Below are 72,089 nucleotides of genomic sequence, written 5' to 3' on the forward strand. Positions count from 1 at the left end.
ATAAGCCATGGCTTATATAACCCAGAAAGATCATTGCACCTGATCAGTAGATGACATCTAATACTTTCGAGGTCATTGGGTCAAAGATCAGGGTCACAGTGACGCTAAATGTAAAATTAGCGACAAGTCAATAAGTTGTATAAATGGCACTTTTACAGGCTGGTGAAGTAGGGGTATCATTGTACTACAGCACATGTCTAGTTAATTAGGGAAAGTAACATAAATGGTGTAATCTGATTGGTTATTTATCTCGTGGCCACGACTTAGCTATCTCGTGGCCGCGACATAGTATCTCGTGGCCTCGACTTAGTAACTCGTGGCCACGACATAGTATCTCGTGGCCACGAGTAAGCTATCTCGTGGCCACGACTTAGTAACTCGTGGCCACGACATAGTATCTCGTGGCAACGAGTTAGCTATTTCGTGGCCACGACTTAGTAACTTTTGGCCACGACATAGTATCTCGTGGCCACGAGATAAATAAAAACACACACATGTCACCTTTGTGCCACCGTACACAAGTCCTCTAGATTTTATTATCTAGTTTGTAAAATAAAAGACCCATTCTAATATTCTTTAGGTTGTTTTCTTTTTTGCTTTAGATTGAAAAAACACAACAAATTAATGTTAAACACAGACACTGATTTGAAAAATAGTTGGTTACATAAAAGACTAAGTGATAAAATGATTTGAATGTCTTTAAAATCTTAATATTACGAATAACAGTAAAATGCCATACCTGTGACATTTTGATTTGCCACAACATTTACAAGGTCCTGTGCCGAGTAGCCAGTTTATGTGGTCATTAAGACAAATGTTTTCCAACATTATCCACACAAACAATATCCGAGCTGGAAACGTCCATATCTGCAATTTATGAAAAATGACAAATGTAATTGTGCTTAAACTGAAATCGACCTCCTACTTATATTTGAGACTTTTATTTTAATTTCTGCGATTAATTCATCTGTATCGAAACTTCATTTAATATATTCACGTGAGTATGTATTCTGCTATCCATAGGGGCTTAATTCTATCCAGGACCTTTTGGCGGTATTTTAAATATTATTCAAAATTTTATGAACGTTTAAGGTTTAATGCATCAATCATGATTTTTTTCAATCAATATCTAGGCTATTACCTGCATAGATATTGCTTGTACATGAGATATTGCGCGGGAGTTATCAACAATAAAAGAACGCGTGGGAGTTACCCAAATTATTTTGTTCTCGTGTAATGGAATAGAAAATGACATGCTTAATATTTACATTTTCAAATAAAGAAATTCTATGAACATTTTCTCTTTGAATTTTTGAGTGTTTGTAAAAGCTATGAGCACAATGGTTGAAAATAAGGTATAGGCGGCAACAATTCTTTATTCCGCGTAGGCTGCAACAGGTCTCGTACGTAAGTAAAAGGGGTATAATAAAGAATTACCTGAAAAACACATGTGAAGCGAGGTTTTTAGGCCGCCATATTGTCTGTACGCGTAACCGTAAAAGTCACGTGATTCCCTACCCTGAATAGACTGGTTTGATAAATTTATGTAAGCTGTGGAAATAACAAATTGGGCACCCGTGACTTTTGGAACGAGCCAAGCAGCATTAATTTGAAAATTGGAAATAAGTGGTTATTTGTATGGTCCGACAATCCAGCCAAATGTTTGTCCTCATATAATTTTTATTTAAAACTGCTGGATTGCTGCTCTTGGATCAGTATAATTTAATTTAAACATATGATTAAATAAAAAAAAAGAAAAAAAAAGAGTTGCTGGGACTGAAAATTCAATATCGAAGAAGCATATTGAGTGTCGTATCTGCTTACTATTTTATACACTTATGTGCAAAAGAACTTGTATAGACGCAAAAGCCCTAATTATTAAAAGAAAATACTTTTCGAGAATGGGGGAGGGGGGGGGGTAATCGTAAGACATCATCATTTTGTCAGTCGTCTAAAGCTCGAGTCGTAGGCGTTCAACCAATATGCCTGGTTGCTGCCTGTCGTATGTTTGCCATATATTGTAGCAAAAAAGATGCTTTAGAATATGTACAGCGATAATTTAAGTATGGAATATATGAAAAGATATAGGATCAGCTCTCCATTTTCAAAATGTATTTTTTGTTTTCCTGCAGAATAGGAAGAAGATGTTGTAGTTCTATATAACTATTACACCGCATTGTCTCTTTAATAGAGTGAGAAACTTGGGTAGACAAAATAATGTTAGATTGAAAGTTTACTTCACCTGAAGTTGGGGGAAAGTCATCAGTTTGAACAACTTCTTGGCGTTGATTCGGATTCGAGCCAGTTGTCCTCTGTGCTATCGTCTTTTCTCACTCATTTACAGCACTGGCCAGTCTCTCAGTTTCGTCCGCACGACGTTTGGGCATTTTGATCAAGAAAAACAACAAAATGTCTCATAATAAACAACATAAAAACCTTGCCATGTTTATATATGTTTATAGACCTACTATTGATAATTTGGAATAGTTATAACTGCATTCGGATAATTAGGATAAATTAGGATAGATATTTAAAACAGTACTGCATTTCGGATACATAGGCCCACGTGGTTATTTTTTTTCGCTTGTTTAAAATTCAATCAAAAGCAAGATTTACAAAAATATACATATAAAGAGCAATTCAATGGTTAACGTTACTAATATTTTAACTTTTTATAATTTGGAATAATTGTAACTGCATTGTCCCTTTTGGAAAATAGGGCCATGTGGTTATTTTCTATTTTCGTTTATTTAAAATTCAATCAAAAGCGAGATTTATAAAGATTTAAATATAAAGAGCACTTCGATAGTTAAGGTTTAAAATTATAATTAAAATTTTACAATTTACATCCAAAATTAAAAACCTAGATTAAGATTTTAACAAAAAATCTTAAAATATGATCAGCAGCTACCTTTCTCATAGGGATCCAGAACGAAAAGGATGCAGCAGGCTCGCGCCGCTCCTTATATAGTGTTCTAAATATAGCTCTCAGACTGAGCATGCGTATTGATACGCAGTACAACTGATCGATATATTAAGACATGACTTTTTTGTGTCATTCATGTAAAATAAAAGAGTTTAATCTTGAATGATTTAACTTTGATATTATTCAAAACCTACAATTACATTTTGTAAAATCAATAGATCTGCTTTGTCTGAACCATAATTGGTTGCATGTGCAATTAAAGATTTGTTAGATAAATCTCTTATTGTATGTTGTTTTAGTCATCCACGAGGTATTAATCCTTCAGAATAGTGGTGATAGAGATAATATTAGAATGTTCTTCATGTGAATAAACATTTATGGAATGCAGTTGGTGAGATTTTAAGATTAATGGTTTGTTTATCGTATTTGCAAAAAGGATTTTTTATGATTTAATTTAATATTACTAGAGCTTATTATTTTATTGAAGTTTTTGAACATCCCACTGGATTTCTGGGGTTTTCTTGGGTTGTTGATGAAGGTCAGGTTATTCTTTTAATTAGTTTCTTGTTTATCGATTGCGTGTAACATTTATACCAAAATAATATGATCTTAAATTGCAAAATGGAGAAGTGAGTAAAAATAAGACATAGTATGAACTTTCTAGACGATGTTTTTGGCTATGCGTGTGATTATGAGAAAGCATTGTTGCTTAATAATGAGGCTAAACAGGATCTGTTATTGTCACGATTTATTTCAAATGCAAAATAAATGTGTTTGGCTTCCAATACAGATTTTGCATTTTATGGGGATATTGTGAATACTAGAGATTGAATTTTATTTGTTTCCGAGGAAAGAAGTGATAAGGTTAAGTTAACTGTTTCTGAGTTATGACATAATATCGATGTACACAGGCGTCAGCAAGTTAGGAAAGTAGCAAGCTGAGTAGGTCATGTCATCCCAATTACTATTGTTAAATTTCTTGTGACACAGATAATGCTAAGTCATGGGATTCTTACACATGTCTTTCTCAGGAAAATATTGCACACATAAAGTTTTGGATTGAACAGTTACATAATTAAAATTCCCGGAACATTTTCAAGTCTCAGATTTGTTCAAGAGTAGTTTACAGTGATGCTTCGTCAATAGGATTTGCTGGTTATGAAGTAAATACTATAAACGGTGTTTCCCATGGTCAATGGTCCCCAGAAGAGAGTAAAAAATCCTCTACTTGGAGGAAAGTTTTTGCAGTATACTCTGTACTTTTGATCACATAACATGTGCTTATAAATCAGCGCGTAAAATGGTTTTTAGATTATAAGGGTGTTGTTTCAATAGTCACTAAAAAATCCATGAACTAAGAATTACAAAAGATTTCATTTCAATTATGTCTATGTAACTCTCTTTTTTAAATAAATTGGATACCTCGTTCCATAAATAAGTAAGCAGATTATCTGTCAAAAATCTTAATAATGATGATTGGAGTATATACATAGAGAGTTTCGCTTTGATTGAAAAACAATTTGGAAGAATGAGTATAGACTGGTTCGCTTCAGATCATAAGTCGCCGAGATTTTATTCCAAGTTTTGGAATCCTTGTTCTCTAGGTGTAGATGCCTTTACAGTTAGTTGAACTGAAGAATTTGGATTGTTTGCTCCTTCTTTTAATCTTGTTCACGGGGTTTTGAATAACATATGATCTTAGATCGTGCGGAGGATATATAAACTGTTATGGAAATTAGCACCGTATGGCCGTTATTCTACGAAAATGGTTGTTTTATCAACATAATTAAAGAATGTTAAAATGCTGCCTACACAGTCTAGATATTACACAAAATTGATGTTGTTGGAAAATATCTATTTAGAATTCGGCATGATTAATTTCAGTGGAAGTAAATCTCATTGAATTAGCAATTTAGTAAGATTGAGTAATTTCGCTTGTTTGTAACGTTTTGTTTGTGTTGCTATATTCTTTTACTTAACTGTGCATATTTCAATTTTACTCACTCGAGCTGTTTTGGCTTAAATGCTATAAATTACTTACTAGAGTAGTAAATATGATGCTCGATTGAGCGAAATTGTCTTTGACCCTGTCAAATATAATATTTGCTCACTTGAGCGATTTTCTTTAATATTTTGCTCACTGGAGCTGTAAGAACAAAAGCTCACTGTAGTTTATTTAATAGTATTTTGTTCACGTGCATTGAAGTTGATGTTAAAATCGATTTTGCTTCTTTGAGCTGTATTTTACTGAAATATTCAATTAAATTTTCACATAATTTTTTAATCGAGTTCTAAGTTATTTTACATATTTTACATTGTTAATACAAATATTATATTTAATTATATTGAAGACGTTTGCATCCACGTTTTTATCGTATGAATTAGATCTATTATAATGTTTGGATTTTCATTACATTCTTAATATTGTTAAACCAGAAATTGATTGTATACTGTATGATTTAACACGAAGTTTGCTTTATGAAGTATGCGGTATTTTTTCCAGGAAATAAATTTACATTATTACTCGCAAAAGACAGTTTTATTTTGTTATTTGACCTTTAACCTCTTAGTGTGACCTTGACTTTTGTCACAGACACCTGACTTTTTGGCGCCAAACTTCGCCTTACTATTGAGAATATTTGTGTAAAAATTACGCTCCAGACTTACCCAAAAGTGTGACTTTGACATTTTAACGGCAGATATGGGTTTTGTGTCCGATACACCACCCCGTAATGGTGAGCATTTGTACCAAATTATTTTGTTATCCATCAACCTAGACAGACATGGAGCCTGAATCACGGACGTACATTCACCAAACTATACGACAAAAGTGACAACAAAGTCGACTTCATCGTAAGCGGGCTCGTCAAAAACAACATGAAAATTCCAGACTCAGTTTCATTGAGTGTGTACATGCAAGATACAGAAAATCTGCAAGCTCCCTCATGCCCCAATGGTACATAGCCAAACCCTATCTTTTCAAAGTGCTGACTAGGCAATTAACTCTGACTAAATTTAAAGCATTCTACTCTTATTAGATAAGTATTTGTATAAATAATTTATGCCCTGGTAAAGGGTACGACGAATTAAACATGCCATTTAAGGTAAACCTCGTACAGAGGAACCTACCAACAGAAAGATGAATGGACAAACAGTTCAATACGAATACAACGAGGGAAATAAATATATGGATATTAGGCACATGTATTGGTATAAAATACAAATAACATTATCGCCACATTGGGATTTATTTTATAGATAAAATCTTAAAATAATCACTATACAATGATACTAAAGCAAATGTTTGTGATACATAACAATTAGGATGATGATGATAATGAAATACAGCAAACATCGGATATCATATATAATGTCAAGGAAGGAAATTATCATTTCTTTTACTCATGCAACAAAAGTTTAATAATAAATTGCCAAACTGAGTCAACGACTCTACAGGAAAGAACAAGTTCTCAGCATTAACTGTACAAATGTTAACTGTTTTGTATTGTACGCATGTTTAATATTGTGAACAATACAAACCTTTTGGTACAATACTACTCAAGTATTCATTCTTGTTTTCAGTCTCATCTAAAACGTCTTAGTGATTTTGGAAACCATGTTTTATTTCAATGTTTTGGTCCAGGTAGACAACTTGGTCATTATCAAATAATTTATATTATATATATTTCAAATGACCAAAAGAAAGGTATACTCATTTAATTATATCAAAGTCTGTTAAATGGTTAATTACAAGATGTCGTTTAAATGAGTTTAAGCTTGCATGGCTTGTCGAATCTTTCATTTAGCAAATCAATATATGACTAGCTATTTGTTTTAGAAAAATCTCCAATTTTACTTCCTATTAAGCTTTTTTAAAAATTCATAGCGGTTAAGAAAGCTTATGTTGTTTGGAGGTTGTTCTTATTATTACTAAGATAATGCAGCCCTCTTGTCAAGAATTAAAACCAAATGAGTTTAATTAAAAGTTTATTCATCAGTAGAGGAGGAGATGACGTTAATAAACAAAACATTGTTATGCAGACAAAACAACTTAATTATATTGTCCACTTAATGTTTGTTCTTATTTTATTAGTTCAATAATAATCTGCCAAGGCTTTTGGGTCAAAGTCATGATAATGTGTAAAATTTACTAGCTTATATATAATGAATAAAGAGGCACACAAAATGATCATTCTTGATAGTTTCGTTAAAGGTGTCAATTGGGTTATGGAAAATATTGTTGAGGATGAAAGTTAAAAATCGGACGATCATACGGCATGTATGTCATCTGGGAATGGTTTTCTGTCTTTTCTTTAACTGTTTACGTTCTATTGATAATTTCAATGCATATAATAATTAAACGTTTCAGGAAAAAACCTTCATATAAGTAACTATACATTTCATATGGTCATTATAGCAGCAAGTTTCTTAATAATTCACACACACTTTCATGGTAAAAACTGTATAGTTAATAATACTGACAAAAACAAATCTAAAATACATCATGTACACAAATATAAAACAGATATAAACCATGTACACAAATACAAAGGTTTAAAGTTATTATTTTAGAAAAGAACTTATCTAATAGTAAGTTATGTACACAAATACGAATCCTATATAAAATATAGCACACAAATACAAATCTTCTAGTAAATCATGTACACAAAACAACTATAATTATACAATGTAGTAAATTATGTACGCAAATACAAATCCTACATAAAATCTAGCATACAAATACAAATATTATACAATGTAGTAAATTATGTACACAAATACAAATCTTTTGGTAAGTTATGTACACAAATGAATACAAATAATACATAAAATCTAGCATAAAAATACAAATATTCTAGTAAATCATGTACACAAAAAAAATTATACAATGTAATAAATTATGTACATAAATACAAATCTTATAGAACGTTATGTACACAAATACAAACCCTACATAAAACTTATCACACAAATACAAAATATTCTTGTAAATCATGTACACAAAACAAATATTATACAATGTAGTTAATTATGTACACGAATAGAAATCTTGAAGAAATTATGTACACAAATAAAAAGCTAACACTAAATTATGTACACAAATACAAGTCTTACATTTAACTATGCCCACAAATACAAAACTTGTAATAAATCATGTACTAAACTTCAGATTTTATACAATAATAAACGTTACACATATTAATAACATTATGTTTGTAAGCAATTATTTTTTAAAAATTCATTTTACATTTCCATTTTTTTTTAGTTTTTGTTTAGATTTATGCAGAAGACTAAATCCATGCTAATTACTTTCAGGCCACCTTAAAGTGCCTCCTGAGATTTTTTTAGATGTACTTGTAGTCCAGAAGATGATGTTGTTTAAAGAGCAACAGCAAATAAAATAAATAATTCTACTCTGGTGAGATAAAAATGTGACTTCATAGTGAAATGATTTAGCGCTAGTCTATATACATGTTTTCATATATTGTAGCAATTTATTTGAAGACAAAGGCAAAATGCAATCACATAAGCATAACTTTTTGATAGGCCTAGTGGACAGTTAAGACTACAGGCCTTGGGTCCTGCAACATTAAAATGAAAAATCTATTTACAGCAACTCATACAAAACATATAAGAAAACAATATTTTAGTAGAAACACAATTTGATAAGCTATCATTAAGTACACGTCATAAATCTATAAACTTCAACACATGAATGAAAATAAATCTGATATTTTTACTTTGTCTACTTAATCGTTAAACAAAGCTGTGTCAAAAAAAAAACAACACCAACAAAGCAACATATATATTTATATATATAATCATTACACTGCAATATTTTACTTTTACAATTGAAAAGAACTGACAATGATTTTCCAACACAAAGATAATGTAAAAAATATCATTTATTGCATAGCACAGTGGTATTTTCCATCTGGCCATCCATATTCATTATACTTTTTAAAGTGAAATTCTGCCATTTTTTCATTGTATGGTGAGAAAAATGGACCATATATTTTGAAAATTCACTGTTATTATGGTAATTGACTAACACTTTAACTTGATATTGAAAAATGTTAAGGATAAAATATAAGTCTGTCTAAACCATAAAAACACTGCCCCTTTTTTTAATTGAACGTTTCAGGTAAATTTTCAGGTAAATTTCGATGGATATATATATATATACATTTCCTTAAGTCAAGGACGTTTTATTATGCCAAGTAAATTATAAAATTGCAAAATGAAAACCTATTTTGACTTTCACCTGTTTACTTATTTCACTACACTTAACAAAAGTTCTAACCGATCACTTTTTAAATTTTGATTATTTTATAACGGGTCAATAGATCCTTATAAAATTTTGCAGAGTTGATTTTTGTGTCATTTTCTACTGATTTGTGGAAAGAAAAATATTTTAATCCGGTTCCATGCACTCACGCGGGAGACAGGGTACGGTTTACACATTTCGGCACGAAATGTTCATGCAGAGCATGGTGAGTACTAAATTTTACATTGCATAAATCCTTATTAATTTTATAAGACTTTAGTGAAAAAAACATAAAACATGGAAAGAATCTCGATGCAGGATCGTGCCGTAGCAGTTGGAATGTTGAATGCTGGAGCCTCTATCAGCCAGGTGAGTGGCTGTTCATAAAAACATTTTTTTTTAAATATCGATAAAGTATTTTTTTAAATAGAAAATGTTACAATTTTATTGTTCTCAATGTGTTCATTCTCTTCGAAATAAAATAAAAGTCGGATCTATTGGTATTATTCTTTTTCATATATAAGCCAAAACTCGGGGTGATCGGTTAGAACTTTTGCTCAGTGTATATACACTTCGATGGGCATAATGTCACATTTATCTAGCTAATTTAAAACTATCTATGTACAAATATTGATTATTATACATAAGTGTATATTTACATATTATAATATACAGGAATATAAACAATGCACATATTATACAGCTAGAATATAATTTTAATACAAATATATAATAAATTTGTATTCAAATAATGTGTATTCATTCACAAATATGGACATGTAATTATATTTTCCTGAGGGTTGATATAAATCAATATTGCACGAGTAGTCTATTTTAATGCCTAGAATTGCCTGAGTTGTATTATTCATGTTTCAAACAAAACAACGACTGCATTTGTATGATCAAACAATATCTTAGTGCAATGAACTCATTTAGTTAATATTTTAAGTTTACCTAGTATTAACTAATCATCTTATGATTGTTTCGAGTCTCGGGTTTGGAAGATTTAAGTTAATATCAAACATTATATATTTTGTATCCTCAAACAATGAATTGACTTTATTACACTATTTGCCTTCAGTTTTTGTACACATGCAAAACTAATCCATATTGCCATCAATTCTGTGTGATATGTTATGGATTTTTTCAGACCCATTTTGCAGTCTATGATTTTGGTTATACCTTAAATACAGCAAGTCACACATGAATGTCAGTTCTTAGCTTAATAAGACTTTTGTAAATCTGCTCATTTGTTGGTAGATGTAATACACATAATGCTGAAAATACAAAACAACACACTTTTTAAATAACAATCATACAAGAACCAAGTCAAAAGCATGTATAAGAGTTTTCATTATTATTTTATCAGGTCACTCACATATATTAAGAAAACTGTAAGAAATTATTATGCCCAGAATATGAAATATTAAAACCGAATCAGTATTATAAAGTTATATCAATCGTTAATTTTTTAATACTGTCGTCTGATAATACTGAAAACTAAAGTCTGATAAAACATGAAGTTTGAGTGGTACCTTATCATATGGTATAAAATGTATTATTTTATATGACTATTAAAGAGGCTGTGAGTTATATTTTTCATAGTGTCTTCTGTTAATTACTAAATAATTCATTAAATGAAGATAATAATTAAAATGAACTTAGGATTTTTTTTCGAGAGACATATCTTGTAAATAGATGAACATAATTGATTATCAGTGCAATCTTTGACCAATATCCATTATTACTGTGTTTGAGGAAAAACCCCTCAAAGTCATAAGTCTTACGTATGTCATTTTAATAAGACAAAACTGATTTTAATTTAAATTTCGATATAAATTATTTTCTTTTTAAATTAAAATATACGGACGGGTTACTTTATAGTGCTCAAAAGGTAACAGTTGATCATGGAATGAGTTGACAAAGGTTGAGTTGACCTGACATCCCCTATAGTAAGGCTTATTTTGTTACCTTGCCCAGACACAACAGGTACATGTGTTAGCTACAAATTACTGATTAGAAAAAAACAAACACTTATTTGTTTTAACTACGTCTAACATTTATCCACATTTGTTGTCCTCAAAGAAGAAATTCCTGTTTCCTTTTATATTCACATTTTGAAATTGTTAGAGTTATGTACAGCGGAGTATTGATTAAATGTCAGACTCAAAATAGAAACTGATGTCTATTTCACCTATCACTTGTCTCATAATCTATTTATAAATAGTTCTCCAAGTTCAATTAATGTTACTCAGTACATTTTACTTCAAGTTTGTTTTTTTGTTGATTTGAACTCAAACACGTACACTCCTGACCTGAAGGTGCCATCACCAATGACCACAAAATTGACTGATTGTTTTATAACTGTTTTAAACTTTTCAAATTCTGTTTCTGGTATGATATCACAACCTTTCATACATACTGTCACTGTATGTGGTAGTTTGTTTATCACAGTAATGAGATCATCTAACACTGAACAAGACATTGTTATATAAAACAAGTAAACATGTTCAATATTGATCATTTGAGTTGAGAGTGTTAATGATCTTTTATCTAGATTCATGCTGTCCAACCTAACTTCTTTTATATGATGTAACAATGGTAATGTTTGTACCATTGTTTTTATATCACTGAATGATTCTAGATTACTACACCAAAATGTTTGTAGTTTCCTGGCTGCTGGTAGTTGACTAAGATAAGATGACACAACACCAGGTTTATATAATTTACCTACCTCACATTTCTCTAACAATGAGACATCCATTTTTAATTGTGACACAGGTATAAGGCCAAATCCTAAACATCTTAGTTGTGAATGTTGAGACAGGTCAAGGTTGAATCCCCTACATGAAGTTTCATGCTCACTACAGTATAACCTGTACAAACTTATTTCTTTCATTGATTTTTTACAAGTGAGGAAGTTTAACAATGTCTCCATTACCTTGTGGGTCATGGTGAAATGTTCTATACTTAAACACTCCAGGTGTTGTAATTTTACCAGTCGGTCATTTATCTCTGCAGATAGCCCGCAACGTATTACTACAATCTGATGCTTTTCCCATTTACATGATATCACAGTTAAACATTTTAAAGGGTTCAATAACAAGCTCATTATTTCCATTCCTACAATTTTACCACAATAGTATAATTTCTCTACATGTGGGAGGTCAGAGAGTGTAAATAATTTGCTAATTTTTTGTAGACTGCAAATATCTTTATTTATTATCATTATTGATTTTATGTTTTCTTTATTTTGTTGACACAGCTGTTGTAATTGTTTGAAGTAGTTTTCTTGTTTACAGTTTTCATTACAGATGAAATCTTGTAAACACAATTTCAGGTCTTTGCTTTCCTTTCTTTCCTTGGCACAAGAAATGTACATGTCTTGTATTTCTTCTAATGGCTTAATGTACATGTAATCATATATTGTCAAAGTTCTGTATTTGATTGTTATTTTATCGTTGTTTATCACAGGCATTAAATCACCTGATATTGCAGACATTAATTTAGGGTTCATGTTACTGATGAAAACAAAAACTTTTGACAAGTCTAGAATATTTTGTAAACAGTGGCACTCTTCAAATAGTATTCTCTTGACTTCACTTGTATTATGAAAACTTATGAACATTGCTGAAAAGTACTCTTGCACTGTTTTATGTGAAAATGAGATTTTAGAACTTTCGTGTATCAATTTTTTTACTTTACTTTCTGATAATATTCCTGATTGATAGCTTGATTTCAAATCTTCTTGGTTAAGATATGTTTCAGCAACATTTTCATCAAAAACTAATGTGTGCTCCTTTTTCTTACTGAACAATGTATAAAAAGCTAGTTTCCCTATGGTCAACAGAAACATGTAGTAACTACAGAAATGTTTATGATTTCTGAAACATTCAGGGACAATACTCGGAGGTGTTTTACACGATGAATGGAAATTTCCATGTAAGATTTCTGTTCGAGATAGAAGGAGCTGAATAATGCCTGTATATAATTCGACTGCTGAATTTCCTATTGGAATTTTTTCAACCCATAAATATATTAGATAGAGTATTAGGAGAGGCGTTGAATCCATATCCTCAAGGTCATGGCCACTGATCGCCTTTTCAAATCCGCACACTTCATTTTCCAGTTCACGATCTTCTAAGTTCTTTTTCAACGTTTTTATAGCGTTTTTCTTAAACTGCCTGGCATTGTCTTTATTTAGTTTAACTAGCTCTACTGTTTCGCCTTTTTGTTCCAAGTTTGACATTCCAAGCTTCCATGGCCGAGTCGTTGTTAAGATTACACACTTGTCACGTGCATATCGATGTGGAATACTTTTAGGAAACCTTGAACAATCGTTGTCAGGATGAGTCCATTCATCTAGTCCATCTAATATAACAAGACATTTTTCATTCCAAAGAATGTCCTTTAAAAGACCTTTTGGCATTGAAGATGAGCAAGGGAGATTATGTATCAGCTGTTTTTCAATCATGTCGTCAACATCACATACTTTAGCTGAATCTCTCAATAGCACTAGAAATAAAAACTCAAAGCCAGATAACGCCTTCAACTCTTCTTTTTTAAAATGCTTATAATTTTCGTCCTTTTGATGAACTTGGCACCACGTCAATGCGAGATATTTTGAAAATGCTGTTTTCCCAAATCCAGCGACCGCTGATAGATTTATTTCCTTTTGAGCACTCCTACCCGATGTAAACAGATCACGTAACGAATTGACTCTAGCTGTTTTTTTTCCTCCACCAGCCTGATAAGTGTGTATGTCAATTTCTGGCATAAGGTAGAACCCTGCTAGATGGACAGCATCTGTGAGTGGTGAAAGAGGAACTGTACTGTGATAGGTTTTGTACCATGTAATTAGTTCATTCTTCAGTTCTGAAATAGAAAAAAAACAACACAAATTAGTCAGTTAGAAAGTCATAATGTCCACGTACAACTGCAAACGGAAGCAAAATAATTAAGAAATTAATACAAATTCTTCTTGGAGGTTCTTCCTCATATACTTGTACTTACAACAGTAAAATAGATAAAACACTCGGTAGAAAATACAAATTGATGAAATCTGCATGTGTTCATCTGCAAACTTTAAACTTTTTAAATTTACATTAGCAAACGAACACATATTTCATTTAAAAACTCATACAAAATATTTTTAGAATACCTTTTTCTTGTAGCATCTCTCTTGGTTTGTTTTATCAATTCTATTTGAATCTTACAAATTCATGAAAATATACAGTAAATAAGTTTTTTACGCAACCAGCTGCTGTAAATGCTACAGTACTCAGTAGGTACAGTAAATATGATTATGCACTGGCTGAACTGTAATAAACATCAATCTAAAAATAGACTTTCATCTGACATTGGATAAGAAACAAGAACTATATTTTGAAAAGATACACTGCCTTGTTAAAAAACAAGATGTTTCAGGGTCGCTTCTAAATTTCATAATGCATGTGTACATGTTTACATAATTAATAATTTTACCCCTCACTTGGCGTAGTAGGGGGAGCATATAGTTTTACCCTTATCTGTCGGTCCGTTTCTGCAGATTTTGACAACCAATAGATAATATAACATAATTGAAGAAAAGGCAATCTCCCGGAATCACAGCCGCTAGTTACAAAATAAAATATTTTACATAATCTTAATATACATGTATATTAAGATTAAAATATATACCCCACATAGAATATATACAAAAATTTCAAGCATCTGTGTCAGGAATATACCTATAAGTTTTTTCACAGTCTATATAATAGTATATATTCTATATGCAGTGAGCAATACTGTAAATCATTATTATTCGTGGGGCACAAATTTTCGTGGTTTTCGAGGGTAGGTCAATCCACGAATTCAAGGTCCAACGCAATTTTATCCCAACAAATACTTCTTACCCTGTCTCTGCTCTATATATTACATACATGCGTCGGCTCGTGAAATAAATGTATTACAGTATATACATGCAGTACAGATAAACAGGTTAGTGACAGATTATATCGTTTGCAATATTTAAGAAACTTAAAAACTTTAAGAAAAAAAAACTCGATTATATGTCCTCAATTTACTGTCACAAATGTCGGTCGCATATACACACTTGATCGTTGTTAGAATACTTGACGAGTAAATCGACTAATCGAGTAAATATAGGAACCCAGGCAATCCAATTAATTAGTGCTTAAAAAAGTCTTTGATATTAATATCGTAAGTACAGAAAACTGAAAAAAATACCATCGCTAAAACAAATGAATTGTACATTGTTTGTCGTTTTCAAATGATCCCGTTTGAATGAAGCAGTGTGTCTAATGGAGGTGCATATATCATGTCACATAAAGGTGTTAAGGTAACTTGTCTGACAGCACATAAAAATTCAAACATTAAAATATCAGAAATTAGCCATTATTGAATCTCATTATTAAATATTTTGATGCTTAACAGTATTAGGTCAATGTTAAACCATTTCCAGAGACATGAGTTAGTAACGTTTTGAAGTTTATGAGAAATAAAAATTGAATATTCACCCCGTTTTTATGTCTTTTTTCAAATTATCTATGTAAAATAAGTTTAGCATAAGAATTGGTCAAACAATTATGCTGTTTAAGTGCTGCTCCACTTGTTTACAAATTGAAATTAACAAGTTTCAAGTTTTCAAGTTTTTTCCTTCAACTAGGCCCATATGGGTATCAGTTTTATAAACAGTAAAATTTCACAAACAAATGAGCATTAACAAAAAAATAGTACAGATGTGTAAATAAAGCTTGAGACAAAATATTTTGCATGATAAATACAAAAGTTAGACTAGAGATACTTATGAATGTCTTTACAAATGAGTGACTAGAATGAGACATAATGAAACCGCACAAAGAAAGTTCCTGACCAAAACGCAAATGAAGTGATGCAGCGACATTGTGTAACCACAACATGGGGCCCATGAAGCTCCACATTGCAACCACACCACGCCGGTACAATTAGTTCCACAAACATTAAATAAGAAGTGTCACAGTGCGATTACAAATGTCATGAGACCTTTAAGATGAAAAAAATAATAAAAAACTAAATAAAATACATAAAAATAGATAAAGTAAATAATGAAAATTAAGACAATACTTGGCAATAGATACTGACTAGAAGGTGATAAACATTATTTCACAATAGACATTATTCTTTGTGTAAAAACAGACAGTTTGATTTATACATTTCTATTAGTATTTGGAAATAATAGCTGTAAATTAAACATGTTACCTCTTCGTAAATTAATGGGCAAGTACTTTCTACGATAAATGTTAAAATAAGGACACTAAAAATATAATGAAACTCATCACCTAATAAAGAATTATTTGGACAGAGAAGTCAATATCTTAAATCATGATCCAAATTCATATAACGACCCTTTTCAATAGGGAGTTTATGTTTACTACATCTAAACCTACACAGCGATAAGGCTATATTTCTAGGTAAAAGTTTAAATTAGGGTTCTAACTCAAATGAAGATTTAAAAATTCTGTAAGTGATACATTTGCTAGAGTTAAACACCTGTTCATGCCACATTTGAACATATTGGTCTTTGATTCTAGATTTGACAATATTTTTAAAATAAAAAGGTGATTACACAGATTGGTTCATCCAGTATTCAGCAAAACCAAGCTGTTGCAATGATTTTTTAACATAAGCTATCCATGGGGAGTGATATACGTTTTGACGGTCCAATTCAAACATTAGTTTGTACATAATATTCATACTCTATCAGGTTTTGAATTAATGATTTTGCACCAAAAATTTAGGACTCTACATTTTATGACACAATCAATTGGAAGAGTACCAATCTCCCCAAATACCATAACACTAGGAGTGGACTTTTTGACATTCATTATGAGCTTAAGATATCTAAACTGAAATTGCTTTACAATATCAATGTTACCTACACCCCACACTTCTACACCATATAACAAGATAGGAGTGACCATGGAGTCAAAAAGTTGTAATTGTAAATATATATCATGACACAGAGTTCTGGATTCTTTAAGTACAGCAAACATAGCTTTTCTAGCTTGGTCACACAGGACTGGTATTTAGTAGTTTTATTGAACTTATCATTAAAATTTAACTTAACACCTTATTAGCTTAAATCCTCAACAATAGCAAGTATGGCATTGTTAAAGTAAAAAGAAGGTGTATTTCTACATTTCCCTTTTGAAAAAATCACCACTTTAGTTTTGGCTGTATTTACTTGAAGTTTCCAAAACTCGCAATAAATAGACATAGCATCTAGTGCTAATTGAAACTCGGATGCAGATTCTGCAAAAATTACAGTATCATCAGCATAAAGCAGTAAAAACAGTTTTAAGTAAACCTCTACTATATCATCACTTAGTACATTTTTAATAAACTGCGAAAGTAAAATCTAAACCATTATATGTATTTGAGATATGTTCTACAAGATCATTCAGGAGGACAGAAAATACTCTTTTTGTTACCAATTTATCGGACGTATTAATAATTATTATTATAAATTATTATCAATAGAATTCAGTATTTAACTCAACAATGTATAATGACTTTATTATATAACACACTAATTGAATATCTATGTACGTCAGTTTTGAAATCCAATTATATAGTTGTAATGGACTTAAAACAACTGCTATATGTATTCAAATAACTGACGTTAAGTGTTTAATTTGAGTGTGTTACTCAATTAAACATATAGGCATACAAGTATTTGAAAGATCAGCGAGTAGTATTTCTATTTATTTATTTATTTATTTTTGACTCGATGAAAAGTTGGGGGTCTGTTTGTTTGAGTCTGAGTTTGTAAAAGGAACTCTACTGAGGTCCAAAAGCCTAATGGTATAATATTTGATTTTCTTTTGCATAAATCATACGGGGAACTTCAGAAACATATGCAATAGATAATTAAGAAATATACACAGAAATAAATTGAAAATCACATTTTTTCCGTTATCCTTAGCCAGATGTGAGTCAAAAGCGTTGCAATGCTTCTTCGTTTTTCGATCATTCTTTTTCAATTATAATCGTTATTCTGGAAAAATGAAACGAGCGAATGATCCAATTTTTGGCACATAAGCTATTGGTCAAAACCTACATCAAATGGAATAACAAACAAGGAAATTAGAATCAGTTCTTTCATGTAAAAACCCCTAACAAATACTAATACGGATATCTATCCTTTTTGTTATCAAATTCTTTATTGAAGCTGTAATCAAGCACAATTATGCTTTAATAACCTTAAATTAAGGCTTTGTTTTATTTGGCATCGTTGCTTTTGAAAAAAATATTCTAATAATACGATAAACAAACAACAGAAAAATACTCAAATGTTATCAAACGCAAGGTATTCAATTCTGTTTATGACACGTAGATCGCTTTTGTCTCAAGCCTATATTCTTTGTTTATACTTTAAATTGTTTGAGGATTTGAATAAAGTACAGAAAGATTTAAAGTAAGACTAGTCTAAATTTGAAGCTTTAGCTTCATTTGCATTCATATCAAATATCATTAATTTTACTATTAGAAATACCTGAAATTTAACAAACTACACTGTTGTAGTACTTAAATCATTAATGTATAAAAAACAACAACAAAAGAAAAAAAAACACAAAAAACCCCCCAACAACAACAACAAAAAAAAAGCATATGTTCTGTCAGCAACTTACATGATAAAGGTTGGTGTCGTATTGAACCACATTTTAAACATGATAAGGAAGTACTGAAATGCAGTAAAATCGTTACGTTGCATCTTATTTTCAAAAGTCTCAATTTTGTGTGTGAATGACTGTAACACAAGTAAGTTAGAAGTAACAGTTGTTATAGACAACCTGTGTGACTGCTACAGCTGTGTTACTTCATTTCACGTCCATTTCACAATTTTTGAATTTCCTAAACATTTTGACCACATAACATCGCTAATAAATACGTATAAAATGCCGAAGAAAATCATTAAATTATAAGAAGAAAAAAAATAGTTTGTAAAACGATTTATATCTTCTGCCATCTACTCTGACAGTTAATGATTTTTACATTTGTCATGTATCTGTCATGCTATTCTATGAAAGCAACTGCTGCTATAAGTTAATTTAAACTTTTTTTAAAAATATACTTTAATATGTCCGAATGACTTATTTTCAAAATGTGGCCATTTTGGACGCAATCCTAAGAATAATGCGTGAAATTTGATATGAGCGTAAATTTACAGCACAAGACAATATATTTTCTGATTCTAATCAATGAAATATTACAGGTTATTGTTGACAAGTTTTACAAAATGTTTCTGTTTTATGTACTACCAAAGCCACACGCCATTTTAAAATGACAACAGCACCAGAAAAGAGGTGAATTTTGTATTTCCTGAGCGGAAATAAATGTCTGCACTTTTAATCATACATGTTTCATTGTCATAATCTCGCTGCTGGCGTAACGCAAAAGAAGTTCACAGAGCTTGGTTAAAAACAATAAACATTTTTTTTCAAAGATGGTCAATGGAATAGAGAAAAAACAGAGTCCTTAAAAAAGCCTATCACGGCAAAATTGAAAAGGTTGCAGACTTGATATGATTGAACATGTTCATAGACGATAGTGGTAATTGCAAGTTACCGCAGATGCCCCCTAGCACCGCCTTAATATATTATATATTATATATATTTCTTCTGCGTTACTTACGCTGTTTAGGCTATTTATGCATATTTTGACCCCTTTTTGATAATTTTCGTTGTTTGTAAGTGCCATTGATAATGCGTAAATTGCTTTCTTTTGGTTTCTTCACAGTTTTACACATTCAAATAAATTTTCAAAATTTTCATCAAAGTAAGCATGAATCTGGAGACGTGCTGCTTTAACAGTATAGTAATAAAGACCACTTTTTGGTTATTGACGTGGTTTCTTAGTGTCATTGATAATGTGTAAATTGCTTTTTATACCCCCCAAAATATAGTTTGGAGGGTATATAGGAGTCACCCGGTAGTTGGTCGGTCGGTGGTTGGTCAGGCGGTCGGTCGGTCGGTCCAGACGTCCGTGGCATTTTCCTTGTCCGGACCATAACTTGAAGACTAATGGTTGGAATTCAATATAACTACATACAATGGTCAAGCATATTGAGAGGAAGTGCAGTGCACAAGAACCATAACTCTATCTTGACTAATTACAGAGTTATTGCCCTTTGTTACTTTTCCTTGTCCGGGGCATAACTTGAAAACAACTGGTTGGAATTCAAAACAACTTCATACAATTGTCATACACAATATGGGGAAGTGCAGTGCACAAGAACCATAACTCTATCTAAAGTAATTACAGAGTTATTGCCCTTTGTTGCTTTTCCATTGCTTTTTTTTGTCCGTACCATAACTTGAAGACTAATAGTTGGAATTCAATATTACTACATGCAATGGTCAAGCACATTGAGAGGAAGTGCAGTGCATAAGAACCATAACTCTATCTTGACTAATTACAGAGTCATTGCCCTTTGTTACTTTTCCTTGTCCGGGGACATAACTTGAAAACAACTGGTTGGAATCCAAAACAACTTCATACAATTGGCAAACACAATAAGGGGAAGTGCAGTGCACAATAATCATAACTCTATCTAAAGTAATTACAGAGTTAGTTATTGCCCTTTGTAACTTTTCCATTGATTTTTTTGTCCGTACCATAACTTGAAGACTAATGGTTGGAATTCAATATAACAACATACAATGGTCCAGCACATTGAGAGGAAGTGCAGTGCATAAGAACCATAACTCTATCTTGACTAATTACAGAGTTATTGCCCTTTGTTACTTTTCCTTGTCCGGGACATAACTTGAAAACAACTGGTTGGAATCCAAAACAACTTCATACAATTGGCAAACACAATAAGGGGAAGTGCAGTGCACAATAATCATAACTCTATCTAAAGTAATTACAGAGTTAGTTATTGCCCTTTGTAACTTTTCCATTGATTTTTTTGTCCGTACCATAACTTGAAGACTAATGGTTGGAATTCAATATAACAACATTCAATGGTCCAGCACATTGAGAGGAAGTGCAGTGCATAAGAACCATAACTCTATCTTGACTAATTACAGAGTTATTGCCCTTTGTTACTTTTCCTTGTCCGGGGCATAACTTGAAAACTACTGTTTTGAATTAAGTACAACTTCATACAGTTGGCAAGGACATTAAAAGGAAGTGCAGTGCACAAGAGCCATAACTCCATTTTGACAAAATACTGCCCTTTGATACTTTTCCTTGTCAGGAGCATAACTTAACACATTGGTTGGAATTAGAAACAACTTCATACAATGGTCAAGCACAATAAGAGGAAGTGCAGTGCACAAGAACTAAAACTCTATCTTCAGTTTTTATAGAGTTATTGCCCTTTGTTCCTTTTCTTTGTCTTTCTTGACTTATTACAGAGTAATTCAATTAAACTTCATCAATGGCCAACCACTTTGAAAGGAAATGCAACATACAAGAATCACAACTATCTTTAATTGCCCACAACCATAACTCTATATTTCAATTCTTTTACACGGTATTCTGTTACTAGTAACATCCTCATTTCCGAAGCAGTCTTGTGGGGGGGTATTAATCACATTTAGTGATAGTTCTAGTTTTGTTACTTAACAATATTACACATTCAAATACAGTTTCAAAATTTTCATGAACATTAACATGAATGTGGAGGCCGGCTGCTTTAAAGGAAGTAAAGAAACACATACAATGGTGATCATGGTAACTTCAATGAAAAATGTTCGTGCTATTCCATAAAATACGGCATATTCTCCCTAGGCGATAGACAGCTTTAAACGAGAAAACAATGGGCTGGATTAATGAACTGGATTAAAGGTCAAAAGACAAATTTCAAGAGAAGGCAACATATTCAAATAGTTATTATACAGTATTTAAGTAGGAATCCTCGAACCACGCAACTAAAAAGGTCAAATTCAGGGATTATAAAATACGACTAACACAATAATAATGTTTAGCTGAACGATCTTCAAATAAACAATATTTTTTATCCGATTACTGTGCATGTTTCATAAAACTGAAGGTAAACAGAGTAATACATGTAGATAAAAATATCAAAAATTAAATGACTGTTAAGTCGATTTCGGGGCCTTTACCAAACAAATTACATTTAAATTGACGTAGAAGAATGTGTCTTTTTCATATTGTTTAAATCGTATGTGACCTTAAAACACAATTATGCTTATTAAAGACATTTACTACAGGTTTATGAAAAAATAATCCTTTCATTGAATTTTCTAAATTTCTTGTTTGATAAGTAAAATTTAATAACGAGTTCAAAAATTAAAAGAAAACTATATGTTGACTTTTTGGATTTTTTTGTAAAATGGCAGTTTCCATGTATTTAAAATAGCTGCACTGTGTATCAAAAAGAAATCGTGTTTAAGACAGCTTAATACACACAACAAGCACAATGTTCCGTTTTACTCCACGATATCATTTCTTGACTCGGCTAATATATGAAGTAAGCAAGTATTCGGGGAAAAATTGGAACATTTCTTAGATGTTTTTTTAATGATTTTTTTTTCTATTCATCATCTAAGCATGCGCAAATATTCAGGAAAACAATTTGGAACATTTCTTAGATATTATTTTTTTTATTCATTATCTTTTAATATATCGTTAAAACTTCTTTGCCCACATGTCCACTGTCGGGTACGTGAAACGGTGCGGATTTTCCGTGTTACGGTGCTTCCATCCAAGATGTCGGACCGAGAAACAACAAGGAGGTACGTGTCATTTTATTTCCGATGTATTTGGAGATATACGGTACTTAGAAAATAAAAGAATAGTTGCATATAATATTAAAATAAATTCAATATAAGACCAACATGTTCACCATGTATGTTATATAGGATTTATATGAATTATTTACTGAAAACGTTTGGGAAAAACACACACGTTAAATTCGAACCGAGAGGCCTGGTAAATATTTGAGCAAACCTCCATACAGGCAAAAATGCTCAGTGACACTATTTGTTCAAAGAAATATGTCTGGAGAGTCTATGTAGACATGTTTCAAAGAGTCATAAGTAAATCTTCGACTGGAGATATGATATCAAAATGTTTTTCCGTACTTTTAAATTTTTAAAGTTTCCGTTAATAATAATTTCATGACAGGGTAACATTTTTATCCATTGTCTGAAGATTTCAGCTTATGAAACAGAGAGCTATCCTACTCAAAATCAAGCGACGGTTGTCGGCGTCTGTGCAACACTTTTGGTTAAAGTTTTTCATTACAACTCACTTACTTCCTAAATCCTTGAAACTAAAAAGACTTGTAAGTAACCATCAAATCCGCTTCTAGACAAGATGACACTGTCACACTATGGTTAAGAATTTTTACAAAATGACACCCCTTTTTCGTATCACCTTTCTTATTTATTTTACCCTGGAAACTTAACATACATGTAAGTGTTCATTTTTCCAACTTCCAGTCAAGGCAATATAATTTTGTCATGGATTTTGACAAAGTTATGCCCCCTTTTCAACTAAGAATTTCGGTTAAGTTTTCCGTACCCCGTTACTTATTTCCTTAAGGTATTGTTTTGAAACTTTATATACTTGTTATTGACTATCATCCTCACTTTCAGGCAAGCACTTACAGTATTCGAGCGCGTTTTCTTACGGACAGCTCTAGTTTTAAATAAAGAATAATATATTCCAATAGAACCTGCTCTTTTAATTAGCTTCTCTCCAATAAATATATTTGACAGAACTATATTTAATGTAAACTGTTCTAAACGTGATCAAAATGGTGGTCCAAATGCTACGTTTTGTTCTAGACTGTTTCACACACCACTGTTTCTTAATTAATTAACCTGCGACTGTTTTATACATTACACATACTTTTTTGTTACTAAGGACTCGTTTATATATTTTGTAAGTGTTAAATTAAGGAAAGATGCATGCCCTTTAGAACAGTCATTCCGATATTAGTTAGATTCAAGCAGTGTGTAACGAAGTTCTTATATACATGTACTCATTTTCAAGAACAGTTCAACTATTGATACTTTTCCTTTTATATTGTTGATATTGTTGTTTTATTATGATTTACATGTTCTGTGATTCATACTGTGATTTCTTTCCTGATTTATAATGATTTACTTATATTTTACAAATGATCTCAAGTAATTGTATAATATTAAAATTAATAAACCATTTTTTACGTACTATTTATTTATCATTTTTAATCATGGCGCAAGCCATGAAGACATAATATCTGAAATATTAACAATAAATATTCATTTAATAATAGTTTAAACGCGTAAAAAGGAATTGTTTTTGTTACTGTCAAGTCACTCATATGCTGCGAACGTACCTGAAAATGATGACACTTGTCCTAGTTAACTCCAGTAACAGATTATTTTACACTATATAATCATGATAAGGGTAAAACAAACAGGTATTTAAAAAAGTTAAAGTTAATCGATCGTTCTTCTGGTGTAAAAACCCCACTCACATTCTTTAGTAACCAGTTTTCCTTAGTGTGTTGGTCCACTCATAAATTTCAACCACTTTCCATGAAAAAGTCTGAATCCAATACGCTAAAACTGTTTGACTGCATCGCTTTAAGCCAATTCCGACGTATTATCGCAAGTATACGACAGACATCCATATAAGAGCTGGAATGCAATATTATCAAATGAGAAATTCCCATTACTAACCATTCTATGAAAGTCCATACACGGTTTTAAATGACCGCTCTTTTTCATTTCCTTTACGACACTTGGTAGAAGAGTTTTCATTTCTTCAAAAAATCTTATCTTCCTCATATGACGAAGTTTCTTCTTGTCGAGACGAGTAAACGCAAGGAACTAACTGTATAATATGTTTCAAAGGTGTTGAAGATTTATTCTTTTTCGTAAATGGATTAGCAATTTGCTCTACTTAAATATAAAGTGAAAGATTGTGAACAAATTCCTCTAAAATATCAATATTTTCATCATTGCATTTGACTTCCAGTGAAAATGTCGTTGCATCTACTTTGAAGTATTGTCCAGTTTCCAGCTCTTATTTTGGTATTACTCCAAAATCTTTTGATAAAAGACCAATTTGACCCGTTGACGCGTTGAATGCTCTCGTTCTTAATTTAAGTTGCAGATGACAATGCTGAACAACTAAGTGATTGATACACTCTTGAAGATCCATACTGGAGAACTTACAATAGTAACACAGGTTTTCTTCTCCGACATGAAACTAAAACAGAAAAAAAATATAATTATTATACGTGTAATGGGGTTTACATATCCTGGTACTCGTCTCGACGAGAAAATAATAAAAACACAAAATGTTATAGCCATAGGCTTATGTTTTACTTTCTTTTCTTCGCTGCTGAGAGGTTATGCAGCTTCCTGCCTTGCGAAATCTTTCCATTTCAACAAATAGGAACAAGACAGCTGAGTTACATACATTTTCAGTGATAACATTTTCCCGAACAATGAAACATTTTTTTTTACCTTAGATCTATTACAAAAAATATTTATAAATATATGATTCAGTTAGTGAAAAATATTAAATGATGTAGAGGATATTTTTCGTTTAGTGAAAATTGGATTGAAAATATTTTTTCATGAAACTTGGTTTAACTGTAATAATAGTAGACCGTAAAGGAATAAAAAATATCAGCTGAGTGAAAAGTTTCTTAATAGTACTGGACATAATTTGAAACTGTAAAGTAGCATTGAATATATAGACAATATACAATCCATGATCAACCCACGGCTGTAATTAAAGCCGTCATTCATCTTCACATATTTGTTTCAAATTTAGAGAATGTTTTTTATGTATAAGAACTGTTACTACAACAGTTTTTATTAGACAATTGTTTTATTTATTCTTTTCTTAAATATCATATAACAGCTATAGACTAAACTTATGTCTGAACCGTATACTTTTTGAAACAGATGTATGCACCGTTGCCTAATTTGTGGCAGCACCGTTTCATTTTTTACGGAAATTCCGCACCGTTGCTTGGTGTCTGCACCGGTGTCTAGGCGAAACATATAGTAGACAGATTCAGGCACAACAAACAGATTGAAACAATTTTTAATTTCCAGGAAGGATTTTATACATGTACGCTAATAATCAAGAATGTTTTCTTTACGATTGATGCCTCTTGTATGGAGGTTTGCTCAAATATTTACCAGGGCTCTCGGTTCGAATTCAACGTGTGTGTTTTTCCCAAACGTTTTCAGTAAATAATTCATATAAATCCTATATAACATACATGGTGAACATGTTGGTCTTATATTGAATTTATTGTATCATTATATGCAACTATTCTTTTATTTTCTAAGTACTGTATATCTCCAAATACATCGGAAATAAAATGACACGTACCTCCTTGTTGTTTCTCGGTCCGACATCTTGGATGGAAGCACCGTAACACGGAAAATCCGCACCGTTTCACGTACCCGACAGTGATGTCTACCAAGTAAATACATGGCGACGCACTTTTGTCACTACCACTATTGGGCAGGGTTACACGCGCGTAATCATCTTTTATGTTGTCTACTAATGGTATGAGAAATACTTTATCTAAAATTGTCTAAACAATTCTATTATTGTTCTGACCCGATCTCTTTCTGAACATTTCGACATACTTATTCTGTATTAATTTCTTATTATTTGTTTGAAGCCGAAATTCAATACAGTTATACGAGTACTATTCAACTTTTTTCTTGTTGTAATTATCCGTTATTATCCCCCTTGGATGCGCATAACGATGCGCACATAATACTACCGAAAACGTCTTTAAATTTTTAAAATATTTTGATAAAGTATTATATGTTACCATTTAAGCTTACTGAAATTCCTTCTAGTGCAATACTTAATTAATAAATATGGGGATAAACAGGAATCCAGAATCTGGAAAAAAAGATTTGCATGATTTTATTCTTAACAGATTAAAGATATATAGTTATAACAGCTTAGTAGGGTGCTCAGAAACAATGCTGCTTATGATATATTGTAAGACAGTACAAATATGACGCCGACCTTTGTTAGATTGATTTTTGTAACCGATAAAATGAATTGTTTGTGGAATGCGCAACTATGAGGAACTAATGGTCGTTCGCCAACACTTGCCTACTTCGTTCTATTATCAATCAACCGATAACGATTGTAAAGATGAGTTTCCTTTAACTCGAAACGGCTTTAACTGATCGGACAATTTAAACTTGAAGCAGACACCATTATGGAACGCCATAGCTGCCTTATGTTCACTCTTATCAAGTCTTGATGTCCTTTGGATAAATGGTAATGTCGTTTTTATAGATGGTGCTATGGTTTTGATATATGGTGATGTTATTTTCATATATGGTGATGTCGTTCAGATAGAAGGTGATGTAATTTAGATATATGGTGCAGTCATGTTATAAATGATGCAGTGATTTTGATATATGGTGATGTCATTTTAATAATTGGTGCTGTGATTTCAATACTTTGTTAGGTCTAGTGTATTACTGATGGTTTTGTCGTTTTTACATATGTTGATGTCGTTTTGATAAGTGGCTAAGTCGATTTTTTAGATAATGCTGTAGTTTTGATAAATGGCGACGACGTTTTGATAAACGGTGGTGTGGGTTTTAAAGATGGTGCTCTTATTTTGATACATGGTGATGTCGTTTTAATAGACGGTGCTGTGAATTTGATAACTGGTAATCTCGATTTGTAAGATGGTGCTGTGGTTTTTATAGACGGTGCTGTAATATTGATAAATGGCAATGTTGTTTTTAAAGACAGAACAGTCTATTTGATTAATGTTTATGTCGTTTTGATAGATGGTGCTGTGGTATTTATAGATGATGCTGTAATTTTGATAAATGGTTATGTCGTTTTGTTAGATGGTGCTATAATTTTGATAAATGGTTATGTCGTTTTGTTAAATGGTGCTGTAATTTTGATAAATGGATTTGTCGTTTTTTAGATGGTGCTTTAATTTTGATAAATGGTTATGTCGTTTATTTAGATGGTGCTGTGGTGTTTATAGATGGTTCTGTAATTTTGATAAATGGTTATGTCGTTTTAATAAACCGTGCTGTGAATTTGATACATGGTTATCTCGTTTTTGTTAAATGGTGTTATGCCGTTTGGTATATGGTGATGTCACTTTATACATAGTGCTGTGATTTTTGTACATGGTGATGTCTTTCTGAACTGTGGAGATAGCCATTTACTTATTTCTGAGAAAAATATGGCAAAACCTCCTTTTAACCGTTTACTCTTCATATAGACTTGTTTTGACGGCTTGTCGAACCCTCCCATTTTTTGAGGCCTAAACAGTGAAAAAATGCCATATTTAGGCCTTAAACACTGTTTTTTGTTTGAGAAATGTTGTTTAAAATGTTACCATTTTTTCGGCGCCGCCAGCCATCAAAATGGTACATCAAGGGGTTGTCAGAAAGGGGATGTGTCCCCTTCTGTTTGGGTGTTTGAAGGTGGCGGCAGTCCCTCTAAACGCAAAGAACATTTTGGACATGTGCCAGGTTAAAATGGCCTCAGGTCGATCGTAAGGTTATGTGTAACCATCGTTGAAAAGCCTTTTGCTCCATCTTAATCCATTGTGAAGTTGCAGCACTTTGAAATCAGTTTCGATGAAAAAACAATGCAAAGTAGTGATTTTTGGCAAATTTGAGACGTTTCCCCGTTGCCAATTTTGCAGGAAATTAAAGATTGAGCATGCTGTTACAGAGGTCATTGTCCAGTCAACACTAGTGCAATCAGTATGGAAGCATTTTTCATAGTTCCATAGCAGTTTGAATTTGTAACAGGAAGCTTTTCAAAGAAAACGACCATTTTTCACAATATTCTTTTGAAGTAAAGGGTTAAATGTTTTTCTCTGAGATTAATAAATTAAAATTGAAATGTGTAAATGGTGAAAAACAATGGAAGCAATTTTGAAAAACCTTGGAATGGGTAACTTGTTGACATAAAATAAAAAGATATCGCCTGACTTTTTTCTGCAAATTATCTATGCAGAAAAGGAAATACTTGGGGATAAAAAACAGTCAAGATATAATAAATTGAAGTGTATAAAATTTGGCGACAAAAACGTCTCCATTTTTTTTTAAATAACCGATCAAAATGTTCCGGTAAAAAACAGGTCATCTATAAATACTTCATCATCATCGTAATAAAAGAATCACAGAACAATACATCAAAATTGTATCACTATGTATAAAAAGAACATCACAACATAGCAAAATAGTATCACATTTATAAAAAGACTATATACATATATGTATATAATTACAGCACCAATAGTAAAAAGGACACAAACAGCTAACACAACCACAGCACTATCTGTCAAAAAGACACCACCATGAATAAAAACCACAGCACCATTTATTTAAACTACACCACCATCTGTCAAAACGATATCACCATGCATCAAAACCACATCACCATTTATTTAAACTACAGCACCATCTGTTATAACGACAGCACCATGTATCAAAACCACAGCACCATTAACTTAAACTACAGCACCATCTGTCAAAACGACAGCACCATGTATCAAAACCATAGCACCATTTACTTAAACTACAGCACCATCTGTCAAAACGATATCACCATGTATCAAAACCACAGCACCATTTATTAAATTACAGCACCATTTGTCAAAATGACAGCACAATGTATCAAAACAACAGCACCATTTACTTAAACTACAGCACCATCTGTCAAAACGATATCACCATGTATCAAAACCACAGCACCATTTATTTAAATTACAGCACCATTTGTCAAAACGACAGCACAATGTATCAAAACAACAGCACCATTTACTTAAACTACAGCTGAATCTGTCAAAACGATATCACCATGTATCAAAACCACAGCACCATTAACTTAAACTACACCACCATCTGTCAAAACGATATCACCATGCATCAAAACCACATCACCATTTATTTAAACTACAGCACCATCTGTCATAACGACAGCACCATGTATCAAAACCACAGCACCATTTACTTAAACTACAGCAACATCTGTCAAAACGATATCACCATGTATCAAAACCACAGTACCATTTACTTAAACTACAGCACCATCTGTCAAAACGATATCACCATGTATCAAAACCACAGCACCATTTATTTAAACTACTGCACCATCTGTCAAACGATATCACCATGTATCAAAACCACAGCACCATTTACTTAAACTACAGCACCATCTGTCAAAACGATATCACCATGTATCAAAACCACAGCACCATTTACTTAAACTACAGCTTCATCTGTCAAAACGATATCACCATCTATTAAGTCCAAAGCACCATTTAAATTTAAACTACAGCACCATCTGTCAAAACTAAAATCACAGCACAATTTACTTAAACTACAGCATCATCTGTCAAAACGACATCACCATTAAATTTTATCAAAACCACAACACCATCTATCAAATCCAAAGCACAATTTATATATAAAATACAGCACCATCTGTCAAAACGACATCACCATTTATAAAAACCACAGAACTTTTACTTAAACTACAGCACAATATGTTAAGACGACATCACCATTTATCTAAACCACATCACCATCTATTAATTCCACAGCACCATTTATTTAAACTGCAGCACCATCTGTTAAAACGACATCACCATTTATCAAAACCACAGCACCATTTACCTAAACTACAGCACAATCTGTCAAAACGTCATCACCATTTATCAAAACCAATGCACTATTTATTCAATCAACAGCACCATTTATTTAAACTACATCACCATCTGTAAAAACAATACCACCATCTTTAAAATTCACAGCATCATTTAAACTACAGCACCATCTGTTAAAACGACATCACCATTTATCGAAACCAAAGCATCATTTACTTAAACTACAGCACCATCTGTAAAAACGACATTACCAATTATAAAACCACAGCACTCTCTATTAAATCCACAGAACCATTTATTAAAACCACAGCACCATCTGTCAAAACGATATCACCATTTATCAAAACCACAGCACCATCTATTAAATCCACAACACTATTTATTTAAACTACAGCACCATCTGTCAAAACGTCATCATCATGTATCAAAATAACAGCACCATTTATTTAAACTACAACACCATTTATCACAACGACATCACAATTTATAAAAACCACATAACCATTTATCAGAACCACAACACTAGCTGTCAAAATGACACAACCACTTTAGAAGTGTTTATATAAGGCAGCTATGGCGTTCCATACAACATGATGCTGTTCTTATGAAATAAACAAATGGACTTGCCCAATTTGAACGGGGAGCAGTAAGTATTGACATAAAAAAGAAATAATGTTTAAACACGCACAATGACATTTATATTATAGTTCAGATACAATGTGTAATGAGTTAAATATACATATGTTGGCCTTTTTAAAAACTTTGCTTCTTTTGTTCAATGATCAAAATTATATTGTTCTTTGTCGTCTTCTGCTAGTAACAGTGTTTACCTCTAAATAAAAGTAAAACTTCCTGAAATCAAAATGGCGCTGTCCATAAAACGGAATGGCGCTGTCCATAGAACGAAATGGCGCGCTTTATAGTGATGGTCCGATTGTCGCCGCTATCCGATTATAGATCGGTATGTTGATAATGTCGCCGACATCGATTGTGGTCGAACAGAATCGATTGTCGCTTAGTATTAATTTTTGTACCTTTGTGGCAGATATTTTTCGTAGTTTTTTTAGCTTTGCGCTATTTAACTTGAATACTCTTCAATCTTCACGAAAACATCATCAAATGTCTGGAATCATTTTGGTTTCCACAAGCTGAATATTGAATGACGCGCTACCCGTGATAACTTGGACATGGCTAAAGTTGTGTGCAAGCTTTGTGGTAAAGGATATGCAAATAAAGGTACCCCACCCGTTTAAATTAAAATCGGATTCTGATACTGTATTTTACTGTAACAATCTTCGTTACTCTGTCCATTTATAATGTTAAATAATAAATTTAAAAGGCTTCTAAACTTATATTTACCATGACACCGTTTATGGTACGGCGATTCTGTTATTAAAAATGAAATAAAATAATTAATTTTTTTATGTGAAATGGTAACTTACATTTTTATTCCTGATCATGCATATTAAATTAATTTATTAATCACATAGATACATTTTATCAATTATTGGTAGCAGTTATTAATTTATTATAATTTATATGACCATGAATAGTTCCCACAGGAATGGGAACCCTGAATCTCAAAATTTCCTTAGTTTAACTATATTTTAGCTCGATTGTGAAATAGGCACTTACATAAAAACTTTATTTTTGATTAAATAATTAAATGCTGGCAACAGGGACACATTGATTTTTCTGAATATGAATATGAAAATCATTACATGTATGTAAACTGTGTCCTGACTGAAGAATTTGTATTTTGTAATACGTTAAACAGACAATTAGATAAAACATTAATTTACATTAAATAAAAGTTATAATGATTTCTATTTTCTAGTTAGTTATGCTGGAAAACATTCAGGTCCGATTATTCCGATTAATTGATCGGAGAGCCTGTCCGATTGTTCCGATTAATCGATTATGAGTTTGTCTTCCGATTCCCAACACTAGCGCTTTATATACATTCTGAATGCTTAAATTGAATACTAGTTAAAAACAATATTTTACTTTGTAATACAAATTGTTTGGAGTAATCTCTCAATATTATGAAATAATCTTAAAACATAAGTTTTCTTATTCTACTAACAAATTAATTAATTTTAATTATTTATCCGAAATCCTTTTTTTCTGTATTATTCTAACTATAATATGTGCATATATTGTTTTTTTTTCATTCCAAGTACCTTATGTGTGGAAAGGAATTAACATAAGTCACATTTGACATGTTTTCAAATCCAAGAAATATATCCGTATGATTGTATATGCTTACTGTATATATTTATGATTTATGTTGTATAAATAGAAATAAAATATTGCTTAAATTTAAGTCATGATCTGTTGAAAAACATAGACTGCTTGATCAGAATATTCGCCGAGGATTGGTGCCAATTTGAAAATGCACCAAATTCATTGAAATTTACATAGTAAACGCATTTTATGCAATATAATTATTATTTCTACTCTCCATGTGATGTAAAAATCGTCAGTACATGACACATTTCTGGTTTTTAATATCACGCGACTCAACCAAACTCCCTTGACCAGCATCAGCAGCTAAATAGTATGTAGCCCCTCGATTTCCACAGCGCTCTTTGTCTTTACTCTCATTAATTTAAAATATTTGTACAAAACAGATTTATTTGATATTGTTTACTATAGAAACACAACGGAAATACAAACAATGTCTACCTAAATTCCGTATAGTGTCGTTTTTGTACAGTATTTATTGCTACTTTAAAATGAAGCTCCGAGACAAACAAAACACTCTCGATTGCAACTTTATCGACAAGGAAAAGACACAAGTCTATGTATTTTGCCCCTTAATAATACTATGTCAGCTTTCACTGAGAATGCGAATGCATTATCTGAATCCAGAGGATGTGGGCAGTCGGAAACAGAAACAGGATCAGCAAGCAATGGCACATTTACAATTACAAAGGTAAATCGTCAGAAATACATATTCAACATCACCATGTACAAGAAGTTAAAGACTAGCTTCTCAGTTTCTTCATTGCATTCCAGCAAGTCAATTTGGATACTTAGACTGTTCTGAATTTTTAAAGAAAAATTGATATAGGACGAATTCATGCCTTTTATGGGAAACATTTTTACGATTACCACTTGGCATTTTCCAGTAACGCCGCGGAAGCAGTCAGACACGCAACACAATCAATTGGGCAATCCGCGATAAAGAAAGTTTTCAGCTGATACCAGGAGTTACCCGGGCTTAACAATGTTTCACAGCCAGTCCGTACATCACGATTTAAATTTTTATGCTCAATCATAATCAACAACAACATCTACAAGGTCATCTCAACTCTCCTACATGGAAAACAACGAAGACAAAATCAGCAGACGAATCGTGACACATAGTGGAACTGATATGTAACACTTATAGCAACAAAAAGGGCTGTTCTAGACGAGGCTAGCCCAGACTTCTTATATGTTAAATTTGTACATCAGATAGCCATTCAAAAACGTCTTGCCAGAAATACAAAAAAATACTACAAACATCCAAAGAAATCAGAATTATTACTTTTTATAGCATCTACACCAATTAAAATTAATAGCTTAAGAGAAGAACTAAGGAGTCATCCCAACAAAAGTTTTGTCAAATATTTATGTGATGGTTTAGAAGGAGGTTTTGACTTGTCCACACGACAGCAAGATCTGCAAAAACAGCCAATGGAAGTGGATAACTTTAAAGTCAGAGCAAGATAATAACATTTTGCAAGGCCTATTAAAACTCCCCCATATACAATTATAGAGTTTCACCAATTTGAATAGCATAAAAATATTCTGGAAATGAAAAAAATAGTCGTAGATTTATCATCACCTCATAATGATTAAAGTCATTTGAGTATAAATGAATTAAAAGAAAGAGATGAGTGCAGTGTTTCATATGTTAAAATTGACGATGCAGTATTATCTATACAAACATGGACCGATTGAAACGGATGATGCTCCCTGAATAAGTTTTTGACACAGAAAAGTATACCTCTTGTAGTTTATGTAGAGTTATGACCCGGACAAAGTTCAAAGTCTCAGGCAAGACAGATTTACTTTCTTTGCACTGTTCATACACCAAATGATATCTATCCACCTTCAGAGTTTCTTATTCATATCTCTTATAGTGACCGAGTAATGTCCCGAGAAATTGTCAAAATGCAAATATGAACACTGGGAAATAACTCCACAATTAAGCAAGACAGTGTTATGCTTGTTCACTGCATTTCTACAATCGAGATATATCTTCCTTCAACGTTTCATGTTGATATCTCATATAATATCACAGTTATGTCCCGGACAATGTCCAATGTGTAAAAATAAACAAAGGGCAATAACTCCAAAATTAGGCAAGGCAAGGTTATGGTTATTTTGAATTCCTCTTTTACCCAATAAGATATATCCATCTGCAGAGTTGTGTCCCGGACAAGAAAAACGGATGGACTGACGGGCAACCGGACGGACAGACAGACGGTCACAGTGGCGAATTTATGCTATCCTTGGGGAGCAAGAAAAACGTGTAAACACAGTAAGTGTTGGAAGTTGTTTCTCGCCAAAAATTCAATAACCTATCAATTGCTATTTGTTGGATTGCAAAAATAATACCACTTTTGAACACCGTTGGACATACAACATGTCTTGAGTATGTATGCTTCCTTCTTGATTCTTCAAAGTGGTAGCAAGACTGCCAAAGGAAAACAAATAGAGAGATAATTATTTTAGAATTTATTAGTACATGACTCAACAAAAAAAATCATGTACAAAAAATAAATATGTGCATGCTCTTTGGTCATTTTCAATTTGCATCAAGGGTTAAAATTGCTGGTCAAAGTTTTTGACAAATCTTTCCACAACAGTAAAAGAATTGCATTATTTTGTCTATTTAAACAAGAATTGTAACGATGATCTTTTAATGTGGTTACAATTCCTTTAAAAGGAGAATGGTGTCTCAATGCTCTAGAAATACAAAGTGACCTCTACAGAAAACATGACGCTAGTTTTCCCAGCATTTTTAAGAACAGATGCTTTTGTAGCACATGGACTATAAATTCCATGTTTTTTTCGAGAACATTATCCTATTGTAGCTGCTGCTCTGGCATGGGGCCTTTCTTGGAAATGTAAAAAATCTATTGTTTCTTTGTGACAATGAAGGGACGGTAAATATTGTACATAAAGGGCGCCCAAAATGCTTGGATATTATGAAATTAATGAGAAACTTGACATGGATAGCTGCTGTTAATTACTGTACTTTAATGTCACGGCATATTGCAGAGAAACAATATCGCTGACTCTCTTTCTCTCTTTCTTTGTCAAGAACAAAATTCATGAAAATAAAATAAAATCAGTTCTAAAGATTATTGGTTTGGACGATTCTAAATACAATGGTCACAGTTTTCGAATAGGTGCAGCTACAACATGTGCAAAAATGAAAACAGAAGACCATCTGATTAAAACCCTAGGCCATTGACCTTCTAATTTAATTGAGTATAAAAACATCAAGTATTTGTACATTACATCGAGAAATATCATACAATCCTTACAGGATGCGATAAATAACAATTTTCTATGTAAAATATTTCTTTTTTTTGTCATTGAGCAAGGCATAGATTAAAATAAAATCTTATGAAACTCGACCCTATTTTCAAAATTGAGCAGTAGACTTCTATTTTGACACCGGGAACACAAATTCTTTATTTCATCGAAATCTGTAAAATTGAAATTTTTGTAACATTTAATAATGTTATGAAGCCAGGTTAAGTTGATCAAAATAAATCATCACGTGACTCAGCCGAGACATCTTTTTCGTAAAACCTTTTTTCGTAAATTTGGTCCAACTCCAGACCATTTTATTTGAAAGATCCCGAATAACCAGAAACAAATTACCATATTCCTTGTAAATTTTTAATATGTTACATGAATGCATCTAAGAAGTTATATTTTACTAAATGCAACTAATTGAAAGAATCAATTAGTACGAGTAACAACCTTACATTACAAGATATTCTATAGTAGCGACATATTTTATATGTCTGACTACAAAATTACAAACAATATTTTTTCAGATACTATATGAATACATTAGAGCATTACTCTCATGAGTTGCATTAGCTAAATAAAAGAATATGTAATACATATTTTTCTCTTTTTACGTATAACAGTGTATCTTAGCAAGAACCCTTATGTTTAGCATTATTTTGCTTATTTATTTTTAAAGAAATTCAATTTGTTTTCTCCAGTAAAGCTTATCTGTATAATATGAAAAGCTTTAAATGATCTTCCGGGCAAAATTTCACTTCGAAAATACATATGAGGAAAGCAATATCAGCCAACATTAATATTTTGGGATATTTAGGTATTTTGCGGCCATCTTTGACGCCATCTTTGATTTCTAAGCTACGCATCGGATTTGATCTAAATGAATACTCATTCCAGAAACTAAATACACAGACGAACTTTTATTTGGTTAATAAAACTTGCTGTTGGCTTACATAGACAACTTCGATGTCATTTTTCCCAACGAATTTGGAACACTTATAATGTCGGCTTCATAACCTCTGATCCCTTTCAAAATACCATTTTATTTAGTTCCATCCATTGTTTTTTCGTTAAGGGCACACATTCTTTTACTTGGACCATACGCCGCTTTTCGTGGAATGGCACTACTGTGTCACATTGAAGGTTCCATGATAACCGCCGTATGGACACATCTGCGGATGTTTCAACATTCAAAATTTTACCATTTTCGTGTTTAAATGTTGAATTTTGCTTAAGCCGGTGCTATGGGGCGTGGGCGGTAGTTTGCACTTGACAGTAACGTCCATGAACAGGCTCAATTAAACCGAGTCTGCAACATTTTCAATTTTGCTGTATTGGGCCTTCTTTAGGGATTCTTATTTTCTCTATTGTGTCTGAAGGATTTGAATGTTTCGGACACACTTGGAAAGAGAAAACTGACAAGAACGTTGACTAGCGTTATAATCAACTTGTTGTTTGTTTTTTAAGTAGTTTAAAGTTCTGAAAACTTGGAATGAGAACACTGACTAGAACATTGAATAAAATTTCAATCACTTGGAATGAGTGTTCTTATTGGATTCTTGCTCATTGTACTGCACAGTGAATAGCCTTTCAAATTTCTCGCGCATAAACAAGTGTCTTCAGGATTTGTGCATTGTGTTTGTCTATTCCCTTGATTATAGAGAAATCATAATTATGGTGAAATAATTGTTAACTCTTTGATAAAAGCAAAAAACATTGGCACGTTTGTTCATTAAACAATTCTGTTGAATTTTAGCTATAGACCCATCTTCAATTTTCAAAATGCCCGCCATTTTCAAGATGGCCAACAAGATGGCTTCCATAAGATGAAACAATTACTGGAAATATACGTTTAATAAATTCAGAAATGGTTAATAAATTTATTAATTTCATGTTGCATACATATATATCAGTGTTTATCTCTAATAATATTTTAATTTAAGTGTTCCATTTATTTCAAAATGGCTTTCAAAATGGCCGTCAAATGCACAAAATTGTTGTGTTTTTTTTTTTGCTTTAAGGTGTAATTGATGTATTCATTTCTTACATTTTGATTGTGTATCACTTTCAGTCATAGATATACCAGTATCATTACCTACACAATTAATAACACGGACCCTGAACCTCGCCTGTAAGTTTATCATCGGTTACAATTTCCACCACACAGACAAAGAGCATTTTCACCTCCAACGACAACCGATCTAGGGACTACAGCTACACTTCAGTGATTTCTGGCAAGACTCGTATGTTGTGGTGTTGTCAAGAACGGCTCACATGTATTATCCTGACATTCCACCCAACCACAGTTACTTGGAGAAGGAAGTTCTTGGGAGGACGAAAGCATCTGTCTCCAGCAGTACTCAGCTTGGTATGCAGGTCGTCTAGTGTGCTGTAAAAGGGCAACATGTGTCGATGTTATTACATCAATAGATCTCCCTTTTCGTGTACAGAGGTCTTAATGCGCTTCGTTGACTCTTGGTCGTACATAAGTATTACAAATTACTCCAACTTTGTCATAACAGTGGCAATAGATGGAGTTTGACTAAACCTTAAATGCTTCGACAGCTTCACTAAATGCCTTTAAGCCCCCCCCCCATTTTATCTTTGCCACAGAACGGTGAAGTTTGTCACATCCAGTAAATGCATGGAATGACAATAAACCACTTGCCATATCCTAACCAAGAGCGTAACAGAGTTTATGTACAGGTATATATCTAAATTGCTTTCCAGTACCAAATGCTATCCATAACTCTTGTACATTCAAATGTTGCTAGGCTGTTGTAGCTATGACAAATACATCTGTATTAACAGTTCGTACAATGATTTTTGTATTGTTTAGCCTTGCAGCATGAGCAACATGAATAAAAAGCCTTGCATCTGCTTCTGCGTATGTACATGGAGATATGCTACTCCTTTGTACTATTGGTATATTGCTCAGAACGTCTGATCCTTTTGTGGTTATGATCTGCTGATTGTTTTCACATGTTAATGTTGTCACCTGATCTGCTACTGATATCGTTTACACCATAAAATCAAAACAAAAAGAAAAACAAAACTTTAATTTCCGGCTGATATCCCTAAACAAACTTCAATGTAAGACTTTAGATCAAGTTCATTAAAAGGCCCATTTTGTGCCAGAAATGCTTTTTATTTCAGTTTCTCAAAAGCATTTTATTTTTGTTGTAGTGGTGATACAATTTCCAAAACGTTACTCACAGTCCAATTACCTCAACCATCTTTTGCTTCGTTGCATCTTGACAGTTTGCTTTGCTAATGTATTGCTTCTTTGTTGACATATATTCTCTTACTCAGCTCTACTATGTGCATGCTCTAAAGCATTATTTAAACTTTATGAAACTCAAATGTGCAACGAATTGACCTCAATAACTATCAAAATAGAAAACAATAGGGTCCAGCTGACTTTACATTGCTCATCTGATTGCATTATGACCACCAATGACCACCAAAAAATCATTTGTGCCAAGCTTGGTTATTTTTCTTTCATATGTTGCTACGAAAGCACCATAAAAGCTGTAAATTGCTACATTTTCTCAGTCAAGGACAAAAGCTCTACAAATACTTAGCAAATCAACATGCGAAACCCCACGTACACAACTACACATGCTTATAAACCTTTCTGTAATTTAAAAGATTCTTGACTCTAGGTCAAATACCTTTAGATTGAGAGGTTATGACACAATATGTAAACGGACGCTTGCATGACCGGATGGACAAGGTCATCTATTTTCACCCTTCTAAAATTTAAAACGATAAACGAAGAATTCACTTACTTGAAGCTTGCTTTGATCGGCTTGGCGATTCCTGTGAAAAGAATGAAAGATAAAATTATGATATTTGTGATGGTGGTTGATGAACTATTGAGCGTTATTTATCTTAAAATGTAAAGCAATTATTAATATCTTTTCATTGAAAATAAATTATTGATAGCGATTCGGATAGGACTGTCCTAAAACAGGGCGATAAAACCACTTGATTATGTTTATTATATGATTATTATGACGATTTATCCGGCTCAATTTCTTGTCAGTAACAAAATATGAAAATAAAAAAATTCCCTATTCGCCCAGTTATTGACGGACATTTAGAAAGTCGTGATATTTTGTTAATAAATGCAATTGCTATTTGATGAAGTTGAAAAATGTTAAACTTACAACAAAAAGTGAATCAAGTATGCATACATGCAAGGACTTGACCTCGACCCAGGTCCCCAGTCCCCAAATTCAACTTTAACTTAGGGAACATTTGTTTAGAATTTATTGTTTACAACAGTAACATTGACATTGATACAAGTGATTCCAAGTTGCCCTAAAGCTAAAGGATCAATACTAAATATGAGAGAAATCATAAATTAATAACTTTACTAGGAGAACTTAAAGATAAAAACATTTTGCTGGAATAGGTTGACCATACCAGGTCCTATATTTTGAAAAAGGGGAATAACTTAGAAAAAATGGATAGCACAGTTTTATTATTTGCCCATACCATGAACTGTGATTGATATTTAAACGTGCAAACTACGAAGTCATTAATACAGACAGAATTTAACATAAATCTAAAATAGATAAAAACAGAATCCCTAAAGAAAGCCCAACACGGCAAAATTGAAAATGTTGCAGGCTCGGTTTGATTGAGCCTGTTCATGGACGGTACTGGAAAGTGCAAGTTACCGTCCACGCCCCCTAGCACCGGCTTAAGCAGAATTCAACATTTAAACATGAAATGGTAAAATTTTGAATTTAGAAACATCCGCAGATGTGTTCATACGGCGGTTATCATGGAACCTTCAATGTGACACTTCCGTGCCATTCCATGAAAAGCGGCGTATGGTCCCCAAGTAATAAAAAGCGTGTGCCCTAAACGAGAAAACAATGGGCGGAACTAAATAAAATGGAATTTTGAAAGGGGATCAGAGGTTATGAAGCCTGCGTATCACAGATAAAACGTCAAAAGACAAATTTAAAAAGCAGGCAACATATCCTAAGGGTGATTCAACATTATTCAAGTAGGAATATTGGAACCACCCAACTAGAAAATGCCGAAAAATTGAAACTAAAAATACCACAAGTACAACAATAATGTCGTGCTGAACGATCTTCAAGGATCGGAAATATAACATCATTGATTAAATGTACGGGGAGACTTTTTACAGCCGCCACACGGCACAAATAACACGGATGTGATCATAAAATAGATAAAAACAGAATCCCTAAGTTGCCGGTTTGGGTGTACCATATCCATTAAAAAAATGAAATAACTTCGAAACAATGCTAGCAATAGTTATATAACTTGGCACGATCAAACACTTTGTATCTTTGTATTGGAAAGTGTGAAAAGAATGAAACCATTGGTACTGCTTGAATGTTCAACTTATAGGATTATGTTAACCTGTTTCAGGCAGACGTACGGAGGAACAGTTCAACTACTACATACCCGAGAAAACAAAACTACTAGAGTTTTGTCCATAAATTAAGCCAGAAAATAGCAAAAGCAATAACTAAGAATATAAAACAAATATGAAAAAGTGAGTTTCATTTGAATGTTCAACATTATATTCCCAGATATGCTCCCAGCAAGTATTTATCATAAGAAAGGGAAATAAATGAAAAATATAAAACATTATATAACTTGAGTTATGCACATTTCATCAATGGGATTTAGCACACATTGAAATACATATCTTAAAAAAATTCTCTGGCATGGTTTAGGGAAATAAGTAAACAATAGTTCGGAGAGTTATCACTCTTGTGCATAGCACACCGTCAAATTGAGATGTATATAGATATATCTATAAACATTTCAAACAGATTTGTCTAATAATTATCGAGTTATAGTCCAGACAGAAATAAAGAATAAAAATAATGAAAGGTAATTACTCAAAATTATGATGGGTACAGTTATCATATATGTGCATTGCGCTCTTTCTTAAACATGTTTATATAGCTTTAAAGATTCAACATGTTTCAAGGTGCGCTCTGGACAAAATATAGCATAAAAAGAGACAAAGTAAGCATTGCAGACAAAAAGAAAAAAGTAAATAAGAAAGGTACAGATAACATTCTTGGAAACGGCACTGCTCCTGAATAAGATCTATGATGTTTCAAGTTCATATCTCAAATTTGACTGATGTAAAGCAAATAAAATATACATTTAAGTTATAGGAGTATTCCATTCTATATTTTAAAAAGGATTTGTTACTCCAAATTCGAAGAAGATGAACACAACACAAAGATTATTTGGATGTTTGGATAACATTTTAGCTCATCAGAGTACATCGTACTCAAAGGGCAATTCTTGTAATGACAGTGTATGTCTTTTGTCGCCAGCCGTTTTTCATACTCAACCATGATATTGATTTTGACATAAACATACAAAATATCTTTAGATGACCCTCTTACATAAAATGTATCTGTTTCCAGTTTGATACATAAGAAGGTCGCAAAATCTTAAACTAGTCTGAATAATAAATGGAATTTCAAAACTATTGTTCTACAATGAAATCACAATGGGCCAAAAGCTTTGAACTCAGCAAAATAATAAAACTATTACATGGTTTGTAAATGGGCATATTTCGATTTCATATTGATATATCCGGATATATCTGATTACAATGTATTCCTTTGAGATTTTGTTTCGATTCACTCACACTGATCTAACAAAAAGAAACAATTTATACACATTATAACAAATTCCGACCTAGGGATCCAAAAAAAAATCAGGAATGAAAGGCGATAGTAAACTAGACATAAGAGATTCTGAATCGTGGAATAAAATTTAATATTGTTTATCAGAACGATTAAGTAACGTGTGTGGCCGCCCCAGTAATTAGCAATACATGTTCGAATTTTCAGCCTCATGGAGTGAACGTAACGCCTGCTTAAGACGTTAGACAGGGTCCGGCATTCCACATGCAGTACCGGAACGAGGTCGTTAACGTTATCTATCTGGTAAAGTGTCCTCACTCATCCAAGACGTGTAAAATGACATCCATATCCGGACAGCGACCAGGGCAAGACGTTAATGTGGTCGCGAGCAAGAAAATTGGTTGTTAAACAGGCGGTGTATGGTCTTGCATTGTATTGAGGTCCTCTACAGAGGTATATAACGTATGCCAATTCGGTCAATCTTTGCCTCGCCCCTAGGATCACTTAATTTATATGTTGGTCTTTTTGTAAAACTGCAATGCTTGTAGCTTTAATATTTTACATGCAAAAATGGCTAGTGAACCTCTACAGAATTGTTATAAGTCATGAAAATGTGATAAAAAAATCCAAGTCTTTTTTGCCATTAAGTACACATAGACTTATAAATAGAAAAGAAAAGTTTTAAAAATTTCTTTGTGGAAAATGGAATGCCAACAGTAATATAGAATCTGGAAACAATATGATCACAACAGAATTGCATGCGAATTGTAGACTCGGTTTAAGTCAAAACTAATCAGTTCGTTTGTATACTTAGTGTCTTTATACTTATAAACGTAAACAAATTGTAGTATTCATTTTAGAAACTGCTTAGCCAAAATCCTTGATATTTTGAATGTAGCATTGCCTAGTACAAATGAGAAAAATGATCTAGGTAACGGAGTTGGGGTCTTGTTTGTTTATAACACCCATGTTATATTTTAAGCAAGTTGTAGCCCATATATTGATATAACAATATCATGATCGATGCATTTAATCTTAAACTTTCAGAGAATTTTGAATAATATTAAAGATACCGTTACAGAAATGATACTCACATGAATATATTTAATAAAGTATCGATATAGATGAATCAATCTCAGAAATTCAAACAGAAGTCTTAATCTTGTATTTTATTTTATATATAATTACAATAGTCATTTTTCATGATTGTTGACTTTAAAATAATGGCCCATCACAGTTAAGGTATTGCCTATATATTGATATATAACAATGTCATGATCGATGCATTTAGACTTAAAAATTCAAAGAATTTAAATAATATTAAAGATACCGTCACAGAACTAAGCCCCTATAGAAATCCTCACATGAATATATTAAATGAAGTATCGATATAGATGGATTAATCGTAGAAATTTAAACAGAAGTCACAAATAAAGTAGGAGGTTTTGTATTGCATTTTATTCACTATTACAATATTCTGTTCTCATGATCGTTGACTTTAAAATAATTGCCCGCCATAGATAAGGTCGAATTCACCTACGGATCGTGGATTATTTGATAGCTGTCAGAACGTTGATGGTTTTACTAACATGAAATAATAAACGGAAGGACATCTGAGTTCTTCCTTTACCATTCCAGCTGGACAGTCACCATATGACCTGTACTCAAGTGTACGACGTACAATCAACCAAAGCAAACAAATTACCAAAGACAAAAATAAAAGAGTAAATGAAAGCTTTGGCTACCCATAGACAATGTACTTGATAAGCACTTTGTAAGTTAGAAAAAAATAATATGAAATGTTGAAAACAAACCTTTAAGTGTGACTTTGGACTTGCACAGTTGAACAGATTTCCAAAGTTCATAAGACCTCTTTGGAAACGTGATGTCTTTGTTACAACATGTTCGCTCTTATCAGACGAAGCAGCGCTAGCCCCCCTTAAAACATCGGATTTTGCTTCTTTGCCAGCCTTGGTAATTTCAGATAAAGCGTTGTCTTTTGCAAAACGAATATTAGAGATAGCTTCAATTTTCTGTCCAACAATATCGCTTTTTGCCTGATTCCCGGCTTTGTTTATTTTAGATATACAATCATTAGTATTCCCAGCAATGTCTTGTAATGCCTGATCCCCGGCTGTGTTTATTTTAGATATACCATCAGTAGTATTCCCACCAATGTCTTGTATGGCCTGTTTCCCGGCGGTGTTAATTTTACATATACCATCAGTAGTCTTCCCTGCAATGTCTTGTATTCCCTGTTTTCCGGCTATGGTAATCTGTGCCATTAGAGTTTGCTTTACCGATGTCCCAGCGTTTCCGACATCAACTAAAACGGAATTCTTAAATTTATCAACATCTAGTCTTAATGTATTGCGTACAGCTAATGCTTTCTCATCAAGTTTACGCAATGATTCTGCTGTTCTTTCGTCAAGTTCGGTTAACGCCTTATTTCTGTTCTCAAGAAGTGTTACTGTGTCTCCTTGACTTATGTGAATTGTGTTGTTTCTTAACTGTAATGCAAAAGGCATACACAAGTGTAATATTGAAACATTGAGTTTAATGTGCCTAGTTTAACAGTTTAACAGAACTATCACAGTATATACACCATGGTCCGCTTAAACAATCGCTTGAGCGAGCGAGGTAAATACATAAAATACTAATTTCGAAAATGTCCTCTTCTTTTACTTAAAGAGTTACATGAAATCGATAATTTATGTTTAAGTCCATTTTTAAAAACTGTATTTTTCGAAAAAAGCTTCCTAAAATATTTCTTTTTTCATACTTAGAACAACGATTTTCAATTCAACATATTATCGACGAGCATCTTCACTTGACACTTCAAAAATAACCATTCGAGCTCCATAAAATTAACTTTTTCTTAGTGTACTGACATTTTTTTATTTGCTATTATAATTAATAATAATTCTATACGATTTTTGTAGGCCAACTATTTTACTGATTCTGATATTTTTTATGTTTAGCTATTTTGAATGATTTAAACCTTTCACTGCCATATGCCGTCCCTATTATTTTCGGTGTATTTGCCATATGGATGGCTTTTGCCGTTTCTATAATAATAATAATGATAATAATAATACTTATAATAATTAATTATAATTATCATAATAATAATAATAATAATAATATTAATAATAATAATAATAAATATACAATGTATAGATAATTATACCATCGACAATAATTATTATATGCTAGCAGATTTGGAAACATATATAATTATTATAATACTAATAACATACAAAAATAGGTGATCAATAAAAAATAACCCTCTAGCAGCGAAAGGGTTAATTATCTATAAACAAACGTTTACGGTGTTTTATTGTATGGACATGGTTTGGGAACAAACAAGCAATTTACAACTAATTGAAGTAATGTTTTGCATTTAGAAGCCTTTTTGAATTTGTCAAAGGAACGTCAAATATGATTGCTATGGATTTCTTATATCATAATTTAAAGATTTAAAAATTTATTTTTCCTAACAATTATTTTCGATCAATGTATACAAATGCCGTTTTGGTATTCAATCGTCCAGTTGAAATATCATTAAACTGGCGGTATTTATTTGATTAATACAACTGATGTATAAATTATACAATTTGTTAAATAATTGACACTTGAAATCAAACAAGACCCGTTCGCGGACAGAGCGCTTCAATTTTCTCAGTGCTTGATAGTACAAGAACCGGTTGAACTGAGTGATGCTCCCGAAATAGGTTTTGAGCATACCTGTTGTAGTGTCAGAGTTATGTCCCGAGCAAAGTTCAAAGGGTAAAAAATGAACAAAGGGCAATAACTCCAAAAAGGCTAGGCAGAGATATGTTTCTTTTGCATGGCACATCTGCAAAGGCTAGGAAGAGTTATGCTTCTTTTGCCCAATGAGATTTATGTAACCTCAAAGTTTTTTGTTTATATAATATTGTTTCAGAACTATGTCACGGACAAAGTTCAAAGAGAAACAAGAGGACCATGATGACCCTCGACTTCGAGTTTTTAATAGAAGATTTTTTTATGTTTTTACTTTAGACATATAAGGGAAATCAGACCCCCGGGGCGGTGCCAATTTTATTTTAGCAAATTTTGTAGACACTCACTAAAAGATGTTTCATGCTTAATATCTAAGCTCTAACTCTATAGATTATTTAAAAGAAGGTTTTAAGTTTTTACTATAGATATATAAGGAAAATCAGTACCCCGGGGCGGGGTCAATTTTGATCACAGGCCTTGTATTTGAATAAACTTGGTAGACACTCACTAGAAGATGTTTCATCCTCAATATCTAAGCTCTAATTCTTTGGGTTTTTAAAAGAAGATTTTTAATATGTATATATAAGGAAATTCAATGACCCCCGACCCCCCCCCCCGGCGCGGGGCTAATTTTCGCCCCAGGGCTTTTATTTGAACAAACTTGATCGACATACATAAGACAATGTTTCATGCCAAATATTTAAGCCTGAACTGTTTCGGGTTTTTAATAGAAGTTTTACTATATACATATAAGGAAAATCAATTTTGACCCAATGGCTTTTATTTGAAAAGGAATGGTAAACACGCACTAGAATATGTTTAAATTCAAAATATTTTTACTCTAGCTCTAGCAAGATTGTTTTAAGCTTTTACTATATACATATAAAGAAAATAAATGACGCCCCGGGCGGAGCCAATTTTGACCCCAGGGCATTTATTTGACAAACTTGGTAGACACTAAACAGACAATGGTTCAAGCCAAATATTTAAGCTCTTGCTCTTTAGGTTTTTTAAAAGAAGTTTTTTAAGGTTTTACTATATACATATAAGGAAAAGCAATGACCCCCCTGGGGCGGGGCAAATTTTGACCCCAGGGCTTTTAATTGAACAAACTTGATAGACACTCACTACATCTGTTTCATGCCAAATATCTAAGCTCTACCTTTTTGTTTTTTTTTAAAGAATATATTTTAAGTTTTTTCTTTCGGTTGCCATGGCAACCAGAGTTCTGGATGGATTTATTTCTTTGAACAATTTTTAAAGTTGACTACCAAAGGACCATTCCCGTGAAGTTGGTTTAGCGGTTTATGAGGAGATTTAAAGTTTACGGACGGACGGACTACGGACGAAAAGTGATCACCTAAGCTCACCATGTCTTTTTGTGACAGGTGAGCTAGAAATGAACGAAGGGCAATAATTCCAAAATTAGGCAAGTCAGAGTAATGGTACTTTGGCACTGCAATTCTAACCAGTGAGATGTATCTACATATCAAATGTCATGTTGATATTTTACAGTATCAGAGTTATAGCCCGGACAACGTTCAAAGGGTTAAAATGAACAAAAGGCAATAATTCAAAAAAGGCTAGGCAGAGTTATGTTTCTTTTGCACGGCATATCTGCCTAATGAGATCTATCTTACTACAAAATTTATTGTTTATATATCTTATGGTTTCAGAACTATGTCACGGACAAAATTAAAAATGTAAAAATGAATAAGGGGCAATAACTCCAAAATTAGGCATGTCATAGTTATGGTACTTTGGCACTGCACTTCTAACCAATAAAATATATCTACCCATAAAGTTTAATGTTGATATCTCTAACAGTTTCAGTTATGTCCCGGACAAAGTTCAAAGTGTAAAATTGAACAAAGTATAATAACTCCAAAATAAGGCAAGGCAAAGTTATGGTTCTTTTGCACTGCACTTTTACTTAATAAGATCTATCTACCTGCATAGTTTCATGTTGATATCTCTTATAGTTTCAGAGTTATGTCCCTGACAATATCAAAGTATAAAAATGAACAAAAGCCAAAAAAATCCAAAATTGGGCAATACATTGTTAAGGTTCTAATGCACTGCACACCTTCCCAATGAGATCGATCTACCTACAAAGTTTAATGCTGATATCTCTTGTTGTTTAAGAGTTTTCAAAAGAGAATCAAACCTCAGTCATATTGTACCGAGAAATGTCTATATTTATATGTTTCTTACGAGAACTTATGTTATATGTTAAAGTTTCAAATGAATACAACCAGTACATTATTGTCATTCTAAAGATTGATTTGCTTGCAAAGCTTCAACACGAATTTTCTTACATCACAAAAGACCATTACTCAGTCTAAATTGTGTTACATTCATTGGGTTTATAGAGTAACCTCCATTAATGATCTCCAAACCTGTATATAACGAATAAATGTCTTCACTTCTGAAAATTGATGTTACATACTAAAGCTTAAATGACTCTACCGAGGTAATTTGGCATGACAAGACTGGAAAAGATTTTACGAGATTAAGGTTCCATTACATGCAGGTCTAGTTCAATAACTTTTATGGACCATTTCAGATCATGCGCACTCTGTTTTCCCAGAACAATTATTCTTATTGTGGAATATGACCAACAATTTAAAAGCAATACAAAACTGTTCATTCAAATCAGGCTTAGAAAAGTAAACAAATATGATTTTCTGAGTATATTCTTTATTAACTTTTGCTTACATTTCTGTTTTAAGTGTCCGAGCTGATTTATGTAAGAAATTCGAATTTTATATTTTTCGGCTTTTAGTCCTGTCCTCAGTAGTGTTCCTTTGACCAAGAATTTTCCGAGCTCACAGACGGCTTATGATCAGTCAAAATTAATGTCAGTGTAATGGTCATTGGCTAGTGACCTCTATTTATGGTCACGAAAACATGCATTAAGAATAAAGTAAAACCTTCAAGTTCTCAAAGGGCAATAATTTAGTAAAACCCACCTTAGAGTTACAGGTTCTGGATAAATTTTGTTTTGGAAAGTGACATCCAATTATGATATCGAATACATGTACTTCACTTAATTCCAAATGTTTGACGGTTGCGTTGCTTGTAAATGCCGTTTGCAATGTGAATTACTTTTTTGTTTACTTCATTTAAGTACATTTTTCAAAATACTGATGAAATTAGTATGAACATGAAGGCATGCTTCTTTAAGGAAAATATATATACTAGTCATAAACATACAATAAGCTGTGTTTCATTTGGAAATCAAAACACAGTTTCATATATACGGTTATGGTCTGTGAAATCTGATCCTTATTATCAAGAATATTATTCACATGGTTTTTGACCTAGGCCGAGTGGTTAAGGTCATTGACTCCAAACCACTTGCCTCTCGGCGCTGTGGTTTCGAATCCCGAAAGGGACTTTGGATTCTTTCATGTGAGGAAGCTAACCAGCTATTTTACGGAACTTCGGTGGTTCTACTCAAGTGCCCGTTCGTGCCTGAAATAATGCACGGAAGGACACCTCCGAACAGCTGGAACGTCGCCATATGACCTCTACTGTGTCAGTGAAACGTAAAACCCAATCAAACAAACAAACAAATTTACCGGCTCTTGTCATTGAATCATTTTCAAGCATATTTTCGGCACATTTAAGCGATTTTATGCACTTATCAAGAGAAAAATCAAACTCAAAGACTTTGAAGCACTTTTTTTCATTTATAAGGGATGGTTTTTGCCACTATAAAACAAAATGTAAATGATATATCTAAAATAAAATGTACAAAAACTTTAACTTTTTGGAGAGTAATTAGTCAATGATTACAAAATATATGAATTGAAACGTAAAACATTTCAATTAATTGCAATGTTTACAAAACCGCTATTTGTTTTATGTACAAGAAACAATCATTATGTCATTGTTATGCAAGCACTGCTAACATTGTAATAAAAACTTAGAAATAACATAATTTTGCATGCGTACCAGTTTTCCTTCAGCCGAGTATCTTTTCAAAAGATATCTCTTGCTTTTTTTTATTGAGTTTAACGTGACTTAAATTTTACTGATGCTATCTAAGAGCACTTTAGCCCTTGCGAATCTTGCGACCCCACTCGGACGTTCCACGTATTATTTTGGTCATTAAAAATGAAAACGGAAACGTTACTTTTTCAACAAGAACAATGATTTGTCAAATTAAGTTACTAACTGTAGAGTAAGTACACCTCAACAGTGGTAATTTCATTGTGTCAAAAGCACTTCAAAGAGGGGTTCATATCAGATGTTTAATATTTTTTATTTAACATATTTATAGGAATCTAATTTGTCAATCAATTCAGTTAATAATTCTGGAAAATAGGAAAACACACGTTTTGTTCCAAACAACAACCTTAGATATGTAATCAATATAAACAGCCATCAAATAGTCACAGTGGAAATGATTATGTAATATTATTTGACCGTGAGTAAGGAAACAAAATACACACTTATCTGAAAATTAGGTATGTCATTGTTACAACAGTAAATTCTAATGTAACATGATGCATTTTTTATTAGTACACATTTATTTGATCATATTCTTTAAGTATTAAATCATTTGCAAATTGACTTATCACCATATTTATCCGTAGCTAAAACACGTTGCACAACTAAATACCTTCTGTGTGAGCAATACAATTTCCAAACAACAGAGAACTTAGTGATTTGTTCGATAACTTTATTCTATCAATCAAGAGGAAAAATCACTTTATCACAATTATTCGGAATATCAATTTGTCGGTCAAATATCCCACAATATACGTCATTTATATTATTCTTCGCATTCAATTCTAATTCAACTTCTATATTCCATTATATCAATTTAATATACAAACTACTCATTATATACTTAGTCCCTAACTCTAGCTATTTATCAATTCTGAAACAATATTGTTCTGTTTAAGTAACAGTGATCTTTACCGTAACCCCATGGTGTCCAAAAGCAAGCATAATCTAGTTTTTATCCAAATAATAAGCTATGCACTTTGTTTTCTTATGTCAGATTCCTAACTTTAATTATCAGCTTGAAATATGTTGTTATTTTTTATTTCAAAAATATTTATATTGACCCATAATTGTTCTGTCCTCGTAGTCGTTTTCTTTTGTCTTGTCCCTTGATCAAAACATTTGTAGTACAATGTTAAATCATCCGTTTTGAGACAAATTTGCATGCACAACCAAGTACCGAATATGATAAAAAGTGCAAATTGATTTAATATGCTTGGTATAAATATTATATTTCTCGTATCTTTTGTATTTCAGTCATCATTTAAATGTAATATACCAAAAATAACGCAAATACAACCGGATGTCAACCCTTCAAAAGTTCAACGAAAATTTCAAATCAAAGCATATACTCACTTATCACATTAATGTATCAGATTTGTATTGTACATGTATACTAATATTATATACCTGTGTTAGTTTAAGAACCGCTTCCTTTGATGCCTTATCGTTAATCAGACCATTTGGATCTTGAACATGTTGAAGAACTACAATGAATGCGTCCAAATAAGAACACACAGTTGTTTCGTCTATTTCAAGCTTTGAGCTATGTAAGATTTCATTACGGATATCTCTCGCCTGAAAGAAGTTTTATAATAAATTAATGTAGAAATGGAATCACATAATTCCTATTATTATTTCGTGTTGTTTTTGTAAAACATGTATCAACATAAAGAACATTATTGTTTTTGCTTGTGGAAAAGGAATAGTTTGTTTTAATAAGCACTTTAATAATTTGATACTTCTAATGTTATACTGAAGAACTGAAGAAAGTCTGCAGTTCGAATTCATATTTGGATGTTTACATTAATTTTCAGGATATATAACAAACTGATTTTAATGATTACGTTTAATTTTGAAATAAAATGGATATATGATAATTTTAAACAATTGGTTTCTTCAGTAATTAAATAAATGTTTGATAATATAATTATTGGCTGTTTTCTGTACTTACAATATGAAACGACCTAGTATTGTTATAAGGATTAATACTGCTCACAAAGTTTTGCATTTGCTTGTTGTTTATAATAATGCTTAGGAGACCAGCAGCATCTGTATCTTTAGCTGATGTTCCTGGACCTTTAGTTGTTTGGAAACATTTTGCATAGCTCCACCCACCAGGATCCGAACACCACGTACTTGGGTCAGTGTTTTTCCATAAGGGGTCTTCAAATACATGCTCGTGTATAATTGAGTCGTAGAATTTACTACAAATGCTACCAGGGCATTTCCTACGCCCTACAGGTCTGCTTCCAAAACAGTTGGTCGGACTCTTTTGGGTACATGTGCGTCTGCTACATGCCTTTGTAGTGTTGAAATGATCAGGAGACAGATTATGTGACGTACACTGGTTGCACTGCTGTGGTGATCCAGATGGTAATGTCAATATTATCTTTTGAAGGGTATTGTCACGACATTGCAGTACCTTTTCTCCAACAAATTCTTGAAGACCTTCCTGTAAGTATTCTAGTCCTTTTGAGCCTCGAACCCAATTCGTAAACAGATCTGAATCCAGTTCCTCACTACCCATTATAGCATTTTCAAAACAGGTCCGTCTGAATGAAAAAAAAAAATAGAAATGTGATAATACAATGTTTATTAATGCAATAAGATCGACATTTTAATCACGCTAGTGTATTCAAACTGGAACTAAAATATCTTTTTTTATTTACTTTTTTAAAATTATATTATAATGCTATGAGAAACAAAACCTCATATTTCCGATCATTTTTTATGTTTTTCATCTTTGGTGTCATCTTTGGTTTGAGGTAAACAGGGGAGGGATCGATGTGATAATAGTCTTTATCACATCACATCAAAGACAAAGACACAGCACAGCACAACTAAGCACAGCATAGTATATTATCATATTATAACATAGCATAACATAACACAACATTACAAAACATAGCATAAAACAGGCGGTCATTAATTGATAATTGAAGATGCCATCTGTTGGGCTAATGTTTGACTTTGCAAAATAATTCTCACATAATTGGCTAAACATGTATACATTATGCAGCATTCAATTGTATACATACAATTATAGTCATGCAGTTCAAACGTAAAGTGGTGTTAATTGTTATAGGGTAGCATTTTTAACAGTTCTTGACAAGTACATTTGGTACACAAGATTATTGACCTTTTCAAGCCGAATTATCTATAATAGTAATTATAACAAAGGTATGACAAAAATGGCATGATCAAAACTATACATAGAACATATCATCATCAACCCGTTAAACAGAGACTTTCATTATTACAAAGATGACATTACTATTGTACGTACTACGCATATTAATATTGAGGTTATCTCCCTTTAAGTAATATGCATTAATTAAAATGAGTGTACATATAAATGTATAGTCTATTGTAAGGCATTTACTTTGAATGCATTACACTGTTTAGTTGCCAAGTTATTATATGTTTTGGTATTAGTGCTTGACGAGTGCTTCTTACTTCAGCATTGTAGACAATAAAAACTTCTCTAGTTCACTATTTACTATAAACAATATGAGTTAAGTTATGATGATTATGGTATTATATTATAATTTCAACTTTAATAGGACTAGAAAATCGCTACGTAAGTGTTCCGCCGCATGTTAATTTATCGCTTTTAATATACTAATGAGCCCTGGCATGGCATTTGCAATTAGTGGTCAAATGACGAAATCGTAGAAACGTTACATTTAAGTTGATTCTATTTTTAATCATACGACGCGTGGTTTTCCAATCAGAGTTGTGCAACTTTAAACAGTGCGCGCACCAGTTGTATGTAAGCATGAAAAAAAGCAAACCCACTCCTTTGATGTTCTTAAATATTAAAAATTGTCACCGCATGATGTCCGTTTTCCGCAGTGTAAAGATTAAGTAAAACCTGCGCTGATAAACTTGTTCTAGTTAACTTGAACCATTGACAAAACACTTACTGAATCGTATCTTAAGTATCAACCAAGACAATTCCAAAGTAAAATGAGTTGACAAATCTAATTTCCTCTATTTAAAATATGACTTGACAAATCTAATTTCATCTATTCAAACGACAATTGATATGTTGTCCTTGCAACACATTCAATACTTCAATAACAATTACATTTTCCTATTTGATTATTGTTTTATATCCAGTGTCAAAATGTTTTTAAAGTAAATCTCTTTATTGTAACATGTCGTGGCCGATTCCGCGTTGCAACGGATTTTACTGAAGAAAGAATAAAAAAATATAAAACTCCAAATCATCCAAATTTTAACCGAACACGCCGAAGCTTCCAGCTTTTTATACGATTCACCGGTCTAGGCTGGACTTTATTTTATTTTATATATTTAAATGGCAAACCAAATTTAATCTTACATAGCAGATAAAAACCTTTTATTTTAGAGACCTCTTTTAACAGCAGCAAGTTTTGCTTTAAGCGCAAAGATATGAAGATGAGATGATACTTGTTTTTAAGAATTCTTTTAAAAATTAGCCATATTTTCATTGATGTTTGAAGGAGTCAACAGCTTGTCATAATATTTGGTACAAATTTGCAACATCATAATATACAAGATTCTGACCCCTAAACAAAGTTATGGTTCTTAAACCTCCTGATTTTTTATAAAAAATACGGTTTTAGATGATAACTCTTGAAGAAATCAACAAATCATTTAATAGATATTACATGTACTTTTTTGGTACAAACATGTAACATCAAACAATACAGGTCATGTATGAATATGGGTTCAGACTACTAAATTTTACAGAGTCATTGCCTTTTTAATCTTCAGATTTTCTAAAGAAAAAAAAAAGGTTTCCAAATGATAACAACTGAAGTAGTCAATGGATTATTTTTTTTTCATACAAATATTTAATTCAGGATTTCAGCAGTACCTATAGACGCTTGCAGAAATCATGATCACAAAATAGACAAACATCGTTTTATTTCGCCGTTTTTCACATTATTCTTTTTCAAACATAATCATACATAAATCGGTGTGAAAAGATGAAATAGACCTTTTAAAGTTCATTCCGTTTGGTGAAAGGATAAGAGTTTAGCATTTTAGCATTTTATTATACAAGCGCCTTCTCTGGTATATATCTGAATACGGTATATAGTGTGGTGCTCCAATCCCCTTTTTCCTTTTTTGCAGTCTCACTCTCATTGTATACACACCGGCCTCTCAAATATTGACAATAAGACCGTAATAATCACACGGGCGTAATATTACCACGAATATTCATCAAGAGTATTCACATTTTACCCCTGGGGGCCATAGGTTTTCCTTACATATATGCGGTATAAACTTGAGATTTTCTCCTCTGAATTGACGTAGGCTAGGGAATAGAAATTTGTCATGACACATTATGTAGCGAAACTCTATTAAGATTGTTTAATTCATAGCCCTAAATTCAAAATTGGCCTCGTCCCTGGAGTCATATATATATAGGTTTTTGTTATATGTATACAGTAAATTAAAAAAAAAAACTTGTCTGAAGATTTAAGTCTTAGAGCTTAGAAAGTTGGTATATAATATCATCAGTAGATCCTCTCCCATAGTTGATCAATTGTTGGCACTAGTGAACTGAACAGTGAACTGGTCCCAGGGTGTCATAGGTGTTGCTCATGTTAATATAGTAAAATCTTAAAACATATTTTCCTCTGACTATACAAAGGCTAGACATTAGATATTTGGCATGAAACCTTCACTTGTGTAGACCTTTACCAAGATTCTTTAAATTATAGCCCTGGGGTCAAAATGAGCTCTGCCAGGGGGTTATAGGTTTTCCTTATATGTATATACTAGTAGTAAAAACTATGGCATGCATTTTTTCCCGTGTGTGTGTTTAGCATGTAACTCTTAGTCTTGCTGGATGACTCAATTCCGCATGTTAACACTGAAGATTCCATTTTAATATTCCAATATTGTATACTGTAGATAATAGACAGGTGTTTCGCAAACTGATTTCTGTACTGCGCTTAAGTTTTGCAAACCATATAGTTTAGTATCTTAATTGCCTGGTAAAATACAGCCTTAGTCTGTAGGAACGAAACTTTTTCCTTGTCCCATTAATAACTTAAAAAGAAATAAGCCGAGGTTTGTGTAACTTGTTAGTGATATTGACCGTAGCCAGAAGATGACCTCTATTGATTTTGAGGTCAGTCAAAATCAACATAGTTTTGAGGACACAAATAAAGACCGTAATGTCAACATGGTCAAGCAATGTATACCTCAGTGTTTGCAGTACTTTGATTTAAAATATATTCTTGAGCACTTTATCAAACTGCACTTAATCAAATATCTTTTAACGTCTGGTGTTGTTTTTTTACTTATAAAGTATCTACCAGAAAAAATAAAAACACAATTACATGTATATGCATTCATATGAAAATGACGACTCATATGAAAATTACAAAAATATACTTTTTTATACATTCCCGCGTTTTGGGAAAACTTAACATTCGCAGAAAAGTTATGCCATTAAATTTATTTATTATTTTGGAATGAAATGGTATTTATATTTCGTGTTATTTAGAGTGTATATAAGATTATCACGGCACTACTCCAAACCGTGGGATTATAACGAAGCGTCGTAATAAAACAAATTGTACAAATAGTAGTATTCTAAAAAAAGTTTACCATTATACACAGAACTATAATAATCACACGCTGTCACATAAATTGTTAAAACTATTGAACACAGGTAAAATTCAAATTGTCTTTATTTTCAGTTTCATGGTTAACGTTGCTTGAATAATCAGTAACCCCGTGACCTTAAATATCTATTAATACTGTTCTCATCAAAAATTGTGGAAGCCATACAACAATGAACACCCTTCCCTTTTACGTATGTATTAATATGTTCCAAGCACTGAATATATAAATATAACTTTATTGGAGAGGTCATCAGACTTCTCCACAGTGTTGAGAATGATTGCTGGCGGCATCCATTTGTGCGTATCAAATTGAAGCTATTGCATCGTATTTTAAGCCTTAACACATTAGAATCAGTCTACAAAAATGTTATGCGCATGCTCCGCCTCAAAATACGACTTAACTTAAACGAAAATTTAACATCGAAGTGAACAAATCGGTATAAGGAAAAATCGGAAAATATCTGTTATGTTTTCTATAGAGAAGTAACACGTCTTTAATGCTTAACTATCGTTTATTAACTGATTTGATACAGAGCGTGGCATGCTAAGATAGGGTTAGTAGGCGGGGCTTATTAGTAATACATTCTGACCAATGAATAACAGAGTTATACACAACAGTTCTCCCTTCTTAACATTTTAGTCCATTATCATATAATTAATACTAAAAATATAATCAAATAACAAGAAAGAGACAACTGGTAGAATAATTTAACAACATGAGATATACGAGATTAATTCATTCGTAAACCAGATCAAACTATCGACCTATTGTTCGTAATTCACCTTTGACTTTTATTACAGTTCACACGAGTTCATTCAGTGGTATTTTTACAACAAAGTAGTGTAATGTTTAATTAGATAGCACATTAACTGTCTGTACGCTCTCGAATGTTTATACAGTTACGTAGTCAACTCAGTATGAGAAACGATTAGGTGGTTTGCGTTCTCTCAATGGGTATCTTCGTTCCATTAACATTTGATCTGATCTTTTATTTTCATTTAATGATGGCATTTTCTCAGGATTACCAGTTACTAACAAAGGGTCATTTCTCTCGGTCATAACTGGCATTTCTGACAAATTAAGCGGGATCATGTTTAACGGTGAACTTTCTCGGCGAGGAAGCTCATTATTCATTTCTGATTTCCGTAGCTGGTCAACATGCCTTCTCCAGACTTGATTGTTACCGATATCAATTTTATACATGAGAGGTCCCTCGCGGGATAAAAATGTACCCGATAACCATTTTTCGGTTGAAGTAGGCCTATAGTCTCGCGCTATTATTGAGTCTCCTTCTTTAAACTCACGGAAATTTCGCGATTCCGATGTTGCGAGTTTCATTCTTTGTTTTTCGACATTACCGTCTGTATCCGGTTTTAATAAGTCTAACTTGCTTCGCAAAATCCTGCCCATAAACATCATCGCAGAACTTTTTTGTGTGCTTTGATGTACAGAATTGTGATATGTTAACAAGAAATTTGCCAACTTTAGATTTAGGTCTCCTTTATCAAATTTCATTGCTCGAATTCTTGACTTAAAAGTGCCGTTCAAACGTTCCACTAAACCATTTGTGGAGGGTTTAGCAACTGCGGTTCTTATATGAAAAATACCGTTATTTTTCATAAATTGCGCAAATAAATCTGATGTAAATTGTACACCATTATCGCTTACCAATTGTTTTGGTATACCATAACGACTAAATATGGTCCTTAATACATTGACTGTTTTTTCGGCAGACGTACAATTTCCCATATCCTCTATTTCAGCCCATTTGCTTCGAGCACAAACTATTACTAGGAACATATGACCTTGAAATGGACCTACAAAGTCTACATGAACGCGTTCAAAATTAGAACGCGCATTTTCCCATGGGTGAAGTTGAACTTTTTCGGGCATTTTCTGCTGCATTTGACAGCCCTGACATTGTCTCACCATGTGTTCAATGTCTGAGTCAATGCCAGGCCACCAGGCATAACTTCGCGCTAAATGTTTTCATTTTAACTATTCCACTGTGGCTACAGTGCAGAAGATATAGAACTTGACCTCTGAGTTCCTTGGGAATAACAACTCTAATTTCCAACATTAAACAGCCTTTTTGAATAGTTAATTCGTTCGGGCGCGTGTGACAACTTTTCAGGACTGGATTCTCTCAGTTCATTCTCCAGCCCTTGTTTACTTTAAATTTTACATTTTCGTAGACACACGCTGCGTTTCGCGCTAGTCATAGGAAGTTTATCAAATTGTTCATTGAAAAATACTTCCTCAAATTACATTCATTTTCTAATATTGATGGCGCGGGCAAACGTGACATTCCATCGACATTAGTATGTTTCTTAGTACTTTTATATTCTATATCATAATCAAGCCTGACAAATAAACCGCATATCGTTGTATTCTCGCAGCAGAAGTGGCAGGGATGCCCTTGCTCGGAGAGAATATAGACAACAGTGCTTGACAGTCTGTTATCAGCGTGAATTTTCGACCATATAGATACAGATAATATTTGTGTACTGCCCAGTATATTGCAGTAGCTTCCCTTTGTACTTGCGCGTACATTCTTTCAGACTTTGATAGCGAACGGCTTGCAAATGCAATTGGTTTCTCACTGCCATCAGGCATTACATGTGATAATATTGCAGAAATACCGACAGGGGAAGCATCCGTTGCTAACCGTACGGGTAATTTCGGATCGTAATGCGTAAGGACGGGTTCTGACGTAATCAAATCTTTTGATTTCGCAAACGCGTTTTGACATTCTTTAGTCCAAACAAACTTACGCCCCTTTTCTAGCAGTTGATTAAGCGGTTTAATTACCGTGGCTAGGTTATTTAAGAACCTATGATAGTAATTTAGTAATCCGAGATATGCCCTGAGAGATGTGACATTTTGTGGACGTGGTGTATTTAAAATAGAATCCACCTTATCATTACATTTCCACAGACCGTTTTCATCAATTTCATGACCACAATATGTAATCCTCTCTTGAAAGAACTGACATTTTTCTTTATTCACTTTTAAACCATATTTTGACAACCGTTGCACTACTGTTTCTAAGTTATTTAAGTGAGCTTGATCATTTTCTCCTGTAATGACCATATCATCGAGAATGCACTGTACTCCTGGTATTCCTTGAAGAATTTGATAAATTGTTCTTTGCCATATTGCAGGTGCTGATGATACTCCATATGTCAATCTATTATAAGAATATAGACCTTTGTGAGTGTTAATCGTTAACATTTGTTTTGTTTTGTCATCGCACTCCAATTGAAGATATGCTTGGCGTAAATCCAACTTTGAATATTTCTTTCCATTTGCCAGATTTGCGAAAATGTCATATATTCTCGGAAGTGGGTATTTATCTACATTTATAGCTTGATTTACGGTGACTTTGAAATCTCCACAAATTCTAACTCCTCCCGAAGATTTAACAACGGGCACAATAGGTGTAGCCCATTCTGATGTATTCACTTTCGTAATAATGCCCTGTTCTTCTAGGATGTCTAATTCCTTTTCTATTTTCGGTTTTAACGAATATGGTACTGGCCTAGCTTTTACGAATTTCGGTGAAGCATTCTCTTTGACAGATAGCGTTGCTTTAATATCTTTAACTTTCCCGATACCGTCGGAAAACACTGACTCATATCGCTTCATAATATCGGCTATACGTGTTTGTGTTGAGTGATCATCAATTGAATTCACATGTACAATACGTGACCAGTCCAATACAATTTCATTCATCCAGTCCCGTCCAAACAATGCGGGACCGTTGCCCATGACAATACACAGTTTCAGCGATTTTGACTGTCCATTGTACCTTACATTTACCAGTTTTGTTCCGGCTTGCTGTATTTCTTCACCAGAATATGTCTTTAACACTGATGTGGGCTTATCCAATGTAACATTTCCAAAACACTTCTGGAACTCTTCTCTTGACATCAGAGAAACAGCTGAGCCCGTATCGACTTCCATTTGTAAGGGTCTGTCGTCTATCTCTGGTGTGATGGTGATTTTCCTGCTCGAACCTTTGGTCACGGAATTTATACTCATCACAGGAACGTCGTTGTTTTTCATGGCATGTACGTCTCGTGCACGTGCTTTCAGACAAATACTTTTAATGTGTCCATGTGCATTACATGCATGGCAAATGGCATTCTTAAATCGGCATTTGAAAGATGCATGATTATCTTTACCACAGTAAATGCACTTTCCGTTTTGTTTCACGGTCGAGTTTGCGTTTGCCGGTTTTTGCCGTGGCCTGTGTTCAACTCTTCTCGAAGGTTTTTTTTTCTCAACCTTATTTACACTTGCGGTCAACGACTGAAGTTCTGCGGCGTCCTTCGTTGCTGTTCCCATAGCAACTGCTGTTTCAACAGCTTTCTGTAAACTGAAGTCTTCCATCGCCAATAGTTTACGCTGTATGTGCTCATCTTTAAGTCCACAAACTAAGCGATCCCGTAACGTATCGTTTAGGCTGGCTTGGAAATCGCAATGTTCTGCCAATTTCTTCAGTGTAGTTACATAATCATTTACACTTTCACCCGCCGCTTGGTTTCGTTTGTGAAATCTAAATCGTTCAGCTATAATCAATGGCTTTGGGTTAAGATGTTTATTCAATAATTCACAAAGATAGTCATATGACTGTGTTGAAGGTTTGTCCGGTGATGTCAAATTTCGAAGTAACCCGTAAGTTTTTTCTCCAAGTAAAGTTAATAAAGCTGGAACTTTTTTCTCGTCGTCTATTTCATTTACTAAAAAGTACTGCTCTAAACGTTCTTGATAGCATGTCCATGATTCTGAATTGCCATCAAATCCAGATAAATGTCCAATTAATGCAGCCATTTTAACACTTATAAATTAAATCCAGAATTTTACACATATTATGATAATAACATTAATATCTAATAGATAAAATCCCTGAAATTTAATGTTCAATTATCCTCGTCGCCAGATTGTTATGTTTTCTATAGAGAAGTAACACGTCTTTAATGCTGAATTATCGTTTATTAACTGATTTGATACAGAGCGTGGCATGCTAAGATAGGGTTAGTAGGCGGGGCTTATTAGTAATACATTCTGACCAATGAATAACAGAGTTATACACAACAATATCATTTACGTTACTTAACACTACGGGCAATGATTCATTCCATTTTTAATCCTTTAAACTGTATAGATCGATACTTGTTTTCTGAATAGCGTTTTACTATTTCATTTTCCGAAAATAAAGAAGTACTATCATATGACCGAGTGAACGGTGTACCGAAAATTTGCTTTGAACTTGTATGACTAATATTCGCAACGGAGATGTTTTGGCGCAAATGGCACAACTTTTTCTCAAGTTTGATTTTCTTGCCGGGCATGCAGCAGTATATATTGTTTATTCCAATCAAATGATATATACATTATTAATGTTAATCTGGGACTTAAAATTGTTTGATTACTTTATGTGCGTTTTGGAAAATCTCTGGTGCCTTTTATATCTCCAAATATTTTCGAAATTAACAAATCTTCAACAGCTGCAAAAAGACCTCTCGCATGCTTCTTTTTAAACTTGTATATGTTCTAAATAAAATACACTTGTGAACAATTATTTAATGAGGTAGTTTTATAAAGGTGCGTAATTTTGTTAATAATCAATTATATTCAGTTTGAAATTTTGACTCATTGGTGAATATATTTTTTTTCGTTGCCCATTTATCACCCTAATCACAAATGTGTTGACTTATACTTAACCTGTTGGATGCGAATATGTGCATACAATGTTCTCAAATGGAATTCACGGGTTGTTAGAAAAAGCAACATCAACAACTAAAAACAAAAAAGAAATAAATGTAAAAAGTGCCTATTCCAGTACACGGCAGTATCTACCGTACAGAGCATTACGCTATTATGCTAATAAGAGAATTATCAGGTAGTAAAATACTTAGGCAATAAATAATGTGTTTTTATACAAGACTTATCGACACCCCTTTTTGTCAATAAATTGATATAAGGAAAGTCAAACACTTGAAACGGTATGCTTCGTGTTTAAGTGCATAATGTTAACTTTCACACCTAGCGAATTTATGAGAATTGGCACACGCATTGTGCATATAACCAATCGGATATGACATTGATCATTTGATCTAGTTGAAAAAAAATTCTTTCTTTTTCAATTCCCTGCAATTACTTTTTTCAAGATGCTCCGGTGTGTTGGATAACAAACATATATGTAAATAAGAAAGACAATTATTGGAAACAATTCATTTTGGAAAACAATATTGTTAATTCTAGTATGTTGGCTTAAATATTAAACCATGCTGCGATAATCACGACTTTACTGTCGCAGGCAGTTTTTACATTTTTTTCAGAGATCAAGTTTGATTTAACATCAAAACATTATAAAAGTTTGCATAAACCTTCAGCGAAGACACATGTAGACACAACATTACGGGGAAAATAGTATTATACTATACGTAATTAAAATATGTTTGATTTAATTTAATATAATTTCGTACGCATGGCCGTTGTAACTTCGGCGCGATATAATCGAACACGTGCACTTTTCAAATTTCTAATACAAATTATACATTTTAGTACTATAAAATGATCTATCTGATTGCACTTTTATTGATAACCTTTTTTTAATGTAATAACGTACGTTCAAAAGCTTCGATTTGTTAAGATAATGTTATTCTAAATAAGAAAAAATGACACAATGAGTGTCTATTTACATCACTGGCAAAATATAACAAACACTCATAGCTATTATCAATATTTAAAATCACAACTGTCTTGAACACTAAGTGAAAACACAATTAATATAACACATTTAATAAGTAAAACTAAAACTTTAAAAAAATATTTATCAGAACATAATTATAATTAGTCATAACGAAGGTTGTCATAATTATTTTAAAATCACTGCAATACATGCTCCCGTGTGTAATTAATTCCCACAAAAATTATACCATTATATGCAGAATTCCTTCTTTAAACTAAAATGGCGTATGAATTAACGATTTTGGAGTTAATTTAAGGCCGTACGTGTGATTCTTACGGCACTACCCCTAACATTACCACGCGTGTGATAATTACGCGACACTGGTGTTCCAAATGGTCTCACTCTTTGAAAATACGTGTCAATTTCGAGTTCAGACCACTGAATGTTTACATAGTAATATTCCCTTTTCATCTTTAATTTTGCACAAAATAAGGGTTTAAGATGGTATGTCTTCAAAGAGTCAATTCATTTAAATTATTTTTAGCAGTTCGTTTAAACATCATAAAATACCTATCAAGATCAAATATGGTTTAACGCCACTAAATTTTTACATAGTTATGGCCCTTTTTCAAGGAAATATATTAATTTCACTTGATTACTTTTCATTTGGTCAATGGACTCAAATACATCTTTATTTTTAAAAACAGGTTGAGTTTAAATTTTGGTTCTGATCACTTTATTTTTTTCTATAGTTTTTGCCCTTTTCATCTTTAATTCTCAAATACATAATGAAATAAATGGTTTACACATTAATTGTTTAGGAGTCACTTGATTTAAAAAATGACAATATATTCTACATAGCACTTTACGCAATATAATTCATAAAACAAATAAGCGGATTTTGAAAATAAAATCCTCGCGTCAGGATTGAACCAGTAAACCACTGACTTGAAGTTCTTGACAATAACCGCTCTGTAAGAGCACATTTGTCTTTCGTAAGATTGATGCGGTCGCATTTGTCCAACATGAGACAAATGGGACCTCAAATGTCTACCCCCCAAAAAAAAAGTAATTCGTGGGACAAATTTTCTCCGATCAAGTTTTTTAAGGGACAAGAAAGCACATTTGTTTCATGTCTTTTTAAAGGGATAAGAAATCAATTTGTCTCGTGACATTTTGTATGAAATTTTGTCACATATGTTCAATAGGTTTGCTAATGCTTTTTTATGATATCTAAAACCTAAAACCTACATTCTTACAATAATATTGATTGGCTGAACCTAAAAGTATACACTGAAACATACTGCATCCCGTTCACGATTGTACAATGGTGAAAGCGCGATGGCACGATGGTACGATTATGAAAACATGATGGTTCGATGGTGAAAACACAATAGTACGAAGGTAAAACAACGATTGAAGATTGTGAAACAATAAGTCTAGATTGTAAAACAACGAAGACACGATGATGAAAACGTGATGGTTCGACGCTGAAAACACGATGTAACGATGTTGAAAATACGATGGAACGTTGATGAAAATGTGATGCCATGATGAAAACGCGATATTATTTTCACAATCCTGTTATCGCATCATCGTGATTTCACTCTCGTTGTTTCATCATTATACAGTCGTATTTCATCATCGTACAATTGTTCTTTCCCCATTGGACCATCGTGCAAAGCGGTTCAGGGAGATTAAAAAAAAGATTATTTCTTATGTCCAAAAGTAACACCGTAATCGGTCGATATTTGAACGATACAATATTGTGACTCGTTTCGCATCTCGCCGGAATCGCGCGTCTCGCTTCGCATCTCGTACGTCGACACCTCCTTCGAGGCTTTATACCGCTTAATAGTATTCCCATTATTTTCTATATGAAAACTGATATTTTTTCAAAGAGCTACAAAACATAAACCCATTTAAGAGGACAAATCCTTTAAGTTATCTCATTTTAAAAAAAAATGATAAAAAATGATGAGAAAAGAAGGGTCACCTATTTCCTATTAAGAAAAATTTCTAGCGTCACATTTGCTACAGTAAAATCACTTAGAGACGTGGAAGAACCACTAATACTAAAATTGAAATTTTCTTTATCAAATGCAACGGTTACCTTTGATCGCATTTTTTCTACCAAAATGTCAAAATAATATCCATGATGAAATTTAAACCGACAACGGCTTAAATTGAGACGTCTATGGTCATGCAGAGTGAAAAAAATAGTGTCCAACAACATGTTTGCCATTACGCGACAAGGCCAAGTGGCACCCGCAATTGTTCATTTACCATAGTCAGGCCTTTGAGAAGCACAAACACGAAGCTTTGCCAGATATTTTACCGGGAGCGCACGCAATAACTATCCCTTAAGAACGTAATAGCTATCGCGTGCTCACGTAAAAGTACCTCGTGGCCATGCAATAGCTATCGTGTGTGCACGTTATAAATAAGAAAATCCACGTCCCCTTTATGCCATCGTATTTACTACATTGTTAATGCTTAGAATTTGTCTTAATTATTTTGTAAAACTTTAAGCATCAGAAAGAAACGTACGATAAGAATGGACTCGCTGTATATCGAGGAGTGAAAGTGAAAGAGGTCAAAGTGACATTTCTTCAGAAAATCACATTTTTATACCCCCGAAACGATGTTTTTGGGTTTATATAGGAGTCACCCGGTGGTCGGTGGGTTGGTCGGTCAAGACGTCCGTTGCATTTTCCTTGTCCGGAGCATAACTTGAAGACTAATGGTTTGAATTCAATACAACTTCATACAATGGTTAAACACATTGAGAGGAAGTCCAGTGCACAAGAACCATTACTCTATCTCCACTAATTACAGAGTTATCGCCTTTTGTTACTTTTCCTTGTCCGGAGCATAACTTAAAAACTACTGGTTGGAATTCAAAACAACTTCATACAATGGTCATGCACAATAAGGAAAAGTGCAGTGCACAAGAATCATAACTCTATCTAAAGTAATTTCAGAGTTCTTGCCCTTTGTTTCTTTTTCCATTGCTTTCTTTTGAAGACTAACGGTTGGAATTCAAAACAACTTCATACAATGGTCAAACACATTTAGAGGAAGTGCAGTGCACAGGAACCATAACTCCATGATGACTCATTGTAGAGTTATTGACACATGTTTTGTCCTTGTCCTGGGCATAACTTGAAAACTACTGCTTTGAATTCAAAACAATTTCACACAATGGTCAAGCACACTAAGAGGAAGTGCAGAACACAAAAAACATAACTCTATCTAAAGTAATTACAAAGTTATTGCCCTTTGTTACTTTTCCAGTGCTTTTTTTTTGTCCGGAGCATAACTGGAAGACAATATTATACAAAAATGATTTCTATCAGGTCTTGCCAAAAAATAATTGACAACATCCTTTGCTGATTTTGAAGAAGCTATATGTTTCAAATTATGAAGAACAATGTACTTTTGGGTGGTGAATTAAGCAGAATGCAAACTCCAACAAATGTGCTCTATTTCCTGTAAATATATTATTAAAACTTTTTGATTATGAATTTTAGATAACTTAGTCTTTGCCCTTCTTTTATGTCCAGTGCGAGTGCCTAAATCTGAAAATTTCCATTTTATGTAAACTGTCTTCAATAGCTTTTATTTAACCATTCATTGTGCATTCATATGATTAACACTAGGTGTACTACATTGTATTATAGTTGCTTATATGTGTTGACCATCGGATTTACATTAGAATTAAAGAACCAGATTCCTTCCAGTATCTGTTTTAGTAATTATCTTATGGTAATCAACCTTAACTTCTGTTTATGATCACAATTAGACAACAAATGCCATTATTTTAGAAACTGAATGCAGTTTTTAATTGTGATGATAATTGTAGAAACCTGAGTTAGTCCTAGAATCTAATAACAATATTATTTTCCTTTAACCCTTTACCTCATATATACGCAAAGCAACGCACTTTCGACCCCCCTCCTCTTTTAGGCCTCAAATAGTAAAAGTATCCTATTTGGGCCCAAAACACATGTTTTGGTTTGAGAAATGTTGCTAAAAAAGTGAGCACTTTTTCGGCGCCGCCCCCCCCCCCCATCCCAAAGATACATCAGGGGTTGCTAGAAGGGGGATGTGCCCCCTTCTGTTTGGGGGTTTGAAGGGGGATGGTATTCCCCCTCCTCGCCAAGAAAATTTTGGACTTGTGAGAGGCTAAAAATGACCCCAGATCAATCATAAGGTAACGTGTAACCAACGCTGAAAAGCCTTTGACTCTATCTCAATCCCTTGAGAAGTTGAAGCACTTTGAAATAAATTTTTGATGGAAAAAATCAAGGCAAAATAGTGATTTTTGGCAATTTTGAGATGTCCCCTCGTTGCCATAGGAACATGAAATTTTAGACTGAGCATGTTGTTACATAGGCAATGATCCAGTCAACATTTATGCCAAGTTTGATTAGTATTGAAGCATTTTTGATAGTTTCATGACAGTTTGAACTTGTAACAGGAGGCTTTTCAATGAAAACGGCCATTTTTCACAAAGTGCTCACGAGGGAAAGGGTTAACTAAAAAAATTAAAAATGTTACAAAACATCAATTTTTCACCAACATTAGGTGAAAGACCACATGTTTAGATGCAAAAACTAGATTTTGGGTAATTCCAAGGTTTTTCATCATTTTTTGTTAACCCTTCACCTCATATATACGCGAAACAACGCACTTTCGACACCCCTCCCCTCTTTTAGGCATGAAATAGTGAAAATATGTCCTATTTCGGTCCCAAACACATGTTTTCGTTTGAGAAAAATTGCTAAAAAAGTGAGCACTTTTTCGTCGCCGCCCCTCATCCAAAACATACATCAGGAGGTTGCCAGAAGGGGGATGTGCCCCCTTCTGTTTGGGGGGTTTGAAGGGGGCGGTTGTCCGCCTCATCGCCAAGAAAATTTTGGACTTGTGAGAGGCTAAAAATGACCCCAGATCGATCATAAGGTAACGTGTAACCAACGCTGAAAAGCCTTTGACTCTATCTCAATGCCTTGAGAAATTGCAGCACTTTGAAACAAATTTTTAATGGAAAAAATCAAGGCAAAATAGTGATTTTTGGCAATTTTGAAATGTCCCCTCGTTGCCATGGTAACAGGATATTTAAGACTGAGCATGTCGTTACAAAGGCAATTGTCCAGTCAACATTTGATTAGCATTGAAGCATTTTTCATAGTTTCATGGCAGTTTGAACTTGTAACAGGAGGCTTTTCAATGAAAACGGCCATTTTTTACAATATGCTCATGAGGGAAAGGGTTAAGATGAAACTATATGGTCGAATATCACTTACTTATAAAGCAAGTTTTAAATGACCATTTAGTGCGAAAAAGGTCCAAGTGAATATTTTTTTGAAATTCATATTACTTTCTTTCAAATGCTATATTCAGAATAGTAAGTAATGATTAAACGTATTCTGTATTGAGTTTTTATGTCTAAATAGGGTGTTAAATTCGTGCTTCTTCTCACTTAGACTTTTTTTTCGCATTTACCAGATTTGTGATATTTTAACAAATATTGAGTGCGAAAAAAGTCTAAGTACATTTTTACAAATATAATCTTTTTCATTCATTTTTTTTCCAAGTACTTTTTTAAAGGTACACTTTTACTGATTTTCATTTTAGAATACACTAATGATAATGATATATATAACCTGTAAAAAATAAGACAGTTATTTGTCTCTCCTAAAAAATTTATAGAAATGCACTTAGACTTCTTTCGCTTTCACCCCTCGATATGTGTTTTGGCTCTGGACATGACACTGGTAGAAATTTTCATTGTGACATTCAGAACATGTATATTCTTTAAGTTAATATATGACTCCTGTGCAGATGCAGAGGCTGGAAGTTTTTTATTGACCTGAAGTGACTTAAAACGGCATTATAAATACAGAAAACACAGAATAATGGCTGAAAGCCGGTATATGGACGAGCATAATTATTTCCATTTTAATTTTTTTATGGAAGAATGTGAGACCAATGTGCTTTGAGTGCCCTTTCTATTGTGTATCGAACACATCTGTCTCATTTCCAATTTGTCGCAAATATGAATGTTTACGGTCACATCGGTCACACTTCGTGAGACAAATGTGCTCCGGGACAAATGTGCTCCTACACTGCTCAGCTTATTTGATTAAATTCAAAGAACTGAAACAGTTTTGTCTCTGGATTTCTTATCAATTAGCGCATTGTAACAACTCACCATGAATGTGTATAACATGAAGAGGCAGTAAAAGAATATCGGTGTATAATTATAAAAGGTTGTTAGTAGGTACTGATACGCCAATACGCACGGGCGTATTCGTCAATACGCACAGGCGTATTTTAAGAACAGAAATTGGAAAATGAAATCACTTATTAGGGCGTATATCGATCGATATATTCGTAGCTACTAATTGATGGATACTATTATATAGGTATGCTTAGAATGTTGCATAATTCAAATATGTCACCAATTGTCATTATGTGTATACAAAATCGATCAAAGGTTATGAGAGAAGGAAGTAAAGCTATATTGCTTTGGTATATCAAGGGGATTCAATTTTAAAAAGAGAATTATTCTATCTTGTTTCAGTCTGGAATCCGAGTAATCAAAGTTTAAAGGAAGTATCACTTAAATTTATACCATCATGTACGGGTTCTGTTATGGGTGAGACTTTGAAACTTAGAAAACAAAATGTTCTGGCCTTTCTACGGAGCCTCGAAGTAATGTACACAATGTAAAAATATGTGTAAACATGTTTTTTGTAAGTTACTCTCTTTTTCAGACTAAATGCTCTGAACAATCATTCTTATAATGATAATAAACCTTTTCAAAACCCAAATATTGTTAAGAAAAATGTCCAATTTATTACAAACATATTTTAAGCAGAATCAGTCAGTTAAAACTAAGCAATTTTCTTTAACATTTGTATGCAAAATGATGGTTTGTCTGCAACTTGGCGTTTGTTGCACAACGGAAGAGAGTTGACCATAAGTAATTCATCGGTATATTATGTCTAAGTTAGTAACAATTATTCATGAATCTTATATTAACAAGGGGGAGAATCACGCCGTTCGTTACCCAACAAAACAAGATGGATGCAGCCAAAAAGAGAGTTTTTCCTTTTCTTTTCTGAAAAACGTGATGTTCTTGTGTAAAATAGATAAATACAGAAATATTACAAATAAAGGTATTTATAATAATCTTCTACACAATTTTCCTGGCACACAGGATTTTATTTTATGATGTTTCGTCTCGTACTTCGTCTGAAATGCGCATCACCAGATCCGAAGTGAGAGAATTGTCCACCGGTGTGACCGTAGTAACGTACAGCTTCTTCTCTTAAATACACTGTTTCGTTTACATATACGTATATTAGCTGAAACCACTGAGATTTGTAATATGTCGTCAAGTAATCCATGCCCATTCTGGCTAGATGTACCGGTGTAAATATTAATATCGGGACATTTTCCGGGAATGATATCGTACGGCGCATTTTTCTACCTGGTGGGTCTGCTGACAATAAATTATTTGTATGTAGGAAATGACAGATATCTTAAAAAAATGTTTGTCAGTTCATACGTCATTGAATAATGCTGCACCATATGGTATAAATAACTTTCTAGCTGGTGGCATAATAGATATTCGTTGTTAATATATAAATTAACACTCGTGTATAGTTTAAGAATATTTTTGTATAAAATGCAGAATGCTAAAAAACCTCTCCACTTTCAGAAAACATTTTTGTAATGTTGTCATCACATTAAATTTTCCCCTTATCAGGAAGAAAAAAGGCATTCAGTAGAGCAAAACAAATAATCAAAAAGGTTCGGACGGCTTGATACAATTGCTTTTCCAAAGAAAAAGTATAAAATCATTTCTAACAAATTTTTGATACTTGAACCGCATCAAACATAAATAAAAC

General features: G+C 32.9%; 3 protein-coding genes across 3 annotated transcripts; all 3 read right to left on the minus strand.

The window, feature by feature from the left end:
* Window positions 1–11,460: 11,460 nt before the first annotated feature.
* LOC132749778 (uncharacterized) lies at window positions 11,461–53,364 on the minus strand. Its single transcript, XM_060739674.1, has 5 exons — window positions 52,789–53,364; window positions 52,245–52,412; window positions 44,867–45,562; window positions 40,182–40,212; window positions 11,461–14,069 (listed from the first exon to the last, which is right to left on the minus strand). Exons 1-5 carry the CDS (start codon window positions 53,362–53,364, stop codon window positions 11,461–11,463), a joined length of 4,080 nt encoding a protein of 1,359 aa, XP_060595657.1.
* Window positions 53,365–58,379: 5,015 nt separating this feature from the next.
* On the minus strand, window positions 58,380–59,399 carry LOC132749779 (uncharacterized protein K02A2.6-like). The gene has a single exon (XM_060739675.1). It carries the CDS (start codon window positions 59,397–59,399, stop codon window positions 58,380–58,382), a length of 1,020 nt encoding a protein of 339 aa, XP_060595658.1.
* Window positions 59,400–59,813: 414 nt separating this feature from the next.
* LOC132749780 (uncharacterized protein K02A2.6-like) lies at window positions 59,814–62,303 on the minus strand. Its single transcript, XM_060739676.1, has one exon. It carries the CDS (start codon window positions 62,301–62,303, stop codon window positions 59,814–59,816), a length of 2,490 nt encoding a protein of 829 aa, XP_060595659.1.
* Window positions 62,304–72,089: the final 9,786 nt, after the last annotated feature.

The sequence above is a fragment of the Ruditapes philippinarum genome, unplaced genomic scaffold (genome assembly GCF_026571515.1).
Source record: "Ruditapes philippinarum isolate M1 unplaced genomic scaffold, ASM2657151v2 ctg2394_1_1_1_1, whole genome shotgun sequence".
Classification (NCBI taxonomy): domain Eukaryota; kingdom Metazoa; phylum Mollusca; class Bivalvia; order Venerida; family Veneridae; genus Ruditapes; species Ruditapes philippinarum.

Excerpts from the sequence above, each read along its gene's own strand:
- LOC132749778 (XM_060739674.1), bottom strand. The coding sequence starts at position 53,364 with ATGGGTAGTGAGGAACTGGATTCAGATCTGTTTACGAATTGGGTTCGA. Across the intron at positions 45,563-52,244 it reads CGGTTCTTAAACTAACACAG|TTAAGAAACAACACAATTCA; the intron begins GTATATAATATT and ends TTTGCATTACAG. Across the intron at positions 40,213-44,866 it reads GTCCAAAGTCACACTTAAAG|GAATCGCCAAGCCGATCAAA; the intron begins GTTTGTTTTCAA and ends TTCTTTTCACAG.
- LOC132749779 (XM_060739675.1), bottom strand. The coding sequence starts at position 59,399 with ATGGTGAGACAATGTCAGGGCTGTCAAATGCAGCAGAAAATGCCCGAA.
- LOC132749780 (XM_060739676.1), bottom strand. The coding sequence starts at position 62,303 with ATGGCTGCATTAATTGGACATTTATCTGGATTTGATGGCAATTCAGAA.